Genomic DNA, 72,089 nt, shown 5'->3' on the forward strand with positions numbered 1-72,089 from the left:
TTCTCCCGAGTCCATTATCTGAGGCCTTTGTTTTCTTCACAGTCTCTTTGCACCCCCCGTGTTTTACTGTGCGGACGCGGATTTACACAACGCTTTCATTTTTGAGAAATTATTGGTTGTGGGAAAGCGCAGGAAACGATGAAGCGAGCCCCCGGCCAAACAAGGGCAACACTTGAAAAGCACTTAGACGCGGTCGTAAATACAACACGGCTGAGAGAGCTTGACGTGGAATACACAGAGCAGGAGGTGAGGGTGGCCTGTTTGTGTGCCCTCTGAACTCCGCGGGGACTTATCACCGCGAGAGTTAGCGTGGCTCAGGGGCAGAGGAAGGCTTATCTGTCCAACCTCTCATTTGTAAAGATGGAAAGGCCGGGTCAGGGGGTCAGCGAGGATGAACTGGATTTAGAAGTCCAGCGGTAGCTTTGTCCATTATCCAAACGTCTGCTCTGATAAGTACAAGTGAGAATGACGGAGGACAAACTGTGACAGCGGAAACGAGAGGAGAAAGGTGAAACGGGGGTTAGATAGTGAGACTAAAAAGGATGACAGGTGTGGTATTAGTTACTTTTGCATCAGTCATCGGGTTTTTACGCCCTGGGGAAACTGATTAGTTAAGACCACTTAAGCCAAATTCCGCAAACTTCCAGTTAGGTAGGGCTGGGCGGTGATTCAATAACAATATATAGAGAAGTACGTACCATTTATGTACCATGGCAACGCATAAATCATTTGACATGTATTGTGATTGATTCATTTTAAAACGTGTTACTGTGGTAATGTTTACATGCGTGTACTAGAGCCAAATCCAGCAGAGGTAAAATTAATCTGTAATTCCTCATCACCTTTGCTACTCAATTATTATTTGGAAAAACACAGAAGAAAATAGAACCAATTATGATTATTATTAATGACAAAAAAAAGGGTAAATGTTGTGAGCAGTAACAACAGTACGTGCTCTCGTACGAGGTTGTAGAAGGACACGGCTTCAGAGGCCTAAATTAGCCCAGCTGGAAGTAATAGAGATAAAACAAACACAGACACGGGCTTTTATACACTGTCACAAACTCTCATTAATCCCCCATTAGAAAAAGAACGCTGTGACCATCGCATGAAAAGAGAACAAGAGTTCGAACAGCAGTTTTTATATAGAGAGACAGGCAGGAAACTAACATCTGAGATAATGGTTACGGTCAACAAGACACGAGACTAGTCTGCTCCAACTCCTCTACTTTGTAGATTTTACTTAATGTCAAGCTGGTGCAGATGTGAGAAGTGTAGAAGTGTGATAGAGCAAACAAAAGCAGAAGGTAAAAGGGTGAAGGAGCAGAATTGACAGTTCATCTAAACTAAAATTAAAAAACACTGCTGTTGTCAATGGACAGCCAGGTTTTAGGGAGTAAATATTCGTAAAATAATGGCCCTGGAGTACGTTTCTGACACATAAAAGTGAAGTTTTAAGGCACTTTGTCCGATCTGTCTGACCTATATATGAAATTGCTGAGAAAAAAAACTGGCCCTTGGCCACATTTACTTGCTGAGCCCTGCTCTAAGACAATAAGGGAAGCTCAACTTCTTCTAAAAACAGGGGCATCAAAGTGACCCGATCAAGTGAAAGGACAAAGACAATGAAATACTAACTTCATTTATGTTGATATTTCACATCATTTTAAAATAAAAGTAAACTGTACTTTTATGACGCAAAATTAATCTATTTATTTAAAAAGAACTATATACAATGTTGGTTTTGAAACCCAGAGTGAGTTGTTTTCTTATGTGTGTTTAAGCGTATTCACTTCTTCTGTTAGTGGCTTTTACATGTGTCTTTTAGCCCTCATTAGGCCTCTTACTGTCCATTTGCAGTGTACGTACTGCACGTTGGTCGACCACGTGTTTTATAAATGTACTTTATAGATAAAATAGAGACCTCACAATATCACAGAGAGAAGAGAAGAGAAACCCAGCAGTTCTCTCAGAGTCAAGTTCCTGATTGAGTGAATACAAGAGATGAGATCACAGCTGCCTACAGCCCAGGCCTGGTTTTAAACAAGCCAATATACTGTATATATACACAGTACATATACACCTTATTCCATGACAAAGCGTCGTAACTTTGGAAAGAATTGTACCTTTGAAACAGTAAGCTCCGAGCTTCTTATTTGGCTCTGGGAAGCCAGTCTGGTTTCTGTATCGATACATGGTCCTGACACCGAGCAGACCTCCGCCGCACTGCAGCCTGGGCACGGCGACCGGGTGTCGTACACTGCCGTCAGAGAGCCAGCCGTAGTCGCATCTGTCCAGGCCCTTTCTCCAGGCAGCGTGGAGCTGGCCAGGAGACGCCAGGACGGAGCTCCTCTTTGTGCACTCGTCGCGGGCCTCGTTCAACGTCATCTTAGTCGTCACGGGAGCAAAGAAAACTTCACCTACAGACAAACGAGGAGGGATTTAAAGACTTGAATTAGGACAGAGGGATATAGTGTAAGTGATAAAGCAGGGGTTCTCAACGTTCTGATACCTGAGGGCCAATTTAGGAACCCAACATTGGACGGAGGGCCGCCAAAGGAAACAAAAAAACAGAAAGAAATCCCATTTGTAATCATTTTAATGACCAGATTGCAGTTCTACAGTTTAGCGTTAAGTAATATAAGCGTTAATATAAGCGTTAATATAATGTAATTTAAGTATTAATATAATAACGCTTTATAATTTACTGGGTAATTACCCAGTATTTTGGCCATTGTTCTTACCTTCTAATTACAGGTTAATACCAAGTAACACATTTCTGTTACCATATATTTACTGGGTAAATAGCTAGTAATTGGGGGCTGTAGCTACCTGCTTATTACCAGTTTATAACCCAATAATACACTAAATTTCACCATATAGAAACCAGGTAAATACCCAGTATTTTTGTTTACACTTATTGGTCTGTATCCAGTAATGTCCAATAAACATTTAACAAGCTTAGTAGCTCCTGGATTAAAACTATCAACTGTAATTCATTGCGGGGCTGCCAGAAATGATTCTGCAGGCCACCATTGTGTGATAAAGGCAACAAATTCTGATTTTCTCAGTTTCGTTGTCTTTTGCCCTCACAGATGGAGGCAACAGCAGCATTGCTCTAGTAAAGCGAGGCAGCGGTAAAGAGGTTAGAATAAGACGAATGAAACTAAAATATGAAATCACTAAAATACCCTGGTTGTCCAGCAGTTTAACAGAATAAACACCTGCACTGCTGTATATACACACAATTCTCCCTAAAGTCAGGTCTGATAGTATTGCTGGACACTGGGTTTTTAAATGAAATATGCAGCATACAAATACCGCTACAGCTTTTCTGTTTACAGAGATCAGACTTAAAAACACTGACAAAAACAAAAACCACCAAGAATCAGTGCTTCAGCATAAAAACACCACCCTGACCTTTTGGAAGAGACATAGCCCAAAAACAGCTGAACCAGGGACAGCTGTGCAGGGCACGGGCCCAAAACATCTCCCACCAATCATATTTAGGACAACAGTAGTTCATTCATTCTATTAGTCTGAGGTGGGTTAGCTATGCAGACAATGTTCCTGGCCTGTCAATGAATGTGTCTGTACTTCAGGACATTACATTTCCCCTCACTGCTCAATGAACTTGACAGCAAGGTCGACGTTTCCTTCCTTCTTTCCTTCCTTCTTTCCTTCCTTCTTTGGTGTTGTTCATGCAAAGATAACAATTATAATTATATTATATAGTGTGTTATAAATGAAAGCTAAAGAAAAGCACTTCAGTCAAAGCCAATAAAGCTACGACAAGGAAGGACGACGACGACGACTCTGCGACTACATGTTTTCAGTTAGTGTTGGGTGTAACATCTCAAATATCCCACATTGGTTTCATCCCATTGATTTACAATAGCACTGAGATTAAGAGACGCTTCTCTGCTCTGAAACGCACTCCCTCTTAAAAGCAGACAAGGGACAAAAGGAACTCCTACAGACGACTTTCAGCGACCCAACATTTCACTTTATATTTTGAAGAATTTCAAAAAAAAAGACAATCTCAGACCAATGCGACCACAGCGTCTATTCAGATAGTTTCTATCGACAATTAAATCGCAATAACGATCCGCACGACACTCAATAAATCAAGACAATTAACTCTGAATATGTTTAATAAAACCGCAGAGATTGTGCAGCTCCGCGTTTCTGATATGGAATGGCGCAGCTAGAGCCGAAACGATTAATCGATGAATCGATTATTAATCGATTACTAAATTAATCGCCAACTATTTTGATAATCGATAAACAAGATTTCTGATTGTTTTAGCTTCTTAAAAGTGAATATTTTATTGGTTTATTTGCTCCACATTACACAGAAATTATTAAAAGTGAATCGTTTTGGTTTGTGAACAAAACAAGACTTTTGAGAAAATCTTAATTTCCAGCTTTGACAAACACCGATCAACGTTTTTTAACATTTTCCGACCAAACGATTCATCGATTAATCCAGAAAATAATCGACAGATTAATCGATTACGACAATAATAATGGTTAGTTGCAGCTCTATGCGTGGCTGACTCCACTGTGCTTATAAGAGTGTTAATAGTAACGTCACAATACAAAATAATGGCTTCATATTCACAAGAAATTACTTTGCAACGTCTGCCAAAATAAAGTCAAACTAGTGTAAAGGTCTGTGTCAGCGCGGCTGCACCGTGTGGAGTGGATGTGACGTGGAGCGGAGTGGTGGAGTGGAGTGGAGCTGAGTCCATCAGCAGTAACCAAGTGGATAATAAACACAGAGAAAAACACTGTTGGCCGAGAAGTGAAAACTTCCCGTGAGCAAACGCCAGAGACAATTAAAACTCCCATTATCACATAGTTTGGAGACTTTTTAGAAAACCACTGTGGCTAAGAGAGAATGTCAGTGTCTGCTGCGAAGGCAACTTAAAGGCACAGTTTAGGCATTCGTCAAGTGTGGTTGTGCGAGGTATGCGTCGTTTACTGAATTCACCAAGTGTTTCGCTGTCAAACGTGCTCCATCAACCAGACGCTCACTCTCTCACTCTCTCTCGCTGATAACAAGGCACCACAAAGAGAAGGAAAAACACATTTCTGACTCTTTTTGAAAAAGGCTGACTTAATAAAATATGAGCCGGCCAAAGTCTACAACATCTTAAAAATATGGCTGCTGCTGCTTTATCGTCGTCTTTTTTTAAAAAAAGCCTAATTTGGTAAGTCACAGAATAACTTCAGATTAACTCCTCGTGTGTAGATTTCAGTCTGGTGAGTCCTGTTGTTGGCTAATGTCGTCTTTTTTAGTGTTATCAGTGTGAGTGAGTGTTAAAGGGATAGTTCGGAATTTTGGACATAAGACCAACTCAGCCGGTGTGATGGAGACGTCTGGAGACATTTTCAAGAAATTTCATTCAGTTCTTCTAGTTGCCGAGTTCGCTGATGCTATGGCTAGCGCAAGACAATGATACAAGTTAGCATGGCATTAAAAACACTCATACCGACTCCACAGTGCACCTGAGGCAAATCAATTGTAACGGCAGACTATCGATGTACATATCTGTGTTGATAGAATGATATTTGAAACAAAACTAACGTCGCAATCGCATGGATTTTTGAGGGACTACTTTCTCAGCACTATACTTCCGGCAGCGGAAACAGTCCGCAGCTGCTGGAAGTATGACGCGCTGCTGCTGCTGAGACATAAATCTTTCAAATTGCAAGGTTGGTTTTATTTCAAACATTCTATCAACACAGATATGTACATCGATAGTCTGCCGTTACAATCGATTTGCCTTGGGTGCAAATCACACCGGCTGAGTTGGAAAATAGGTCTTATGTCCAAAATTCCGAACTATCCCTTTAAGGTTCTGGTCTGGTCAACCCCACTTTAAAAAAACACAAACTGTCCCTTAAATAGAAGCTTTTTCTCCGGCTCTACAACACCCAGAACTGTTAATCTATCAACTGTAAGACTTTATATGAAAGAATAATAGGTCAGATAATATTTGCACACAAAAGAATGTTCTGTATTTGCACAGTGGGTTTTATAAACGCTGAAAAAAAACAGATCTCACTTTGGCAAGTGTGCGTTAATTTGGGGCTTTAGTCATTTTAGCCAGAGGGCGTGCCAATGCTTCTCTGCACAACACCTCATTTCTCGGAGCTCAAGGGCTTGATTTTGTGGCCGACTTACCATCCAGTTTATCTACATAACAGTAGACATCATAGGTCTCCGTGGGCTTCCTGACTCCATATGACCTAATGCCAGGTTTGGTCTTCAGGTTTCCATAGCAGCCGTTCCTCGGCTTTGTAATTGGGTATCTGTGTGGAGCGAGAGGAAAAGTGGAGGAGTTTTTGTATCACACGAGTCAACTTTTTTGTGTTTTACATCACATAGAGCAGGGGTTCTCAAAGTTTTGATACCTGAGGGTCAATTTAGGAACCCAACATTGGACTGAGGGCCACCAAAGGAAAAAAACCTGAAATAAATCCCATTTGTAATAATTTTAATGACCAGATTGCAGTTCTACAGTTTAGCGTTAAGTAATATAAGCGTTAATATAATGTAATTTAAGCATTAATATAATAACTCTTTATAATTTACTATTTTGACCATTGTTCTTACCTTCTAATTACAGGTTAATACCAAGTAACACATTTCTGTTAATATATCTTTACTCGGTAAATAGCTAGTAATTGGGGGCTGTAGCTACCTGCTTATTACCAGCTTATAACCCAATAATCACTAAAATTCACCATATAGAAACCAGGTAAATACCCAGTATTTTTGTTTACACTTATTGGTCTGTATCCAGTAATGTCCAATAAACATTTAACAAGCTTAGTATATACTTAGAAATAAAAGTGCTAAGTAGAACCATATAAGGTTCTTTGGCTTATCCTCATAGGAGAACCCTTTTTGGTTCCACCTGGAACCCTTAGTGTTACCAGAAAGCCTTTTAAAACACTTTATTCAGGAAAGGGGTTTTTAAAGGGTTCTCTGGATCAAAATGGTTCTTACTGGAACCATTAGTCTTACCAAGAACCCTTGAAAAACAAATAGTTCCAGGTAGAACCTCAGCCTTTGTAGAAGAACACTTTTGGAACTCTTGTTTCATATCAGCGTACATTGTTAATGTGGTAAATGACTATTCTAGGTGCAAACGTCTGGTTTTGCCTGTATAGAGGCCCATTCCCAGTGTTCTAATGGTACACTGTGTTTGCTAATGGCGTTAGAACGCTTTTGGACAATTAGAAAACCCTTAAAAATTGACATGTTGACGTATAGAAACCAGGTAAATACCCAGTATTTTTGTTTACACTTATTTTTTCTGTATCCAGTAATGTCCAATAAACATTTAACAAGCTTAGTAGCTCCTGGATTAAAACTATCAACTGTAATTCATTGTGGGCCGCAAGAAATTATTCTGCGGGCCGCCATTGGCCCCCGGGGCGCACTTTGAGAACCAATGACATATATATAAAAAGTAACACAGTAACACAGCTCACCTGACCGTCTGGTCAGCGATCCAGCCGGCGTCGCACTGATCAAATCCGTCCTCGTGAGCCGCTCTGAGCTGATCCTGCGTCGCGATGGTCGCTCCGATGTCCTGACAGGTTGTGACGGCGGTGTGGTAGTCCAGGGTGTACCTGCTGCTGCTCGCCCGGTAATGGAAGACAACACCTGGAAACATCAGGAGGGTAAAAAAAATAGAACGCAAACATAATGAGAATTTGTAAACAAATATTGACACAGTGTTCTGGAACTCATCAACACGTCAAGCGTTCATCAATCATGTCGCCATAATGTCACATAAAGCAAATACCATGAGTGGAATAACGGAGTCTCTGAGCTTCTCTGGAAAGGAGGAGCTTTGGAGAAGTAAAAAAAAAATCCTGTTCACCACAAATGAACAATATGGCTGCAGATGATGCCATGGCTCTGAAATCCCCATATTTGTGGACAGTAAACAGACGCAGAAGACCATGATTGATCGATCTCAATTAACATTGCAGATAGTTGGAAACGAGCTTGTGAGGATCGTTAACCAGTGAAAAGCCACGACACCCCCACTCCACCCATGTTTTTTAAATCCTCTAAAAATGACTTATATCTCCCCGCGGACTTGTCAAGTCAGAAAATGTAGACCCCCCCCCCCCACCATCACCATCACCACCAAGGGGACCCGTGTCATCTGACTTGGTGGTAGTGCAATAACGCTGCATTATATAGATAATTTAAACACTGTGCACTGTTAATGACGCATATCAGGCGATGCTTTTGTGTTGTGAGTGGGTAACGCCTTCACCGACGGTCACAGCAAAGACAACAAGATAAACTCCTCGAGGAACGATTCGCCCCGCACAAACATCTGGAATGTAAATCCACATGTTCACACTGGGATTGCAGCGTTTTGGTGCTCCGTACGGACCAGGACACAAAGTCTCATCTTTATAAACCAGCGCGTTGCCTCTAAAAATAAAGAAACACAACTATAAGCTGTGGTTACGCTGTGTAACTACTGGGTAAGCTGCTGCTGCTGCTGCTGCTGCTGCTGCTGCTGCTGCTGCTGCTGCTGCTGCTGCTGCTGCTGCTATCACAGCCCAAACCTTTTTTCTCAGCGCGTTTACATTTCTATCACCACGTGTATTACGTTTCACTGCTGTTTAAAGCCGTCGCAACGACCCGCCTCTACATCATAGGGTTGTGTTAGGGAAGTTATTCAGAGTCTGAGTCAGCGCTGGGCAACGGGAGGCGAAAATCATGCGCTATACACTACCGTTCAACCGGTTTGGGGTCACTTTGGGGGTCAAATGTCCTTATTTTGTCAATGAATATAACATTAAATGAATCAGAAATACACTCTATACTTAGAAATAAAAGTGCTCAGTAGAACCATATAAGGTTCTTCGGCTTGTCCTCATAGGAGAACCCTTTTTGGTTCCACCTGGAACCCTTAGTGTTACCAGGAACCCTTTTCAAACCCTTTATTCAGGAAAGGGGTTTTTAAAGGATTCTCTGGATCAAAGTGGATCTTACTGGAACCATTAGTGTTACCAAGAACCCTTGAAAAACAAATGGTTCCAGGTAGAACCTCAGCCTTTGTAGAAGAACACTTTTGGAACCCTTATACACATTGTTAATGTGGTAAACGACTATTCTAGGTGCAAAAGTCTGGTTTTTGTATGTATAGAGGCCCATTTCCAGTGTTCTGATGGCACATTGTGTTTGCTAATGGCGTTAGAAGGCTATTGGATGATGAGAAAACCCTTGAAAACCCTTGTGCAATGATAGCACAGCTGAAAACAGCTTTGCTGGTTCTTTGAAGAAAGTTCGACTATATTTTCTATTCACTTTGCAACTCTTTTGATGAATAAAAGTCTGACTTTTCATGGAAAACACAACAAAAACGGTATAGGTGAGCCCAAACTGTTGAACGGTAGTGTATATGTTGGCGGAATGGCATAAAACATACATTATATACCTTATGTGTGCTGGTGTTTTCATGTTCAGTGGGAAACTGAGGATCTTACCGTTGACATCCAGGTTGACCGTGTCCTGCGTGTCCTCGATGCCGTATATGACCTCGCAGCGATACGTGCCGGCGTCGCTGGCGCGCAGCTTCACCATGGTCAGCGAGGCGTCGCCGACGTCCTCAGGGTGACTGGGCACGGACACGCGGTTCCTGTAGCTGGAGCCGATCTTGATGACGCCGTTCTGCGCCACCAGCACCGTGGACTCCGCGTCTCCCTCCATTTTGACCCACTTGATCCGCAGGTAGTCTCTGCTCACGACCGTCTTCCCGTTGGCGCTGAGGACCGGCGCCGTGGTCGGGATGGTGGAGAAGAAGCAGGGCAGGTTGACCTTCTGTGACAGGGAGCCAGTGACTGGTCTGATGATGGATAACCTGGAGTCTGAAAGACAACAACAACAACAACAACACAAGGATTAAATGTCTGTGCTTTAGAAACACAGATCTTCTATTCACACACTATGAATTTACTCAACTTATTTACATTATCAGGGTGTAACAACTACACCCAGCCTAATAAAGAAAAGATGCATCATGTCTCGAAAACATATTTATTTAGGAAAGTCAAACTTCATCCCTAAGTTGAGAGTGGGTGTGGGAAAACATTCAGACAGAGACTGTAGTGTGTGCGTGTGTGTGTGTGTTTGTTAAAAATAAAAACAGAATAAATAATATAAACTTTAAAGATAATTGGTTAACGAGAAAGTTATGCTTGCATTACTTCATGCTTCGTCACCACATGTAGTTTTTTTCTCCTAAAATAACGTGTGCTTCGTCCACTGAAAGACTAAGGGCCAATTCCAATTCCTATCTTAACCCTCAATCTCAACCCTTAATCTTAACTGGTCCTCAAAACCAAGTGTTGAGGGTTATTTTGTCACTTAGAAATGGGACACCGCTTAAATGCAGATACGTCTTCAGACTGTAGGGGGCAGAATAACGCCAAAGCTGCGTCCAGTCTGTCAACTCCAAAAAAGAAGAAGAAGAAGAAGAACACATTTAAGTCAGGATTATTTATTCTGATCCGTTTGTCAGTCAAGTTATTAGGTTGTCAGTTAGTTATAAGATGATACTCATACAAATATTCAGCTGACAGTTACCACACACCACGACTTATTGAAAAGTAAACCACACCGGCCGACTATTGACAAAAGTAAAATAAAAATAAATTTTACGCAACAATGACGTCAGTAATCCATAATATGGGCCTAAACTAAGATGATACAATGGTTTTCATCATTTTTATATCTCTATTAACAAAGAAAATACTTCATTTGTATCGTACTCGTTTGGCTGCTTTCGGCGCCATCTTTGTTATGTGAAGACATGCAATGCATTCTGGGTAGCCCTTGCTCCCAAGGGTGGTCTTGGAAAATCTCAATATTGAGGGCGATACAGCCCTTAAACTTGGCCTCAACTTAATTTTTCTGAGAATCAGGACAGCACTTTTGAGATCGAGGGTTAAGCAAGGAATTGGAATTCACCCTAAATGTCCTCAGTCGCCTCTGAGGTTCAGTGTAAGGACACTTTATTTGATCCTCTGTCGTGGATGTGTCAGTGTCTGTGATTCCAGACGACACAAGGTTAACAATTACTAAATCTTAATCATCCTCTCTCTCCCCCGAGCACTGTCCACATCTTAAGCTGCATCTCCATACATGAATCTCAACCTGCTGAATCACACTCAGGCCTCTTTTTATCTTTTTATTTTTTTTCAGAGGAGGGGGGGGGGGGGGCAGGGTTTCAGTCACAGGAACAATGTGGGCAATGCTGTGGAAAGAGCGCTGGGACAGGCCCAGAGGCATGACTGTGAGTGTGTGCTTTAACAGATGCTCTTATTAGGGCGATTGGGCCTGAAAACCAGCTGTTTCTTCCAGACTGTGAGCAGAGACTAATTGAAAGGTGTCCATGCAGAGCCCAGAGACAGACACAGACACTGTAGGGCCCGGGGGGGGGGGGGGGGGGGGGGACCCTGAGACACTGACCTCTGTGGTCATGTCACCTTCACCTTTATCTGCAGGTTTCTCAGGACGAGGACTGGATAACACTGACTTTATGAGACTAGAATGATGATCGGTGAGCTGCTGATCAGCTGTGTTTGACCAGGAGAGGAAAATGAGGGGTAGGAGGAAGATAAGGGGAGGAGGAGGAGGAGGAGGAGGAGGAGGAGCAGGAGGAGGAAGAAAAACAGCGATATACTGTATTAACTCTTACCTGTTGCAGCTGCAGCTTCCCAGAGAAAACTTAGCCACAGGATATGTTTAATATTTAGTATCATCTGTTAGAGAGAGGAGGAAATCAAACAGATAAACAGAGTTGAGTGTAAAATATCACAAAAACACATCAACAGACACCTTTTATAACAAGTGCAATGGATAAACTGGTCAATTAGTGCTTTTATATACAGTATATTATAGTCAACTGTTGGTTTTAAGCCTTTGGTTAAATATTCTTGCAAGGAAAAGAACGTGGCTTTGTGGACTTTGTGTTATTACAACTAGGTTTTTACGTACTATATTACTATTAAATCAATAGATCGTCATTCACGACCTGTAACTAATAAACGTGCAAACCCTTCATGACTCTTAGAACATTATATACCTACAGGAAACTACAGCTGAGTGTACGTTCACCACTGCTCTTGTGCATAAAGAGTTGTGAACAGTTATTTCACATTTACTGATGCCTTTATCCTCATTTATTGTCAAGCTGGATTCAATCAAATTCCAATAAAACTTCCCCCCTGAGACGTATTTGTGTAATTGGTCGATTTAAAATCCTCTGACACATCAGATAACTCAGCAGGATATTGTCATTATAGTTGTATTCTTGAGGCACAGAGAGAGAGGCTCATATTTGTGAGTGAACTTGTGGGTGGCAAGAGCTTAAGAGTAAAAACTTCCTGTGAGGTCAAACGGCAGAGTTTCTTTTAGAGACAGGAGGACAGCAGCGAGCAGAGAGCCTGCAGCCCACTGTGTAAACACAAGTGTCCACTCACAGTGGGAGCGGAGAACTCTGTTTCTCTTAAAATATAAGACACACACACACACAGAGAGAGACAGAGTCCATGATGACATTCTGCACAGACAAAAGATGAAGTCTGTGACCGTGGTTCGATGCCAGGGCTCTGACACAAAGTCTAGCCTCTCCTGATTTAACGGGTCCACCCTAATGGAAACTTAATGAAGTAAGAATTTGGTAAAACAACAAGAGCGAGCCTTGGCCTGAAGTCCACTCTCACATTTGTTTTTGGTTTATGTAAAAAATTGTTTTTGATTTTTTTTTATGTATTTGTATAATGATGCAGACTTTGTTAACTCCACACTGTTGCAAGAGATCTTCTAGGAAACTGAGAAAAAAAGGAAAATACTGGGCAACACACAGGCGTTTAATTGGTTGCACATTTGTGTTGCCAGTGGCCAAGTGGGCATTAATGCCATGCTCTCTGCAATCAAACACACTGATCTGCTGCCGGCATTTAAACACACTCACACACTGACATCCTCTTAGGAATTGGTTAAAATATGATTTTTGTTAAGGAGCAGTTTCTGCAACTTTTTTAAATAAATAAAAGAAAAATAATCCAATAACACCTGTTATTTGTGGATTATCATTATTCCAAAAACAAAACAAAACATAATATTGTTTAAAATACAGATTGAGGTGAGAGATTCCCTCGCGCTCTGTGCGCCGGGACATCTGAGGGTTATTTAAGGACACGGCATCACACAGCGCGTCTGTGCTGAACCGGTGAGACTTCGTATTTTAACTTTTACAAGTTAATACCCGATTCATTTCAAAACATTACTTTCATTCGAAGATCCTCAGAATCATCATAAAATGGTTCAAAGTGAAAGAAGTTGCGTTCATCATCATTTCTTTGGTCAAGTGAAAAAGAAAATCACATCACATCTCAAAGAGGGGGAAAACTACAAATACTTACGTTTAAAGGTGTTTTAGTCCATAAAATGCACATAAATATAGTTAAATGCCCTTAAATTCCGTAAGTCCTGTTGCGTAACATGCGTGCGTAAAAAGTGCCCAAATATGTCCACGGTGACTCGGCGCAGCGGCACTTATCTCCCCGGTGCGCCTTCCTCTTGTCTGTGATGCTCCAGAGTTACAGGGTCCCAGTCCCGGTCCCGGATGATCCTGGTTCTGAGCGGAGCGACAGGAACTTGTGAAGTGCTGGCAAGCAACAAGTAAGCAATTTTGCCAAACGCACGCTGTTATTTCGTCAGTGTCAGAGAGGTGGGGCAGAGTGCCCATCTGAAAAGTGAATGAGACACCTTAGGGGAGGAGAGAGACAGAGTTAATGTGGCCATGTGCCTGCACCATCATCCAATCACAACACGTCTTTGTCAGGTAACGCTGTCATTTTTTTTATCTTTAATGCGTTTCCACAAACCAGAACCGCTAAACGTTGTGTGTTTAATAATTGGCACAAAGTCATCAAATTTAAATAGTAACACCAAATATATATTATATATGTTTTAATAAGTGATAGTGTAGGTGTGCCGTGTTTATTTATATTGCTGTTCTGGTTATAATCATGTTTATAAGTCATGCTTGCGGTGATGGAGCGTCACACTGATGCCATATTATGTGCAGCGCATCCAAGATTGCGCGATGGAAACAGGGTGGTGCACGCGCGTCTGGTCGCATTTGAGTCACAATCTGTAATTTGTTTCAACAACACATTCATGTCAATGATGGGGAGTTCTTTCCATCATCCAACCATCATCCATTCATCCGACTCACTTTGGACACTTCATCTAGTCCTGCACAAAAATGTCTTCAGTGGACATATTTTGTTTATAAACGTGTGTGTGTAAGATATTATAAAATGTAAGAGTGTGTTCATGGAAACAGAAAGTAAAGATCTGAAGAAGTTAAAGTGGTTTATCTGACAGCCAGCAAACAGACAGTGGTTAAGAGGATCCTCTGTGCTCCTCTCTTCCACAGGGGGGAGAGGCTGGACCATATCAGCTGTTGCCTAATAATCACTAAGACTGGCTTCTGGTTAGGTAGGAGGGATAAGCTGAGAACTGTGTGTGTGTGTCCTGTTAAAGGCATATAAACACCGACTCTGTCAGGACCAGTAGTCCTCACAGAGACCAAAACCTGATTCTAATGACGCGGGACCGCATTTTTGAGGCAGAAGGCTAAGATTTGCAGTGTGGTTATGGTGAAGGGTTAGGGTCAGACGTGAACTGGTTTATGGTTATATGTTAGGAATAATGCTTTGTTTAGGTCTGTGTCCAAAAGAAGACGTGTCACCGATTACACAGAGAGGATAAGAAAATGTCTTGAGTGAATGACTTGAGTGACGAGGACATTGTATGTTCTGTATAAGGAGACTTTATCGATCTAAAATGCAGATTCTCTCTTAGACTTCAGTGTATGAAGCAGAGCTGTTATGTTAGTGTTTCCAGAGGTGGAACATTTACTAAAATACTGTATTGAAGTAAAAGTACCAGTACTTTGATGAAATATTACTTGAGTAGAAGTAAAAGTAGTCATCTGAAAATGTACTCAAGTAGAAGTAAAAAGTAGTTCATTTGAAATGTACTTGAAGTAAGTAGTTTACAGTGCCATCTAGAGGAGAGGCTGAAATTTACAACAAAGAACTGCTCCTCTGCTCACCCCCTCCCTTCCCTGAGCGCTACGGTATCCTCAGCTTGTCAAATGTCGTCCTCGTCGTCTTTCTCCATGTCAGCAGATGAGGTTCGTGAGGCGAGGGAGAGGGCGAGCTACCGCGGCCGTAGCAGACGAAGCGGAGAGAGTGGAGGCGGGACTTCTGCTACAAGTAAAGAGACGCTTGATTTGTTCTCTCGCGTTGTCCTTACAGACTCCCGTAGAAACATGGCGTCTCGCTGCTAACAGTGGCTATGCAACCGCGGCCCACGACCATGTTATTTTACATGACTTTTTGAAACACTACGAAGATGAAACAAAGAATATTATACAGCGACTAGACAATGCAGGAGCACATAATATGTATAAAAAAGTGGATTTTGGGTTATATAAACCCATAAATACTACACAGTGTCCCTTTAAGTAAAAGTTACTTAGTTACTTTGCGTGTGGTGTGAACTAAAACTATTTTGGAGCTCACGCCCGGCGCGACACAGGATATGACGTCACTTTTGGCCACGCCCTCTATGTTCACGCTCCAGTGCTGGCGATAATCACATCATCATTCGTCTGGTTCTGGTGTATATTTTCCCTCCTGTACGTCTTCATTGTGCTGAATTTTTATTTTTACTCCGTAACGGATAGGATTTATAAAGTAACTAAGTACAATACTTGAGTCAATACGTACTCAAGTAAAATACAAAATCCGGATTTTAAATTGTACTTAAAAAATACAAAAATACACAAAAAAAAGTATTCAATACAGTAACTTGAGTAAATGTATATCGTTACTTTCCACCTCTGAGTGTTTCTTACCCACAGCCTCTGAAAGACATATAGCTTCAAAACCCATGGGCAGGTCTGGTTTCCGACACCGTTGAAGTGGAATAAACGCTCAAAATCACTGAGTTGTCTTCTAAAGCCATGGCAGAGAGGCGATAAGCCCCTAACAGAGCAGATCGCCTGAGGGCCCTTGTAAAAAAAGAAGTCCCATACCTGTGTGCATTGTAATCATCTGGGCTCAGGAAGAGTTAGCTGCAGTCCTGCTACAAGGCTGCACTGGTCCGGACAGTCGCACTCTGAAAAAGACAAGGAGGCAAGGACTCATTTCCAGACAAATGAAAACTGCTACACTGGAAAATGACAAGCATCACAGAGATGCATGACCATTACAGTTCACCTCCAGGAAACAGGTTTTGTATCTTCACTCAAACTGACCTGATTCTGGGGTGGAATGTGCCATCTGACCCACAGCATAATTAACATAACTACTCTCTTCTAAGAGTTATAGGAATCATGTAATAATTTTACTGCTTTGCCTTCTTTAACTGAGTCATCGTTAAGTTAAAAGTCGCGAGTCACTTACTGCCGCGTAAAACGTCTGTACTGTAAGCGTCGCCGCAGAGGTCCCGTCGCCCTTTCGGTAAAACATAAATCAGCTCAGCGAAGAGCGTTTGATCCTGGTGATCTGCTGTGCAGGCCCCCGAGATAAGCCACATATCACATGACCCATAAAGGTGCTCTACCTCCGGCCCCATGCCACCTCAGACGGGTATAAAAGGGGGCATTAAGTTTCCTCCACGCCGAGAGAAGTCCCAGTGAAATCTGTGAAGCTGTCAGGGAAAGTACGATCAGGTGAAACATGTTCATAATGAGCTAAATTAAACGGATATTTAGGGCGCTTTCACACCACTAGTTGGATTATTTGATCCGCAACAGGCAATACAATTGTTATTATGTAACATATGACTCCAGTGTGGTCCACTTTCACACCAGCAAACCAACCAAAATTGGCCCGATTGACGTTTCATCAATGTGTTTATATCTTCCGGTAGAGAAGCGCCAATTTTGACTCACTATGGAGCAACACATTCGCACATTGCTACTTGTTCTGATCTTCGTTTATTACATTCTCTGTATTGGCCATTTTTGGCAAAATATCCAATTTGAGAATGAGTCGCGGCTGCGTCTGGAGAACAATCAGCTGATGCACTGGAGTCGGCGAAGACGTATAGCGCGTCATTTCAGGCAGAGGAGACGCGCTATTTTCATGAATGAGACGAAGATTGCTCCAAAGACCTACAAGGTAGGCTATGTCCATGGCATTTACTGCAGAATATGGTTTGGACCCGAGTTGGCGTTCTCACCAGAGGGACCGCACCACAGTCTGACATTTGGTGCGGAGTCAAGCGGACCGAGACCACCTCTTTTTGGCGGTCTCGGTCCGCTTGATTTGGTGCGGACCCGAGCGCGATTGATGCTTTCACACCAACGAAAACGAAACGAACTAGAGTTTTTGGTTCGAATGGATCGTTTGGTGCGCACCAACTGCTGTTGATGTGAAAGCGCCCTTAATCTGACAAATTCACCAAAACCACCTCAACAGAAACAAATGTGTATGTGTTTTTTGTGCATGTGCATGGGAAAATAAACCTCCATGCCTCTGAATAGACAAGAGTCTTGATCCTCTGGAGCCGAGTGTGGAGGTCCAGACCACCGAAGCTGATCCCTGCAGCTTTAGTCCGAGGCCTGAGGAGATGAGTGACAACGCCGGAACTTAACTTTAATCAGGTTTGTGCAGAGTAATATCAGGTCACTCGCTCACTTCTTCAACATCACGGGTAATGATATGTTACGGTCTGCGGAGAAAGTAATACGAGCGGAGCTTAAAGCGATGCTACGTAAACAACAAATACGACAAAAAATACAATCGCTGTTTAATTTAGCTGCGTGTTATCGCAGATATCAGATCGGCCAATCACACGGCAGCAACTCGACATATTCAGGCGTTAAAACAGGGTCAAAATGACCAAACTGAGCATCAGAAGAGTGAAGAAACAGTGATTTAAGTGACTTTGAAGGTGGTGTGGTCATTGGTGTCAGTCGGACAACCTTCAAAGATGGTTTACTGCACAGAGAACGGTCTGAAAAAGAGAAAATATCCAGTGAGCATCAGTTATGTGGGTGAAAATGTCTCGATGATGCCGGGAGTCAGGGAATAAATCTTTGAAATACTTGGACTAATGCTCATCTCTGTTGTCAATGACTCACAAATTAAGGGGTATAACATTTTTGCCACGTGTATTATGAAGGGAAAAGTCTAGAAAATGACCTTTGCTAACATGTTTTAGATGAAATCTATGTTAGGAGAGTGTGTTTGAACAGAAAACAGCAGAACGCCGCTCTCCTCAGCAGCAGCAACTACACCCACATGTTGTGATGACTTCCGAACAACATAAAAATAATTACAAGGGAGGAAAAAACAGAAAAGAAAAAGGTGCACAAATGTCTGGAGTTCGAGATTCCAGGTGTCAATCAAGCTGTCGTGCAGAACTACTTTAACTAAAATAAACAAATGTCTTTTGAGTGGACATCAAGACGAGTAAAAGGCTATATAAATACAGACCATTTGCCATTTTATTCATAATGTTTTAGCAGCCTTTCTGAGCTGCACACAGACAGTCATTCGTTGTACGTTTACAGCAGACGGAGGCAACAGCAACATGGAGTTAGTAAAGTTATAATTATTCCTTAAAAGGTTTGCAAATATTTTCAATGGATCCTTGTTCAGGGTGAAGTTGACTATTATTGTACAAAATTTCAAGTCATTCCAAGATACTTTTTGTTTTTTGAAGAACGTCAACTCCATGTCAAAGTGCATCAGGGCATTTTCCTGAATTTCAAAAATTCATTAGAATTATTTTTTAAGAGATTTGCGAATATTTTTCAACTGATCCTTGTTCAGGGCGATGCCGACTATTATGATGGTAAATTTCAAGTCATTCCGAGATAGTTTTGTTTTTGAGACTAAAGTCAGCTCACTGTCAAAGTGAATCAGGGCAAATGGATCATTTCCTGAATTTCAAAAATTCATAAAAATGATGCGTTAAGAGGTTCGCGAATATTTTCAACGGATCCTTGTTCGCTGTGATCAGATATGACTGAAAAAGAAACGTCCAACAAAAGTTTCACAAGTAAAGTTAGCGTTCAGGGAGCCTGCTCCCCCAGTCAGGTCTGATAGTATTGGTTCACAGAATAATAACCTCAGCAACACAACAACAAATATCAGCAGAAGTTATTCACTGCTGCTTTAAACTTTGAATCACACTTCTGCTACAAAGAATCAAAATAGAAAAGCTTGGTTTGATTTGACGTATGCAGACCCCCCCCCCCCCCCCCCCGAAATGACCCTGAACACAGACACGAACACAAACTGGCAAAAATTGTTCCCATTGAGATAAGACGATTTCATCGGACTGTGACTTTATGAATCACTGCATCGTTCACCTTCTAGCAAACTGCTCTCTTGTGAATGGATGGTGAGGAGGAGGAGGAGGAAAAAAGAGAAAGAACAAAGACAGAAGGAGGGAGAGGGAAAGAGAAAATGATTTGATAACCAGGAACAGACCATTCCCACGTCATAGATCTTTGCCAATAGCGCTGAGCATAATGCAACACTGTGGGAAACATCTAATCCTCAAACCTCATCCCTTCTGCTGTAATCGTCCTGACCTCTGGGGATTCAGAATTACGATATTTCAAATCACGTTATGAAATTAAATTGTCATATGTGGCAGTTTAGACGCAGCATTATTTAAAATGTGTGATCTATAGCATTTGTGTAGAGGACGTGAAATAAATTCACACTCGACGCTAACTCGCGTTTCCCAGAGGAGTCGAGCCTCTCACTGTACTTCAACCACAAGGAGGAATGAGTGTGTGAGACACTGGGTTATTGAGCCAGGCAGTAATTAGCCCTACGCGAGTGCAGGCACTGCGCTCATCGATCCTTTGGTCTCTGACGGAGAGGAAGTCAGGATAATGATATAATGCATTCCCAGTCATGAGAGAAAATACAGTAAGTCAGCTGTTCAGAGTCATTTTGGTTTCTTTGGTTCCAATTATGATTTTAACGGCTGTTTCTCATAAAACTGCAACGAAGAATCTGCTCTCGGTCATCCATTAAAGTGCTTGGGTGGCACACGGGGCATTAAAATAGTGAGGGTTACTGTACATTACTCTGCGAAGCCACAGTGATGCAAACACACCAGTCCACCTTTATTAGCAGCAACACGAGTCAAGAGCCTCATCACAGCCTCTGCAGTCGGTCACTGTTATCATACACTTAATATTCAGCCGCCACCACACTCTTAAAAACACTGCAGAGCATTTGGAATTTGTTCAAACAATGACACCAACGGTGACACTTAAAAAAGACTATTATTCATAATTATTAAAAGGTCATTTCATATCTTAACCCTTAATCTTAACTGACCTCAAAACCAAGTGTTGAGGCTTATTTTGTCACTTAGAAATGGGACACCCCTTAAATGCAGATACGTCTTCAGACTGTAGGGGGCAGAATAACGCCAAAGCTGCGTCCAGTCTGTCAACTCCAAAAAAGAAGAAGAAGAAGAACACATTTACGTCAGGATTATTTATTCTGATCCGTTTGTCAGTCAAGTTATTAGGTTGTCAGTTAGTTATAAGATGATACTCATACAAATATTCAGCTGACAGTTACCACACACCACGACTTATTGAAAAGTAAACCACACCGGCCGACTATTGACAAAAGATGGTAAAATAAAAATAAATGTTACGCAACAATGACGTCAGTAATCCATAATATGGGCCTTAACTAAGATAATACAATGGTTTTCATCATTTTTATATCTCTATTAACAAAGAAAATACTTCATTTGTAGCGCACTCGCTTCGCTGCTTTCGGTGCCATCTTTGTTATGTCAAAACACGCAATGCATTCTGGGTAGCCCTTGCTCCCAAGGGTGGTCTCGAAAAATCTCAATATTGAGGGCGATACAGCCCTTAAACTTGGCCTCAACTTAATTTTTCTGAGAATCGGGACGGCACTTGGACTAGAGGGAGAACATTTTTGAGATTGAGGATTAAGATAATAATTGGAATTCACCCTAAGTGCCACCGTGACTGGAAGACACAAGATATTTGGTTCAAAAAGTGAGGTCCTATCAACAGGTAGTAAAACGAGTAGAACGATCACCGTCAGGTTCAGGTCTGAACTCAAATCCATCCTAAATGTGTCCTCACAGAAACCACATTCAGTGATGACTTGAGGACATTTCTGAGCTCCACGACTACAGGAGCCTCCTCAGCTGATGTCATCAGATCTACATCAGCTTCAGCACTCGTGCATCTGTTCATGCACGGCCACAGCGATCATCATATGCTGTTAGAGCAGAGTGAGTTCCTCTGGTCTCTGTCTCTCTCTCACACACACACACACACACACACACACTCACACATCTGTGCAGTCAGACTCATTAAAACCACAATTTTGGTCTTGCAAACAGTCACGACGGCAGTTTGCATTTGAATAAAGATCCAGATCCAAACATGTGTGGTCTGAGCAGACGCATCCAGGAAGTGTTTAAACGTGGGCCGTCCTGACTTAAGGATGTCCACGTGGGATTGGATCACTGAGGATGAAACTGTGTCGTGTGCTTTTACGGTAGCTTTACGGTCAAAAACGTTTGATATCATACATGAATCAGTGGATATTCAACATCTGGAAAGTTGTCATTTATGATAGCTTTGCATGATCTCTATACAGCACACACACACACAGACACACAAAGAGCAGACGCAACACATTTCAGTTCAAAGTGACCAAGCACTAAGTCACACTGTTGGTTTTATGCCCTTGAAATAAATCCCCAGAGTTTCAAACAGCCTGCCCACTGTTTTACTTCCACATGTGTGCAGAAACAAAAGCGCTGCCCACTGTGAGCAAAAGCAGCAGCAGCTCACCCAATAAAACCCATGAGATTTCCGAGTTTGTAAAAAGGAAAAACGTGTGCGTTTACAGCTCCACTGATCATACGACGATGCAACTTTAAGGAGTTTGAGGCAGTCGCAGCGAGTAATGTAATAAAAGAATAAGCACACATCAATTCTTCCAATAGCAGTTAAGTGTTTGCATTGCTCCACAGTGACTAATCGATATAAGTCATCAGCGTAAACATCTTCAGTTTCAGACATTACAGCGCGGGGCGGCGAGCAGTGAGTGCACAACGCGACTGGACGACACACAAAGACCACTCTGTCTCACCACAGGCCTGTGGTGGGGACACAGGAAGACTCCTGTCATTTCACTGCATGATGGGAATCCTACAGGTGCACACAGTAAGTGAAGGATGATGATAAGTGAACTGCCGAAAGTTTAATTTCGGGGCCTGGCACAGCCATCATCGCTCTGTCAGCAACACTTTTAACCCTTCCTGCTCCATGAGCTGATGTACAGTGTATTGATCTGGGATTAGTTTTTTAAGAGATATGCAAATATTTACAACTGATCCTTGTTCAGGGCGATACCGACTATTATGATGGTAAATTTCAAGTCATTCCGAGATACTTTTTGTTTTTGAGACTAAACTCCGCTCACTGTCAAAGTGTATTAAGGGCAATGGATCAATTCCTGATTTTCAAAAATTAATTAAAATTATTCCTTAGGAGGTTGGTAAATACTTTCGACAGATCCTTGTTCAGGGCGATGCTGACGATTATGATGGTAAATTTCAAGTCATTCTGAGAAACGTTTTGTTGTTTTGAAGAAAGTCAGCTCTATGTCAAAGTGCATCAGGGCAAATGGCAAAATTATTGATGCTGACTATTATTGTAGAAAATGGTCAAATTCTCCACAGCGGTCAGTTCTGAACTAAACTTTCCAACCCCAAGCAAACCTTTGAGGAGGTTACTGCCTGTCAAAACTTAGAGGTACTGTCAGTAAAATATAGTGAATGTTAAATTCCTCCATGTTCTCGTTGCTCACACTGGTCTCGACCAGTTTCCCCAAAATGTTTATGAGGCAGTCGACTCTTTAAAGGCACCACTGCAACAAAACCATAACAAGCACTAACTTGAGCATAACATAACATTTCTGACATTTTTACTCCCAATGCTGTAACAAATTCTACTATTCTAGGTAAACTGATGCATCTTTAAAAAGCAAATAGTGAGTGACTTTAAACATAAACAAATTAGATTCATGTCATTGTAAAATGAGTTCACCCAAAAATTAGTTCTTGTTTTTGCCTGGACAGCTGCCAAGAAAAAAAGGTTGGAATGACTCGACAAAAAAGTGCCCACAAGTGTTTTAGGAGTGAATTCTACTGCTCAGAAAACCCAGTTGTTCCACCGTGTGATGGGATTAAAGCTTCTTATTCCCGCTTACCTCTGTGCTGCTGCTGTATACACACAGATGCTCCCTGAGCCAGGTATCATAGTTTTCCTCGAGAGTGCCTGTTTTCAGATGGGGGGGATGCAGCATAGAAATAATGTTACGTAGCAGAAGCAACAATAGAAATCAATAAAATACATTTGAGAGTCAGCATTTTCCATCATGATTTCCATCAAATTTAAATGTTACCTTTGCAGGGTAATCCGAGCGACAGTTGTCATCACTGCGACTTGTCCGTAACCTACAGTGATGTAGGAACCAGAAAATAAAACAAACAGCAAAAGATACTGCAGTGCAAAAAGTGTTTATTCCAGTCAGGGAGACAATTACACGACATGTTAAACATTTCATCTTGTATTGTTCCTTTTCTCAAACGTATCATTATAATTTAAATATTGCTCTGCAGTGTATTTTTAATGCATTTCCAAGACAAAATAGATAACGCACAACAAGAGACACCCTCTTTGTCTTATCCTGCACATTCTCGTGCACTCGTCTTGTCAATTATCTCGGGTCACTGGTCTGCGTCTCCCTGTATAAAACCGTTTATTGATGGGACGTATCGCGGAGACAGTGAAATTCCTGTGAGGATTACAACACCAGCTCGTGGGCGCTGTGGGATTATCCTGGCGGCCACCTGTGGCCTTCAGCAGACGTATAGGTACCATCAGAACTCTCAAAGACGACAGGAAGGTTCAGAGCTCAGAGGTAATGCTCCATTCTCCATAGACTCAATAACATCAGTGTTGATGACCTTGGAGACCAAAAGCTGGTAAAGCAGAGTTTAAGAAAGAGCTGAGGAGGGGGGAAGACAACGTAACCTTATTAACCCCAGTGCAGAACAAGCCTCAGGTAATTTGGGCCACAGAAGTGCACATCTTCACAATAAAAGAGCAGACGTGAAAAATAAAAAGCACGCGGGACAAATCATCTTTTGCAAAATGCTAGTTTAGACGGTGGAAATGAAAGAGATGCGTATAGTTTATTTTCATGATGAAAAGAGGGAGGAAAAACATAAGGAAGACATGATGAATAAGCAGCAGCTGAGCAGCTTCGGTTCCTAGGTGGCGACACCCTGTTTTCTGGGTGTAGCCTGTTGTCCCTCAGTAGTTGTTACTCTTTCTCCAGTCTCTCACACACACACACACACAACCGAGGCCAACGGGCTTGGCAGCCGGCGCATGGGTGAAGTCAAGACTCTTGAGAAATTGCTTCCATACCCGTGGTCCACGTTCTCTGCCATGCTCTACATGTCATTAGCAGACACACCATCGGTTCCCTGAGGAAGCCCTGGAAGGCATTAAGTGGTGGTATGGTATCACATGAACACGACCGCATCTGGGCAAAGGCTTTACAGCAGCAGCAGCAGCAACTGGACGGATCACGTGGTCTGAATCGCTGCGGAGAACATGGCGTCGTTAATGTCTCATCTTTTTGACTTAGCGACAGATAAAAGACAAAAGAGTTATGGCAGGTGAACGTCAGAGCTGAAAGAAACCAGATGGCAGTGTCGTGCTTTCGCAGTCTGCATCTGGGGGACACATCCAGGACACTGTTGCCCGGCTGTCACTGTTTTGTTTAGGTGAGGGTTTATTAGCTCGTCACACAGTTAGGTAGGGATCCCAAACAACAAAACCTGTATATTAGAAAAGTGTTCCACGTAAGGCTGTGGTTATGTTGATGAGCCAGACATATCAGGAGGAGGGTGGAGATAAGACAAGGAGAGACCGTCTGCTTGTCTTATCTCCACCCTCCTCCTCAGAGAAAGAAGAAGAAGACTGGGGGGTAGATGTGACAAAAAAGAACAGAAAAAGAAAAGAAAAAACAATTATTAGTAAAAGAAATGTACATTATCAGTCATTCCAGACACATCCAAGCAAGGTGGAAAAAAGTGTAATCAAATGAAGTCTGATGGTGCAGAATAAAAAAAGGCAAAGGTGCAAACGAGCGATTTAAATGTGTGATTTGAGTCGCTGTCATTTCGTCGCTGAACGAGGCAACAACACTGCACATTGCAGTAATTGACAGTGTTGTTTTGCCAGCCAACACCCAAATGTCAGCTGTGGGAGGATGTAATGAGATTGTTAGATTTAAGAGAAATGCCACTGCAACAAAAAATGTGGAACAGTTTATCTCCTCATAGGTACCACGCTGACTGACAACATGACGGCGGCTGAAAACTGCTGCTGTTGTTCCAGCCGCACGTGTACGTGTTTCTGTTGTGCTAAAACACTGTTGTTGCTTTTTGGGACCATATTGGAGCCACTTTGGAGGCAAAAGTCAGAGGATTTCTGGTAAATCTGGTGCAGAGCAGTGAGTCAGCTCTTTTGCAGCTGGTGAAGGTGGAAAAAAGACCCGATTCCATTCAGGAGACACCTCTGAAAAGCCAAATATTAACAGAAGCTGATGCATCTGGATCTTTGTCAGACAGACCTTGTGCTGTTAAGATGTTCGCACCATAATGAATAATGTCAATGAATGCCAGATTATTTAAAATTCCATGAACAGAATATCAAAAGTTATTGCAAACATCATGTTTTTTTTCCATTTTAGAACCCTTTTTTCCTTAATCAACTTATCATTAACTAGGATGGATGTGTTGTGGTTAGAGGCAGCAGATGGAGATCTGTAAAGAACAGTAATATAAGATGTAAGATAAGAATAATCACGTATGCCTACTGTATAAATGTGCCAGAGTGATGATAGTTGAGGCTGTGAAGTGTGTGTGCACTTGTGGGTTTTTGTCTTAACCATCAGTGAACAAACTGATGAGTCAACGTTCTCCAATTGGAGAAGTGGAAGGGAAAAGGGATTAAAAAAAAAAAAAAATTCAGTATGGCACCACACATCTGTTACTGTGATGGTTTTTCTGAAGTTTGTGTGAGTGCTCAAACTGGAAAAGAATCATGAATGACATTGAGGGAAAAGGGAAGGCAGGAGGATCATGGAGCCATGAAATTATAAGCTTTGAAATGATTGTCTTTCATTGGGGGTTCAAGTCTATAAGAAGTCTGGGTAGATCAATATGGTCTGAATGTTACCGCCAAACTAAACACGTAAGCAGTTTATAACTCGGTAAGATAACTAACCCTTTGATTTTACTCCTGGTCAGACGTCGGTGGGCTCGACACGGGAAGCGCCCTGCGCTTACGTCTCGGTTGTTCGTCCTCGCTGTCAGAAAACGTGTGGTCCACGGTGAGGCCTTGGCTCACGAGGTCACGACCTACGAAGAGACAAAAACAACAGGTAAGAAAATCACCTCTCGTACCTCTGTGGGTTCTAGTAAGTGTCCTAGTTTTTGATCTTCTTCAATAGCACATGATTTGTGAATTATGATCCCATTTAGAGGAGAATACACAATGAAGTATGACCCATATGAGTGGACACCAGCGTGGCCGACATCTGGAACTTGTGTTTAACCCATTGACGCCGGGAAAGCATTGCCGCACTTCTACCATTGACGCTGGGAGAGCGGCTGCGTTTTATTCTCTCATAGACGTCGGTAAAGCGGATAGGTCAATTTTCGGGGGTATAAGGGTTCCCCGCGACATTGTTTTGAAATGACTTCGCGCGAATACGGAGGACTTTGACAGCGGAGAGATTTCTGAAGGCAGTGATTTTGTTTCTTCGATGACGTCATCGCTGATAACTTCGAACGCGCTGAACACATTGACCGGGATTTATGGTTAAGACATAATTATGTTTGAAGACGACGAGGTCGGCGATAACGACAATAAATACCACCGTCATCGACGGAGTGTTTACAACCGCAAACCAGGGGTGAAAGTGGATTTACCTGCAGATGCCACAGCGCTGTAAGCATCATCACCGTCACATGTGAAGCAGACTGTTACAGTCATTACATGCTGTTCTTGTTCTTCACACTCCATCAGGACTGAATCAAGTTGATATGACTTTATTGTCTTACTGTTTTTTTAATTGAAAATAGTTATTCAAATTAATTTTACATTTTTGTATCTAAGTAAACTAAATTTCACAGGAAAGCCACGGGTGTGAGCTCTCAAATACTTTTTGAATTGTGTTCCTATAACTGCTACAGAGGCTGAGAAATCACTCATTTAGTCGCCATTGAAGCTCAGGTTTTAGAGGCATTTTTTCCAGGCGCTTCAGGCCTTAATGGGTTAAACAAACGTCAACATGGCTCCAGCCAAAGATGGCGATTCTGGCAGCTTCAAAACGACAGTTTTGATTCTTTTGGACAACGTCAGGACCCTTTGCCACTCGATCTTTCGACATCAGTCACGTCCACTACTAATAAAGTAGTAAATGCTCATCATCAGGTAGTAGATGCTAAGTTAACGTCCTTTATTATGACCTATTGCATGCTAAAATACTTCTTAATTACCACCTCTAAATGCCTGGTTCATGATGAAAACTTGGCTGGTTTCATAACCAAAGCTCAAATTACAAATTATCCATCTTCATCACTTACCCCGATCCTCCGTTAGTGTCATTTGTGGCACATTTGTGGCACATTTACGGCACATTGCCTCAGATAACCTCTGTTTACCCGAGGACACGCCACACCTTAATTCCTTTAAGGCTTTATCGGGAACAGGGATCTGGCATTCCACGTAAGAGCGGTCACCCACAGGTACAACGGTTTAAATACACCGACAGACATACGAACACCTGTTTGCCCTTTAACTCTGCTGCTAGCCTGATCAAAAGATTGACAGAAAAAGAAAAAGGAAAGAGTTTGAAGACTTGGGTTTGACGGATTATAAAATAAACGTCACTACTGTAAACATTACTCATTACTTGAGAAGGTACCAGAGGACCACAGCCTTGAGCCGTGCTGCCTCACACCTGTCGTTCTCCATCGTCCGTCTCCGTCTCAGTAACGTTTCCTGTGTTATCAGTCATCAGATGTAACACCTGAAGTTTCTTCTTCTGTCTTCAGCTGCTTCCTCTTATCAGGCCTCGGTGATATGAAAATACAGCCTGAGGCATGAGGATCATCTGGGGCCGCACTTGTTAAAGGGCTACTGTGTCATGTGAAGTCATCCATGCAGGGTTTGTGTAGATCAGATTTTTGCCAGAAACGATCACGTTTCATATTCTCTGAGCACACAGTTGTTGGGGATACCAACATAAACAAGAATCCATTAGAATGCTCTAACGGCCACTGAAAGAGTACTTGCTTTTCTTTTCCACCAAAAAGAGAAAAACGCCCAGAGACTCATTTGTTGGACAGCTGATTCAGTATAAATATATATATATATATATATATATATATATATATATAGATTACGGTGACAAATCCATCGACGCACACAGATAAAAGATAGTTGCTGGGTGTTTTTTTTCGCTGACGAGCTGTAAACACAAGAACACAGTCAGACCATTCTGGACTGCAAACAACAAAGTCGTGCGAGCCAAGACCCATCCTGCGCAATCTACAACCCATCCACTCCAGCCAGGATGGGAGGAACAGCAAGAGTGTGTGTGTGTGTGTGTGTGTGTGTGCCAAAAAAACAAGAACCTGCTGATGTCACGACAACATCGGGGTGTTTTGCACATGTATTATCCTCCTGGGGTGGCTCGACTTTGGCTCCAAACACAATCGCAGCCATTGAGACAGCGATCAGTGGGTTATCCCTGCAGATTGTCGCCCACTGGTAGCAGAGGGGGGGTGGGGGGTGGGGGTTGTTATGACTCAGCAGATGTGACATCACGCCTGCGCTGCGTGACGCAGGAAGAGGAAGACCACCTCACGGACCCAACCGCGTTGAAGCAATCGCCGCGGAGTCTGCTGGGTGAGTTTATGACTCACTGACGAGTGTTTTCCCAGAAACCAGCAACCCGGGGGGGGGCGTGTGTGCTTTTTACACACGAGCAGAGCATGAAGAGCATGTCGTTTACGTCTAAAACCTCCTCCTTACATGATCAATTATATTCCACTGTCAACTTTATTGGACAGTAAAACCACTTCAAGGGAAAAGGTAAAAACCAGAGAGTCTCACTTAAGTGTCTGCATCATTACTGAGTCACGTCTTGACCTATGACATCACATGGACTACCAGGAATGGGCGAAAAGAATATGACCATGTTCAGTACTTTGCACCCCCTTGTCCCATAAGACGTGCTGCATGTTTAAAGTAATGTGTGAACATGTCAAGCACACTTTTTGTTGGATTAAACTGTGATAAAGCTGCTCTAAACCTGTGTTTTAAAGGAAATCCATTCCAGCCTAATGTATAAAACATTTTGTCTATTGATATTTTGCAGCTTTGTGTTCACCCTTTCATATATACAGTAAACTAGTGTTATGCAAAAAGGTTAATGCGCGTTAACGCTATCACGTTTCCATGACGACTGACCGGAAAAAGACGCGAATGACGTCCCGTTTACGGAGTATAGGCACCGTTTACCAGTTAGCTCCGTTAGCTGCATTAGCTCCTTTTAGCGTTAGCCTATAGTGGAAATGGAGGGGTCTGTTTATTAAAGGAAAAGAGCAGCGCTACAAATAACTAGCGTACCTGTGTAACTGCCTATGTGTGCCTCTGGTTATAAAGTTTAGCCTTACTTTAGAGACTCATTTTAACAATCGGGAGTTACGTAAACATAACATCACGCGCGTCATTTTACGGTCAGTCGTCATGGAAACGCGTCGTGCGTTAACGTGTTCGACAGCACTAATATAAACACATAACCCTGTCACCTGAACACTGATGATACAAATATGGGGATGTATTTCTATATTATGGAGGGGGTATAAGCTCTTATTGATGTGATCACGCGGCAATGATCAGGTATCATTTAATTCATACAATGCCTTTGTTTGGCTTCGATTGTGCAAAAGCCTTCGTAATTTCATCATTAAAATTCAATGAGATATTTACATCTGCTTTTATTCTAATTCTTATTTCAGCATTGGTGATGCAACACATGATGCAGATGCACTTTCACAACTGTGATCCTCTATTGTTCTGTTTTTTATTTAGGGGCCTTTGGGGCAACTTGTGCTCGCTGTGATGACGTACAACCACACACACACAACACACACACACACACACACAGACCTGTGATGAGGATCGTCGGCTCCAGAGATGGACGGACGCTCTGGACGCTCTCTCCTCCGTCCCCACCGTCATCGTCGTCGTCGTTCCGAGTTGATTCATTGTCACTGGGGGAAAAAGAGACAAGTTTGAGAAGAGACGCAGTGTGAAACTGTGGAAAAACAAAGTGACACAGCATCTCATTTTACTGTGCTGGCAAAAAAAAATCTTTTGGTAATCATTCAATATTTAATTTCATTGGCCACGAGGGATGAACGGTGAAGCCAGATATGTGAGCAGCAATTATGAGTAAACTCTTCCATCCAAATGCATTGGCCTGTTCTGATGAAGGGTTACATACGATTATATATAAAAAAAAAACAATTAAACCATTGTTCTGCAGAAGCCAACGTGTGGTAAACCACATCTGACAGCACTGCGCTGACCTGCCTGCTAACAGAATGTCTAAGTGTGTAACTAAAGAGCATTATAGAGCTGAATATGATCATTTCACTGTTACACAACACAACACAGTGCATCTGTTAATCCCTCAGTCCAACGGCTAAAGATGCCAAGATGCTTGAAGCCTCAGAGTGCAGTTTTAGATAAATCAATAGTTTAGAATGACTTATGACAGAAGCAGGGATTAGTCCATCGATGACTGATTAATCCCCTTTAGCTGTTTTTAAACCAAATAGAAATATTTAATAATGTGAGAAATTGCTGGTCAAACAAAACGAGACATCTGGGTTTCACAAGAGGCCAAATTATTATCTCATTGACGGAGAAAACTCCGCCCGCTGACCTTCGCCTCGTCTCCTGTTGGAGGCGGCGGACGTTGTCCTCCAGGCCTCGGATCTTCGCCTTCTTCTCGTTCAGCACCTGAACAAAGCGCGAGTAAAGCTCGCTTTCCAACGTTTCTTTATCGTGAACGTGCTGCTCAAGCCTGCAGAGTAAAAAAAATACACAGAAATGTTCAAAAAAAAAGGGCAAAAACACTGATACCTCCTCCCTGTACCGACTAATTGGAGCGTTTCAATGTGTTGAAATACCCCACTCGTCGTCCAAGAAATGAACGATCGCATAAACAATAACGCGCTGTTTGAAACTGTAAAGTGCCAGGGGAAAATAAAATGAAAATCATAAGACTAAACCATTTGCAGTTGGTTCCCACAAATCATAAGTGCAGTGTGCAGCACTGGGTGGATGCCTCGACCCCTCCTCGATGGGCGACCAGTGATGATGTCAGAGCGGGTGATTGTTGTGGATACAAACAGCTGGCAGCACATCTTAAAAAGCTTTCATGCGACCAGGATGCTTGACAAACAAACACCAGTGTCGAACATCTGCAGAAAATAATTACATTCTCTCCTCTCTCCGATGTTTTTTCCATTTCCTCTCAATCACATCGCTCTCTCACAAACAAACAGAGTTTTTAATATTTCGTGCAGCCGGCAGAGCCGCGTCACCCTGCTCGCTCTTACTCGTCGACCGTTCGCTGGTGCTCCTCTCTCAGTCTGCGGTTCTCCCTCAACAGCTGGCAATTTTTGGACTCCAGGTCGGCGCTGCGCTTTAGCGACTGGCCAATCATTTCCTGATTCAGCTCGAGAGGCTCCGGAGCCGGCTGGAGCTCCACAGAGCCCAAGTGCACCTGGAAGATGAAGGGAGGAAATATGAAAAAAAAACGGGGGGGAAAATTAGAGAGCATGACAAGTTATGTTACAAAATGCATCAATTAAAAAAAATTAAAAGCTAATAAAGACGTCTCTGATGGATGACTTACTTCATTAGACATCAAACGTTTAGCAGCAAAGCACCGTGGGAAGACCTCACCGTGCCAATAGGTGACCAGTAAGAGTAAATAGCCTCGAGGTGCTTCTCTACGAGCATCTACAACAACTGGGAGTTGTCAATACGGCAGATTTAAGACCACGGCTACAGGCACATTGCTCCGTTTTCGTCTAAAAATGCTCAAATTCTGCTCTGGATACGGCTGCTGTCCAGAGTGTGGACACGCCGAAACAAAGACCTTTCAAAACTACAACACATTCAGTGACATTCGCGTCCTAATTGGTTCTCAACAGCCACAAAGATCTGTCAACGCTTACGTTCAAATGTCAGTTTTCACCTTGTCGCGAGATGCAAGAAAACAGTAAATCCTTACTCTTACTTTACAACAGAGCTGTTTCTCGTTAGCAGCTCTTTCTGAAACCAGGCAAACAAACGGCAGAAGAGCGAAATGGACTTGGACGCAGCCTTGGATGCATCATCGCCCAGCTTTCAGCTCATCCTCTTGGAAAAAAGAACACACCAATCGACACGAGTAACGGGCCAGATTTGAGACAAGAATCTAATCGTCTCAGCGCGAGAAGATTCTGAAATAAACAGTGAAACAGTGAGCAAGCACTTGCACCTCGCCGCCATCCAAAGAGTGTGCAGTGTGGAAGTGCAACAAAACCATGACGTCACGTTTTCTCTGAATCGAGACGTTTTAAGGCGAAGAGGAGTTTTCTTCAGTCTGGGACAAATACAGGATGAATCGAGCGGTCGGCACTCGCCGGTTCCAAGTGAGCGCAAACTTTCCTCTCTGTCGAGTTTTGACGGTAAAGCTTTGGAATCGCAAGCAGGCTTCAGAAGTAATAAAACATTCCTCATTCAGTTTGTATTTTGGCACTTAGTCACACGGGGCCGGTGTTTTTGAGCTGGCTGCAGGAAAAAAAAACGCAGACATTTTTGAAACTTTTCGTTGGCGTGTAAAATTTTCTGAATTCCACCGCAAGCTTTCAAAGTTTAAATTGGCAAAAAAAAAATGAGTGAGTTTACAGCAAACACTAATTAAATATAGAATACCCAGAATAAGCACATGGAAGCTGTGTACAACTGCAGAGCTGCTTCCTTTGCACGTTGCCGTGGAGATCCTTGCATGTACACACACACACACACACACACACACACACACACACACACACACACAAAGAGACCGACAGAAAGCTCCTGCTCACGGTGTGCTGAGAAACCAGAAGGCGATGAGCTGCTAAATCTTCGCTGGGCTGTGTCGAGGTCACAGACCCACTGCAATAAAGCGGCCATCTTCAAACGCTCTCATAAAATACTTGTCATTTTTTGTCCCGGCCTGACGTTGTCCTGGCAGGCCACACAGCTGTTTTCTCCTCTGCTGGAGAAGCTGAACATGTGTCAGTGAGTGGACATTGGCTTCACCTCGCTCCCACAAACTCCACTTCCTTCACCTATACCTGAACACCGCTATGAATCCTCTGTTCTTTGGTCGCCTCTCTATTCCTGTCCTCTTCTACCCCCTCATCCTCTAATATTGACACAGACTTCGGGCCAATTCCAATTCCTATCTTAACCCTCAATCTTAACCCTCAAGCTCAACCCTTAATCTTAACTGGCCTCAAAACCAAGTGTTGAGGGTTATTTTGTCACTTAGAAATGGGACACCCCTTAAATGCAGATACGTCTTCAGACTGTAGGGGGCAGAATAACGCCAAAGCTGCGTCCAGTCTGTCAACTCCAAAAAAGAAGAAGAAGAAGAACAGATTTACGTCAGGATTATTTATTCTGATCCGTTTGTCAGTCAAGTTATTAGGTTGTCAGTTAGTTATAAGATGATACTCATACAAATATTCAGCTGACAGTTACCACACACCACGACTTATTGAAAAGTAAACCACACCGGCCGACTATTGACAAAAGATCGTAAAATAAAAATAAATGTTACGCAACAATGACGTCAGTAATCCATAATATGGTCCTAAACTAAGATAATACAATAGTTTTCATCATTTTTATATCTGTATTAACAAAGAAAATACTTCATTTGTATCTCACTCGTTTCACTGCTTTCGACGCCATCTTTGTTATGTCAAAACACGCAATGCATTCTGGGTAGCCCTCGCTCCCAAGGGTGGTCTCGGAAAATCTCAATATTGAGGGCGATACAGACCTTAAACTTGGCCTCAACTCAATTTTTCTGAGAATCGGGACAGCACTTAGACTAGAGGGAGAGCATTTTTGAGATTGAGGGTTAAGCAAAGAATTGGAATTCACCCATAATCCTGAAAGTAAGATAAGATTTCCTGCAGTTGTTTTTCTATGGGCACATGCAGTCCCTTACCTTCCCACGATCGACAAAACTCACGTGCAACACGTGGACATGGAGATGACCACCCAGCATGTAATGGAGAACGAGGTTCCTGATGAACTCATAAAAACTCAGGATGTCACTGTGATCCAGTGCAGGCTCCTCTCAGATGTTTAGAAAAAGTTTGTGTGACACAGAATCTCAGGAAATCATCAACAAGTAGAAATAGATGCCGTGTTTGTGCCAGATGGTCGGCCATTAACGGTGAGACCGGTGTACATGTATGTGGAAACTCCCGGTAAGACCGGGCACAGCTACTGCCACCTTCCTCCTGTGCATGCCCCGGGGAATCGTGAGCTAACTGGCAAAGCTATTCAAGGAACGTGGAGCGGTTTATACGTATAAAAAAAAACCTCAGCTGGAATAAAACGGAGTAGAAACAGGCCAAGATGAAACAGGTCATTTGACTTAAATAGTCACAGCGTCTAGCCATTTCTCAGCGTCAAAAAGAAAAACCATGGAGTGCATATAAAACATTTCCGGTTGGGAAAGTGCAGCCCAGTAAATAGAGCGGAAATAGCAGTGAGCCACTAGGGGGCGAAGTCTCATTTTATAAACATCAGTAAACATTTTCCTGAGGAGTTCACGGTCTCAGTCGTTAGTTTCAGTTCTTCTTCAATAGCAATTTTATCATTTATGTTCCCACTGAAAGGAAAATAGACAATAATCAGCACATAAGTGGACACCAGTGTGACTGACAGCTGGTGTCGTCCAATAGGAGCCTGGTTGGAAGTGACCACTGTTAAAGGCGCCATATGTAAGAATGTGGCCAAACACGGTTACTACATTCAAATTCAAAATACCGAGGTCTTTTAGGTGTCATTTTCTGACGTAACTGGCAACCCGTGGTTGCTCGGCAGCTGAGACTCTACTGACTGCAATGAGTGGTAGACGGCAGTAGGTGGCGCCACATGCCGAAACATGATTTGCAGTCTGCAAAAGATTTTTTTTTAATGCAAATATTTTGTCTGTACTGTTGTTGTTGGTGAGTTCAGTTTGTTATATGAACATTATTCCTGAGTCTCCGTGACATATTAGGAGGATTTTATGGCCAGTTGATTTAGATTTATTACATAATGCACCTTTAACTTCAGGTCAAATCCCAAATCTATTAGGTGCTGCATAATTGATTAATCAGTTAATTATTTTCTCAGTTAATTGAGTAGTTGTTTGGTCCATAAAATGTGAAAAATGGTGTTGACCAATCCTGAAAACCAGTTAATTATTTCAGTTTTAATGATTTCTTCTGTCAAATGGAGCAAATATTCACATTTAAGAAGGTGAAAAATTAGAAAGCTTGTTGATTTTTACTTATTATTTGTGGTTGGAGACATTTAATCAACATCTAATGACACATCCTCCATTATACTAGCTGTTATGGTAGTGTCATTGGCATTTAATTGAATTGATGGTATTAAAAAGGTCTTAAATAGCATTAAATTTGAATCCGAGTAGGAGTAATATCTGCTTTGAACGTCTCTTCAAACACACCCTCTACCTTTATTAGTTACCTGTAACAGTCATTTGGTGATAAATCAGCAGCGTGAGCTGAGATAATGTGAAGGCTTCAGCACACAGAAATGCTGAGCTCACTAATATTCTCACTCTTTCAAGCATGTTTTAAATGTCCTACATTTACTTATTCAAGTCTCAATTCACAATAATTGGACTTTGACAAACGCTGTCATCAGAGTTTTACACCGTCTCAGGCCATAAATCTTCCTGACCGGCATGTTAACAAGGCGTCAACCGAGCGAAGCGCAGCAGAAACAGAGATCAAACCTGACAGAGGCGCAACCCTTATTTACTGAATTAACAATGGAAATTACACTCAACTGCTGTTTATTCCACATTCTACTTCCTTTAAATACTAACCCTCGTGCGCTTCACCGTCTTTAGTTTTAGGGACTGGAAGAAGTAAACATGTGCATTCCACATCACCAAACATTTACCTTCCCGTTACTGCATCGCTTAGGAAGTGGAGGGGGGGGGGAGAAAAAATGCATTAAACAAAAGGTATAAATCTAAAAAATGCTGCCAAGATTGAAGAAATAAAACAGGCTCGAATGCTTGTTGAAAGACAAAAAAAAAAACAGTGAAAGGCAATCTTTATTTTCTCTAGCTTTGCCTTTTTCTCCTGGGACACAGAGATAACGTTAAAGGTCAGTGTGCATATTCTTACCACCTCTGCTCACTAAGGTGTGGGAGGTCAGACTGTTTGTCTGTGACGCTCGGCCCACTCTGACACATTTTTCCTATGCTTTCCCCACAGAAACGTCCAATAATCGAGTATATGGTTCATTAGACGTAGGATTTGAATGATGGACTCGATGTTTGACAACAGTCTACTGTATACACCCACATCTGTCAAATATGGGAATGTCAAATCGTCTTCTCAGGATGAATTTGTCCCACATGATCACGTTGTCCAGTGTGTGTGTGTGTGTGGTCTAACTGGTTTGCTTGTATGTGTGTGTCCCCAGTCAGCGAGCCAGACCATAAGGTCAAACCCATGGAGAAAGGGGGGGACGTAGGTGTAGAGGACGCAGCCAAAAAGAAAACAGCCCCAGTGAAAACGATACCACCCAGGGCATCGGAGGACACAAAGATGTCCTTATCGCGCCGTCCAACACATCGAACCGATCGTTTATTCCCAAGGATTAGAGGACAATAACCCGTTTAACCAATAAGCGACTATAAAAGTGAGATATAGCAGTTCAATCCCACTGTATTTCACACTTATTATAAGGTCACTTTCATTCCAGTCCAGCAACATCGTTTTCACAAGGTCATTTCAGAGTGTAACGATCAAATGCGCTCCTCTTTCCTTCTCTCAATCTGAAAATCACTATTGTGTCAAAGGGAACAGGGAAGTGTGTGGGCTGACGACAAAGAGACAGTGTTCGAGGGCGAGCACTGGTGCCCACCACGGGAAGACCGGGCATCAAACGGACATGAGCTCGTCCCATCGACTCCCTCATCTGACGTGCAGAGGCGTGAGGTCAGATAAAGAGGAAGTGAGGGGCGACGGCGGTCAGTCCGTCTGTCCGTCCCTGATAACGCGTACATTCTCATCAACATGTGTGCTCTACGATCGCAGATAGTGGAAGAAAATACTTTCTCTTTTAGAGTATCGGGTTCAAAGATATCTGTGGATGAGACGTGATAATGTGGACCGATTTAAAGGTGAAGTAAGTAGTTTATAGTTCCATCTAGAGGAGAGGCTGAAATTTACAAAATCTGCTCACCCCCTCCTTTCCCTGAGCGCTACGGTATCCTCAGCTGGTCAAATGTCGTCCTCGTCTTTCTCCGTGTCAGCAGATGAGGTTCGTGAGGCGAGGGAGAGGGCGAGCTACCGCGGCCGTAGCAGACGAAGCGGAGAGAGTGGAGGCGGGACTTCCGCTACAAGTAAAGAGACGCTTGATTTGTCGTTTGTCATTTGTCGTTTGTCCTTACAGGCTCTGGTAGAAACATGGCGTCTCGCTGCTAACAGTGGCTATGCAACCACGGCCCGCAACCATGTTACTACACAGTGTCCCTTTAAAATATGACTTACTGTTGTAGCAGAACAAGTACTTGAAAGCATCTGCTTTGGCTTTTATTTTTTTTCCTTGGGTTCCTGAAAAGACAATAAAAGCACTTTGGCAACCATCAAAAAACCTCGGAACTCGCCTTTCAAAGAACTAAATTCATAAAAAATGTGTAGCTTCGCAACCAACTGAAGAGCAAATGACTCCATTAGTCATACTGCAGTTTGGTAAAAACCAGATGGGAAGCCTGAAGAATGAATGGAGGATATGTTGTGGGCACTTTCTTTTACTCTCCGATGGTTTGGTGACATTTGATTTTGCACATAACCATAGATCACATATATCCCGAGAAGAACCTGGAAGTAATAATATACTGAATAGCCAGCAGGGGGCGGCTCTCCTCATTGCAAAAAGAACTCTTTTTGAATGGAAAATGAGCCAATTGAATGGTCTCCATGCCTGATTTCAGATATTGTAAATGATGGAAATTAGATGATAAAGTATGACACATACGAGTGGACACCAGTGTGTGATTGACAGCTGATATCATTCAATGAGAGCCCGGTTCCGGACAACGCCTGTGAAACGTCTTCAGTTTTGATGCTAATGGATGACATCACAACCGGTCGCCATCTGGACGCGGCGAGTAAAGACGGGAAAAATAAAAATAAAAGACGTGCCACCAAGCAAGAGAACGCGCTACTTAAAGAGAGCAACGAAATCCAGACCAGATGAGGAGGATTAACCAATAATCCCAACAGAAAGAAAACCATCATGAAGCCAATGAATAACTGCAAAGTTGTTAAAAAACACAGTGGCTGATTATTCTTTTAAAAACAGGTCAACCATTTTATGTGTTAAGTCTTCTCACTTGGACCAAAGATTAATCTAATGGACTAAATCTCACCGTACACTAATCTATAAATTTACAATATTCCTACATGCAGATCGTATAATTTTACACTCTGGGATTAGGGGGGTGACTTGTTGAGAATATGAGGACATGGACTGCTCCAGTGAAAGTTTCTGTCTGGCGTCAGGCTCCGCAGCAGGAATCCCCAAGTGAACTATAACACAATTTTTTTGACAAACATAAAACACTCACCCACACAGACTCATAGAAAATCCTGCGGCTTCGGTTACCACAACTATCGAGAGCTGGAGTCCCGGTCTCCCCGGACAGAAGCCGCTCTGAGCCGAGCAGTAAACGATACTCCAGCGAGTACTTTTATTTAAAAAAAAATAATAATTGGCAGCATCTGAATAGCATTTGTGCGTCTGTCTTTGCTGATTGTCAAACAATCCGGCATTGTTGTTGTTGTTGTTGTTGTTGTTGTTTTGTTAAATGAAGCCAGATCGTGACTCTAAACTAAAGTCCTATAGAACAATGTCTGCAATTAAAACCATTATTAACTCAATGGAAAACAATGTAAATATGAGGAAATGACATTCGTGCTACAAAAACACTTTTTTTTCCTTTTCCCACCGATGACATTTTGGCACAGTACTTAAACAGACATTAAGGAGGAGATAATGTCTAACTTAACCATGTAAAACACCTGCTTATTGCCCGTTTAACAACCAACGCCGAAATTACATTCATCATTACAACTTCTGGGGTCACATTCATAAAATATTAAATGTCAGGTTAAGTTCACCACCTGTTTCGTCTCTGATTCTCGTCCCGAAGGAAACTCGACCTCGTTTTTGCTCATTTTCTGCACCCTCAAATTATCCGGCTGGGAAAAGGCGCTCCACTTATTTTCTTTCCTTAACCCCTGATGTGTTCGACAAATGCTCAACGAGGGAGAAGCAGGTGTTAAAGAAAAGTGGTAGTTTGCGCTTAATGCAAATAGTTCCCTAGTGTTTGCAGTGTTCTGAGATTTGTGTCTGGCGCACACACACACAAATACCTCACACGGTGATGATTGCCATGTAATGTGAGAAGGGATTGGGATTTTTAAACTGCACACATTTGTCAAACACTTTGTCTTTTTAGTGTGGGTTTTTGCAAAGAAAAAAGAACATTTAGCCAAATGCCACGTGGACTTGTCTAGTGTGCAAATGGACTTTTAGTTGAATATGAACTTACTAAAGTAAATTAAGCCACAAAAATCCAATGCAAATTACTCTCAAAACTAGAGCTGCAACTAACGATTATTTTTGTAATCGATTAATTGATGAATCGTTTGGTCCGTAAAATGTCAGAAAATGTTAAAAAAAAACATTGATCAGTGTTTGTCAAACCTGGAAATGACGATGTTCTTGAATGTCTTTGGTTTGTCCACAAACCAAAATGATTCAGTTTTAGTGATTTCTTTGTTGATTTGGAGCAAAGAAACAAAGAAAATATTCACATTTAAGAAGCTAAAACAATCTGAAATCTTGTTTTAATCATGAAAAAAGCTTCAAACTGATTATCAAAATAGTTGTCGATTCATTTAGTAATCGATTAATAATCGATTAATCGATTAATCGTTTCAGCTCTACTCAAAACTCTTCCATTCCATTTACAAAAACCTCGAATAACTTGCTTAAATTGCTATTATTCAACTCTAAAACAGTTGAAATATGGCGCGTCGTCGTTACATGAGAGGTCACATTTGACGGCACTCGGACGCCGACAGCTCGGCATCCACGTCTAAAACCAACAGATGTCTGTGCGTGTCCAGACACACACACACACACACACACACAGCGCAGGAACACTCGTCTACACGACATACACTCGGACAGACTTTTAAAAAAAGCCAGAGGGAGTTAGTGAAAGAAGACGGCTCTCAATCAGCCACCCTTAACATGGCTCGATGGGAACGGCCTCGTCCATAAATCAGGAGGTTTATGGTCAGTACGGTGTTTCTAACCCCGACAGGACCTTTTCACTGTGTTTCCTCTGGCCGTACAGAAGTCTCAGGAAACACAACTGACACGAGGCATTCAGGCAGAAAAAGTATCCTTTTAATGTGGAAGAATAACGCAAAAGCGTAAAACGAACGCACGATAACCATCGCTCCGTCACATCTAAGAAGCATCTAAGCATACAGTGCATGCATCTGAACTCCACTGTCTCTGCAGCCGTTATACAACGACGTTATCAGATGACTGGAAATAAACGGGATGATTCCTATCTTCGCCCATTTCCACAGGGGCCCGAGGACAACCTGGACCTTTCTAATTCTGCCATAACGTTAGACGACTATAAACCTTATCTTTCAAACAGCCCCGCTGTAAAAAATAACACTTCCTTTCTATTTTTGTTGTATGTCGTTAGATGCATTTAACCTCGGGGGGGGGGGGGGGGTAACTGTGACAACAGGTAAGTACATGACACGCACACGGTTTTCTCTATTCCTATGTAAAATGCTTTCTTTGCCTCTGTGTGTGTGAGACCACTCACAGTCAACATCCATTACCAATTACAGCAAAGATCAAATTACTGAACAATCCACAGCCAAACGTTGCATCATGTGAGCATGAGAGTTTAGTCCTCTCAAAGTACAGCGTGGAACATTTTCTCAGAGTTTAGAGGCAGAAACTGAATTTACTCCCCATGCATATGTTTGTATAAATGTGTAATCCAGGGTTCCCACATCCTTTTTCAAAGAACATGCAAACCCAGGGTCTTTGCAGGTTTCAACAAGTCAAATTTAAGACTTTTTAAGACTTTTTTAAGACCCAGTTCAAATCCATACTGGCAAAAAAGTACAAAAGACATGAAGCATGTGGGCTGTTTCATGAAGTTTTCTCCACTGCTATGCTAAGCTGTAACACACAGCACACTAGCTAGAGGTGCACGATTAATTCTCACCGGGCAGCACAGGTGGCCTACTTTAGTTCTGTGTTGTAGTTATTGTTATCGCATCCTCGAATATAGAAAAAATTCAAAGCGAGACTGAAGTTTATGCACGTTTTAAATAAAATTCACGTTAATATATTTTTAAGACCTTTCAAAATTGTATTTAAGACCTTTTATGAGATTTTAGGAGAATTTAAGACATTTTAAGGCCTTAAATTCAAATTATTGGATTTAAGACCTCGCAGATACCCTGTATTTAGGGCGATTTTCAAAACCTTTCAAGAAAATGTTCAAATTCACAAACTTGCACAGATTTCAAGGACCTGCAGGAACTCTGATCATTGCTTTAAACGTTAGGTTTTCAACTTAGGGTAAGCAAGAGCGAGTCTTCTTTCAACTTGAAGGTTGCGGGTTCGATTCCCAGCTCTGCTAGTCTACACATCTCATTGGGCAAGATACTTTGAGTGGACTAGAAAAGCGCTATATGAATAAAGACCATTTACCAAAGATGCATTTTGCACATAGAAAAAGGAGAGAGTCGTTTTGCCCTTTGTCACAATCTGCCGTCTGTCACTCATTTTTAAACAATGTACTCCAAGAACTGCAGAAATATGGAAATAACTAATATACAAGAAATAGACCAACCCCTGCACCTCTGACGATTGTCATTGCAACTGCGTGTTTGTGATATGAATGGAACAATAATAGGATTTCATGAGTGGAGAATGGTGCTCACCGAGACGTCATCACAGATCTTCTCATATGAAAGACGGCAGTGATCTGGAGTAAGACGGAAAGAATACACCTCCTTGCCACTCCCTCTCTGTCCTCCTCCTCCTCCTCCTCCATCTTCACTCTCCGTTAGTGCTCGCTGAAGATCTTTCACATATCGTTCTCTCTCGACTCCCAATTCGTTGGCTTCCTTTGTCACCTCATCTTCTGAAACTGAAAATAAACGTGTGGTTGAAAATCACTTTTTACATTTCTTCTTCATGCTCAGTTCATACAATCAAGAGTAACGAGACAGGAGGCCGAGAGGTGACAGTTAAACAATTTGCAAAAAAAGAGCATAAACGTGGATTACGGAGCGATGTGTGGACGCCTGTGAAAGCCGATTCTAACAGAAGCATGCGGAGAAACCACGGGGAATGTCATCAGCTGTTTCACAGCTGCTCACAAGAGGGTTGAGGGTCCCAATTAACACATCAAACACTGGAAACACTGACAACCCAGAAGCCCCTGTCACAGCCTCATCTCTGCCTGTCAGCCCTGCAGATGGACAGCGACGGAAGAACCAGGGAGCTGTTATATTCCAGGTGTCTTTGCACAGGATGATCACTCGTGCCTATTTAACCACACACACACACACACACACACACTAAACATTGACTAGTACATACAAAGACGAGCCTTGTAGGTTTTAATCTACTTTCTACACCTGTAAGCTGAAACAAGGTCACTGCTGTCCCTCGAGTTTAAGGAACTAACAGTTAGAATATTATGAGGTGAGGTTCAGCCAGGTGCCTGCACAGTACGGAGAGCCAGGTGAACGCTAGTCACGATAACGACAACTCACGTGAGTCAACGCAGGTCAAAGGAGAAGTATCTCTGAAGCGGGGGTCGTCCGATTATTAATCTCCGAATTGATGCCATTTTTTAATTGGCCTTTCATGATTCGTAAGTTTATACATTTTTATGTGACAAGTTTTAAGTTTTCTGCTGACCCATTTCATGTATTTCATATTTATATTTAATTATTTATGTATTTGTGTGTAGTATAAACACAGAAAACTGATTGGAGAGAGATTATAAATGTTGTTCAATAAATGTTAAGCAGTTGTGTGCATCACATATTTTGACTGCACTCAGTTCTTAAGATTGGCATCAGCCACAGAAAAGCCCATGTCGATTGACTACGACTACTCTGTGGTACATGTGAACCCACATTTTTCAGAGGAAAAAGCCCATGTGTTGTTTCATAAACCATGCAAACGCGAAATAAATCTACATTTAAAGGTGCATTATGTAATAAATCTAAATCAACTGGCCATAAAATCCTCCTAATATGTCACAGAGACTCAGGATTAATGTTCATATAACAAACTGAACTCACCAACAACAACAGTACAGACAAAATATTTGCATTAAAAAAAATATTTTGCAGACTGCAAATCATGTTTATGTTTTGAAATCATGTTGTGGCGTCATGTGGCGCCACCTACCGCCGTCTACCAATCATTGCAGTCAGTAAAGTCTCAGCTGCCGAGCAACCACGGGTTTCCAGTTACGTCAGAAAACGAGACCTAAAAGACCTCTGTATTTTGAATTTGAATGTAGTTACCTTTTTTGGCCACATTCTTACATATGGCGCCTTTAATACCAGGTAATTATTCGATTAATTATGTTTGAACATGGAAAAATGTAGTTTCTCCCAGTGTAAAGAGAAAAACATGGTGAAAGCCAGGCTTATAGTTGATTAAGATACTGTAAAATGTGAGTGGGGTCAGTTTTCTATAAAATCTCACACTGAACGGTGAGATATTTAACTCATCCGATCACTCCTCCCTTTCCAAAACAGGCAAAATGAATGACGGTGAACTCTGAAAACCAGAGAGGATGTCATTCTTCAAGAACCGATGCTGTGGTAATGTGACGACACAAGATGGCAGCCCCCGTAAAGCGAGGCCCTTTACCTAAAGCACATGTAAAAAGCTCATTCTAAGCACTGCAGCTGTCTGGTGAAAAATCTACCTTCTCCGATCCACGCTGAACTGCCATCGGTGAGGGCCAGGGTAAATCCAGCACCCAGATCTCCAGCCCAGTCCACTCTCAGGAAGTAGGGTGTACTCGGATCAGTGGTTACTGTGATCTGACGGACTGTACCACTCATGCTTCTCCACGTTCAGACCTGCAGGAAATCAAACAGAAACCATTAAGAAACCGCGTTCATTTTAATGTTGAGTTCCTTCAACAATGGCTCTGCAGTCAGTCCATGTTGTTGTTTTCAGGTTTTGTCATACAGTTCTATATCAATGCAACTCATTGTTCCACCACTTGGATTTGGTAATAAAAGTCTTAGCGTGTGTCCTCCTCAATGTGGGTCTCGCTCACTCAGTGGGACCATGTGGACATTAACAGGTTCTGGCAGCATTTTTCTACGTGGGCTCGATGATCACCAGCAGGGTAATTACATGCTGTTAAAGATAAACAGAAGAATATTCTCAACAAAACAGAAAAAAAAGAAAGAAAAAGGGACCAGTTGTAGTCTGATTTTAATGTCTTTTGGGTCGTTTAGGGTAAAGATATGGAGGACAAAGATGTCTTCAAGTGAGGACATTTTAACCATTTAGTGAGCTTTACTGAGGCCAAATAAAACCACATATTAGACGGAGATTACACTATATTACAAACGTGTGCACATTAGATTAACACAACTACTTATTTATTTATCATATAATTAGAGCTGAAACGATTAATCGATTACTAAATTAATCGCCAACTATTATGATAATATATTAATCGGTTTGAAGCTTTTTTCATGATTAAAAACAAGATTTCTGATTGTTTTAGCTTCTTAAATGTGAATATGTTCTTCGTTTCTCTGCTCCACATAACAAAGAAATCATTAAAACTGAATCATTTTGGTTTGTGGACAAAACATTCAAGAACATTGTAATTTCCAGGTTTGACAAACACTGATCAACGGTTTTTAACATTTTCTGACATTTTATGGACCAAACGATTCATCGATTAATCGAGAAAATAATCGACAGATTAATCGATTACGAAAATAATCGTTAGTTGCAGCTCTACATATAATAGCTATTCAGATGTTGGTAGATAACCCTGAATCTCAAACATTAACTGTCAATAGTACATGGTTCAACTATTTTACTGAGCAAATCTCCACTTAGAGCTGAAACAATAACTTGAATAATCGATTATTAATTGATTAGTAAATCAATCGTCAACTATAACTATTTTGATAATCAATTCATCGGTTTGAGGGTTTTTTCACGATTGAAACAAGATTTCTGTTCATTCAGCTTCTCAAATGTGAACATTTGGTAGGTTTCTGTGGTTTTTCAGCTTCTTAAAGGTGAATATTTTCTGAATTATACTGTTGGCATAGAATAGCAGCCTTTGTAATTTGGTAATTGCATTGTTCCAAATGTAAAATGATTAATCATTCAACCCAACAACTACACACTGATTTTCCCCTCAAAAAGGTCTTGAGAAACTTTTACTTGATTACGGACGTCCGCGGCAGAACGTGCGATTAGCGATTCCACGTGAGGTGAGAGGCGAGTTGGCCATCTTCGCCTGCTTTAACTACAGGGCAAAGTGTGTAGCGACGGAGAGGAAAAGGACAGCTAAATTGCTAGTTTCGCCGAACTGGACATGTTTGAAAAAAAATGAAAATGAGTGCTTTCGGACACTGCGCTGTAAGTTATGACCTGACGGCGTCTTTTTACATTGGGTCGTCCAAAAAGAAACATACATCCCATCAAACACCAGAGGTTTGCATACATGCACATGCGCAAAGAACCATGCAGCAGATTAACGCTGACCCTTTGTTCTTCCAAAAAAAAAAAGGGGCGTGGCTGAATGAGAGGTTCAACTTTAACCCCATGAAGTGAGCCCGGCTACTCATTAGTTACTGTAACATCTGTTCTACAGGGAGTATGACCCTGTGGTAATGACAGAAGGACACTCCAATTAAATAAACAGTGCTGTCTGTCAGGAATGGAGAGTTGCATTCAGCCTTCAAAGTCTGTCCTGGAGTCTTCCTGTTAGCATCTGTTCACTTTTTCAGTCGCTGGAATGTTTAAAATCACGACCCAAAGCTCCGAACGCGGACTTCATTCTTTATTTCTTTCATGCTCTTTAATTTTATACATAACCTTTTTTTTTGCACCACTCTTTAGGGAAAAACTGCCAGAACACAACTGTGCGGGAGATAGTGAGCATAGACAAACACAGCCTGTAATTATGCATCTTGTGTCTTAAATTAGATGTTCATTGAGTAAGAAAAAAAAAAAGGCAGTTAACTGCCTCTTTAATTGGTCAGTCCTCTGGGCTTTCCTTTCCCTGGACTTTCACCTCATTGCTTTCTCCAATTCAAGATGAAAAGGACAAGTCTCTGGCTGCTCCTCTGTGGTCATTATCCATCAGAGATTAAAGCCAGGCGACCCTAAACCAGAGCAAACTGGGCCTCGGCCGCCATTTCGCTCTCATTTAAGCCACTTTGCAGATAAAATAAAAAATAAAATCTGAAAATACTGACTAACATCACGATAATGTCACGACATTAAATCCAGATTTAGGGAAACTACTATAATTTAACGATGGACACTTTTATATTCTTGTTGTTTGCGGTGAAGAGACGTGATGTAGTGTTAACGGGTCAGGGTCGTAGGGTCATAGAGCGGCATCGTGAGCCGTTTGACATGATGTGCATGCTGTTGAAATATTTTCATCATAAAAAGGTAGCAAAGGCTCCGATATCATCAATATCCAATATCCTAGATACCATTCTTCGGTGTCACCTTTAGCGGATTACGTCGCCACAACAGCATCCACACCCTGCCATGAATTTGCATCAGTCTCATGTCTCGTTAGAGTGACCATAATCACTTCTCTTAGTCTGGAACAATAAAAGCAAGTCTACAGTGAGATCTGATGACACTTTATAAAACCACCGAGTGAAAAATGAGGTGAGGACAGAAGCTAAAAGTACAAGTGCTGTAACGCAACTCAGCTGAAGAACGTGTGCAGCTCTTTGTCCTCTTACTAAAAAAAACACATTCAGATGATCTGCAGAGGAGTGGATCAGCCACACCAGGTCTGACAGTGAGGATCAGAGAGACTCTGAAACAATACAGGCCCGTGAAAGAACAACAGCATAACTTCCATAACCATCAGGATAATCATATTTGAGTCATGTTTAATTTGAGGATCAAAACCGCATGGAAACCAAGTAACTGTAATCACTGCAGTCACTTCCACTTCCCTGCAGGAAAACATACAAAACACATATTTACCTTCACTTTAGGAAGGTTTCTTTCACATAAATAGCTAAATATTCACTGACTGCAGGTATATGTGTTGCACAGTCAGTAGACAGTAAACATAAAACGCAGCAGGAACGTGAGACACTTTAAAGTTTACACACTTGCTCATCTTCTTTAAAAACCAGACTTTCCACTCAACGACGCCAAGTTTTCCTCCACACTCTTTTAATAAAATATGGAAAACAGTATTTATGTGTGGTTTGCAATCTGACAGATATTTTCCTACATGAACACAGCTTTCTTTCTAGGAGTGTCCAGGGCTCAGAAGCACGGCTGAGAACGTTTCAAGAAACATATTTTTAAATGAAATCAAGATATATCGCTGGTAGGGAGGCTATGTCATCATTAGAACCTTGAGAGAAATGTAAACCACAAAAAATAGAGAATAAGATTTAATAAGAGGAATACCTATAAATTCCAATCAATGTTCCTGCTGCCGCGCCTCTCTCTGGCCATTTTTTTCCATCTCTGTGACGTGATTTGCTGAACCTGTTTTTCCCTGCACTTATTCTTATTAATTTACCTCTAATCCCATGGTTCTCAAACTGTGGTACGTTATGTGTACGCAAGCTTCCTCTGGTGTTACTTGGAGGAAAATTAGAAATACTGTTCTACTGTTTATTCCAGGGTATGTGATCGGAGTGGAATTTGACCAGAGTGTGTAGAAAATTAAACGGAAAAAGCTCAATATCTGAACCAATGCTCTAATCAATAATCCCAGTTTTTCACAAAATGCAGTATTTCACATCTAAAATGCAGTATTTCAAGATCTTGGTTTTTTTTTTAGAATGTATTATTATGTTTTGTTTTAATATATACTTTTATTATTAGGCAAAAATACAAAATGTGCATTAAAAACAGTCTGATGGAAACTGATAGCAGAATCCTCTACAATCCCTCCCACGATATAAAGTTTAACACTGCAAATCCAATCTAGAGCTGAAACGATTATTAATCGATTACTAAATTAATCGCCAACTATTTTCATAATCGATAATCGGTTTGAAGCTTTTTTCATTATTAAAACAAGATTTCTGATCGTTTTAGCTTCTTAAATGTGAACATTTTCTTGGTTTCTTTGCTCCACATAAACAAAGAAATCATTAAAACTGAATCATTTTGGTTTGTGAACAAAACAAGACATTCGAGAACATCATCATTTCCAGCTTTGATAAACACTGATCAACGTTTTTTAACATTTTCTGACTTTTTCTGGACCAAAAGATTAATCGAGAAAATAATCGACATATTAATCGATTATGAAAATAATCGTTAGTTGCAGCTCTAATCTAGTCAGATTAAAATAAATAAACAAAAAGTTTAAGAACACATTTGTCCAGTAGCATGACATAAACGGTGATAATCAGGTTATCATATCAGGTTATTTTATGCTACTGGTTTATGTTGTTTTCCCCTGTTTATTAAGTGTCGAGTATCTGGTGCAGTATGCTAATTGCTGTATGCTAATTGCTGTAGCTAGTGTTTGTGTGTTGTGATTTGCTAAAGTTATAAAGATAAAACTGATTTATTTATCAATTTATCCCATAAACTCTAAATGTGCCTTTACATTGTTTTATATAGCGTGTTGTAAGACGATAATGTATTACATTACATTCATATTTCATGTTTTATTAATGTATATCGATCTCTCTTGAGTGCAGGTAACACACCTTTGACAGGACTCACTCATTGTGAGTGTGTCCTCCTGCGTGATAAATATCACGTTTCACACACAGTCGGGCTGAATTCATTGACCTGATGTTGTTGTAAACACTTTTTAAAATCCACATTTTGTCAGGACACTTACGGTATAGTGTGAACTAACTGCTGCGACGTCCAAAACCAAGTGTTCTGTGCTCACTGCTCAGTCTTTCCTGCTCCAGCTGTTGTTACAGTCGGTTTGAACCAGTTTCAACTTTCACCTCTGCTCTCAGCCAATCAGCGAACGACGTCCGACGCGTAACGTACGTGCACGTACGTTTGCTTACGTAACGTGCCTACGTTCCGGAGAGCAGGAAGTGTGATGTGGCGTTGACTCTGAAACAAAAATGGTGAGTTCGTTTCGGTTGTTTTTGCTCATTAAACGACTTTTCTTCTTTTTAAAAACACAATCTCAAACACACACACATCGGGTGAAGTCTGTGCAGCGCACAATGACAGCGGCCAATGCTCGCATTTGCATTCATGCGAGACGCGAATAGTAAACGAATGCTAAACAACCTAGCTAGCATGTGCTAACAGGTTTAGCAAGTGTATCTTAAAATATATATTTCTGTTCGTAAATATCGGCATGTTCGATATATGTGTATAACTTGAGCTGCAGCGCTCTTAAAAATATGCCTTATATACACGTTACGTAAGGGTGAAAGTGATTAATAATGACTTAAATGAAACTAAACAGCGCAGGGTTTGCCACGTAGCGGCACCACAAGTGTGTGTGTGTGTCGTGTCTGTTACAGTCTTTCTGCTACAATCGCTGAGATTATCAAGATTATTTTGTCCCCAATGAGACATAATGAACATAATTCCTGCGTTTAATATTGGGATTAACACGTGAATTATGGTTCGGTTAAATTTGCAATGATAACGATTAGGGAAGAGATCTTTGGTTAGTTAGGTTTGTCCATGTAAATAGTCATTGCAGTTTCCTGGGTTACCTGTGCAAATGTATGTTTATAAACAAGCCGAAATGGAAATATTGTAAGATTTATTTATAAAAACATAAGACTTATAAGTAAGTCACTTATTCATTTCTAATTTCAGTTTAATTTATTGCCACACCCGAGGTTCAGATGATTAAAAAATAGATGGAAATCGGGGGAAGAATGCACCAAAAGTTACAAATAATAACAATATGTGATTTCATTTTGGAAGCTACAGGGTATTAAAAGCTGTGAATGTTTGCTTTTTATACACACAGACAGTTTAATGATGTGCTGTCTTGACAATTTATCATCTACATAATTTAAAGCAAAGTATAAGAAGGCGGAATGAGGCACTTTTTTTGTTTTTAGGTTTGTAGGTCATCTTTAAGTTTGGTAGGTCATCTTTAAGTTTGTTAGAACTGAATGGAAAGCCTTCACATCCATCCAAAACAGAGTGAAAATAAGCGGTACTGCAGCTGATCAGTACAAACAAGAACACAGAGTCAAAGAGGTAAAAGCATCTAAATCTTTAGATTAGACCATACAGATTACAGATACAAACCAATTATCGCTGACATGCATTCACTTCTAAGCAAAGATTCTGATGAGCAGCTAATTATAAAACGTGCTGATGAATCTTTGACAGTCATGTGACTCAAACTAGGTCTACACAGCTAAATAAAAGCCACTCGCGTCTGTGACAGCATCTGTATGAACAGCTGGTACAACGACATTCCTGAGAACAAGTGGCAGAACATCAGTCTCGTACAGATTTAACCAGAGTGAATGTGAGATTATTTGCTATTGCTTCTGAGCTGCATTAAATCACGTCTCTAATATCATATCATTGTCTTTCTGCTTTCAGTCGGCTATTTTCAACTTCCAGGCACTGCTCACAGTGATTCTCCTCCTGATCTGCACCTGTGCCTACATCAGAGCCATGGCTCCCAGCCTGTTAGACAAGAACAAGACCGGGTATGTAATATACCGCTTACCTTCATAATCTGTTAATCTGTCCATAAATTCTGCCTCCTGTGTGAGTGATCACACAGGAACCAAGCTGCAAAAAACAAATATATATATATGTTTTAATTTCAGTTATCATCAGCTAACATGCTCTTGTGAACATAGAAACATGTCAAACATATAGAATAATCATATATTTTGGCCTGTACTTTGAGATAATTCCTTTTATGTCCATTCGAACAAAAACAGTGGATCATCCCAGAACTCACTTTCTCATCTGAAGACACTTGGTTAATTCTCAGTTCATCACAGACACTTATTGATTAGGAGGATAAAGTAGCAACTGGATGGTTATTATTCTTGGATGGACCGACTATGATTCACAACCAATAAGTCTCTCATGTCCACCAAAACACACACACACACTGGAGCAAATAGGGACTTTTCTCTTAAGCTAATGAGAGAGGCAGATGGGATGAAGTAATGTTTTCCTCTTGATTGATTTGTCATCTAAAGAGCAAGCAGATATTCATCTTAATTGATTTGCTGCCTTAACATTATAGAAAATATGTGTTTGTGTAGCAGAAGTGGGTCTAATGTCCCACACACATACACACAGGAATAATATATCAAGGTAACTTTTAAAAATGTGTGTTTTAATCAAGAGTGTAGAGCCTGTAAAGTAAAACTAAGACTTCAGACTAATCCACATCAATTAAAGAACACTTTAAGACAGGATGTGGACACCATCTGGTTGGTGTTAGGCTGGAAAAAGTTGGCTTCTGAACGTGTACAAAGACACAGGAAAGTTAAAGTCCCTTCACTGGGATTTAATCATCTTTAGCTTATTATTATTATTATTATAACGTTTTAGTGCTGTGAAAAATCCAGCTTGAAAGCTTTTATTATTCTCTCCTTTAGGTTGCTAGGAATCTTCTGGAAGTGTGCCAGGATAGGTAAGTTGGATTTTTTTCCCCCTCGTTACATTTTAGTTATTACTCAACAGTTTTGCTTTGAACTGAGTCTGATTCCTCGTCTCCAGGTGAGCGGAAGAGTCCCTGGGTGGCCTGCTGCTGTGTCGTCATGGCGTTCAGTATACTGTTCCTGCAGTAGCAGCTCAAAGGAAACCAAAGGAGAGTGGGAGACAAAAGGAGAACAGACGACAATGTTTGAACAATACGACCGTGGAAGCACAGCAGGAGCAGCACCTTCTGGAGGTCGTCGTGTAGATCATGTACAAAAAAAAGAAAAGAAAACAAGAGACTCGAAGAAGGAGGGAGAACACACGTCTGTGCAGGTGGAGGCGGTGAGGTGATATCACGTGTCAGATCCCTTCACACACTTCCACGTCTCGCTCTCTCATATGTGGACCATTCACTGCTCCAATGATCTGTTTGTTTGTCCAGACGTTTCAAACACTGTTTAAAATAAATACAAGTTCTCCCTTCATTCGTCGATGTTACGCAGTTCACGTGGAGACGTTTGTTTGTTTGGGATCAACATTCCAACGCAAACAAAATGGTATTGATAGTGCCCTGCAGATTTGTAACAGGAGAAGCCACCGGTGTTTTTAAAGTCAGTTTGTCACTATTTATTAAAGATTCTTTTTGGAAATCTGGTTTGAGGAGGCTGATTTGATTATTTTCAGATTAGTGACATCTGATTGTGATAATTCCTCACTTGGCTAAACGACGATAATAACGTGTAAATCTGTCTGTTTGACATGTAAAGATTCTGTGCATCACGTGAGGTTGAGCTCTCAGAGCTGGAGGTGAGAGTGAAGGGACAGTGAAGAGTTGGCGATAACCTCACGTCTCACCCTGTCGTCAACACTCATCTTCATAGGCTCCTGCAGCGAGCCGTCATGTGATGTGTGACACGTGGCCACATAATTGACAAGTATTTACTTCCAGATATTTGAGACTAAACTGGATTAGAATTAAGTTGTTTGGGGTTTTTTATATATATATATATATAATTAATATGAAGAAAACCATAAATAAACATGTTTTGGAAATGAACGATAGTGTGTGTTTGCTGATTTAGACGACGGATGCTTTTTATTTGACCTTGTGGACGACTTTGGCTGCAACAACTAAAGTGTGTCATTGACTCTTTAGGTCTGTTTTTTGAATTTGGAAAATTAAGAAGTCGTTTAGGAGATATTTAGGTTAATGTCTGCCTTGTTTGTTACGACGCCTCCTACTGGTTCACGCCCTGCGTTGCTTGACGTCAGGGTTCCTGTGTACGCAGCATGGAAAAATATGGAATTTAATTTGAGTCATTTCCAGGGATGGATAAGTCTGGACAAATGTTTGTCTAAAATCAAAACAAGTTACTAACGCAACATAGCCGCCCTGTAGATGATATGAAACTAATCGAGCTGGCTGTAGAATGGTGTGGAGTAACCACGGTTACTGTTACTGACTGCGATTCTCATTTATTTGTCATGCACTGTCATGGGTCGATGCTAGTTTTCCGAGGGCTTATTTACATAATAAGCATCTAACAATTGGTATTCAGGTGTTTAATATTGACTGAAAAATCCCCTCAGAAGTCTGGAAATTTAAGTTTGGAAAAGTATGGAAGATTGAAATCGAAAATCTGTACGAACTCTGTTGCTGAACGTTGACGAGTGGACAATGTCCACGCTCTATTTGCCGTTCAATGAGATTCCACGCAGAATAATTTAAAGGTGCATTATGTAATAAATCATAAAATCCTCCTAATATGTCACAGAGACTCAGGAATAATGTTCATATAACAAACTGAACTCACCAACAACAACAGTACAGACAAAATATTTGCATTAAAAAAAATATTTTGCAGACTGCAAATCATGTTTATATTTTGGCGTCATGTGGCGCCACCTACCGCCGTCTACCAATCATTGCAGTCAGTAGAGGCTCAGCTGCCGAGCAACCACGGGTTGCCAGTTACGTCAGAAAACCAAACCTAAAAGACCTCGGTGTTTTGAATTTGAATGTAGTAACTGTTTTTGGCCACATTCTTACATATGGCGCCTTTAAGCAAAAATGAAAACGATCTGTGTCTCACCAAAGCAAAATGACAAAGACAGACTTTGACCACTTGTCCAGATGCAGATTGTTGCTGCAATTCAATAAAAGTTGCAAGTTGTCCTCCCGTCTTAAGCTGCGTCCGCACATTCTGTTCTTGAATCTTAGGGGAATTGGTCCTGGAAAGTCCTTGAAATTAGATGTTTTCTTGTGTCAAACCTGTGACTCGTGTCTGATAAAGTCGCCCACACACACATTCCTTCCCTGCTGTGAGGTAAATAAACACTCGTTGACACGCACACGTTTGATACTCCGATCGCTGACGAGTGTCCCCATCCCAACACTCCCACACACAGCCCCATGTTAGGTGAACGCCGGTCCATCCCATAGTGGTGCACATCCGTTTTGGCGCTCCCAGCCCTGAGATAGAGTATCAAGTGAAGGCTGCCGGTAAAACTCTCTGTGGTTATCAGACGGTGACGCAGATACAGACACAGAGGAGCAGGAAGCTCTCAGTCCTCTGGGTCTATCTCGAGGAGCAGAGATACAGGTCGGCTGCAGGGACTTCACTGTGTCTGTAGGTGTCGATGAAAGGAGGGGGGAGCTGTACTTCTGAGAGCGGGTGTGCTGAATATGTCACTTCCGGGTACTGGCCAATCACAAGACTCTGTCTTCTGGGTGAGAGAGTTGAGTCTGAAATATCACGGCTGGGAAACAGCGTCAGAAAAGACAGATTACTATCGGCTCGTTTACAGCAACTAGGAGGTTTTTGAGCATAAAAACAAGTTAATGTATGTAAGTAGACCTCCATAACTAACATATATGTGCAACAGGACCACTCTATGGGAGCTTTAATACTGCAGCGTGGCACCTGGGCTGGTGAATCAGTATTGCACAACAAATGGAAGATGGGACCCCCCCGATTATTAATGGGTATTTCGCACACTGGTTCACACCATCCTGAGCTTTGGGGTCATTTAGGGACAAAGAAAATGTTTTTTATTTTGGGTCACAGTCATTGTGCTTCACCTCCCTGTAATGGTGGGCACCATCATTAAACAATAACACAGCAGATCTGGCAGCAGCGCGGTGCCTGCGTGCCTAAAACAACATCTGGACCAGTCCTGGCTGTTTCTAAAGTGGCTTTAATACATGTCCTGATTTCTGTGTTTGAGTTGGCTCGTCAACATTTACTCCAGTTCGTGCCATATGGCAGCGGACAAAGAAAACTCCTTCTTCTCTTTTTTCTCTTTCTCTCCCAGCGTATCTGAAGTCCTTTGTCCGTGTGTAGGCCTGTTGATCATTACCTCCTTTCTGGGTTTTAACTCCGGGAAAAAGGCTGCAACACTTTTTTAAAAACTCGGGTATAAATCAGTGGACTTTGTCGTCGTGGAGGGATGAAGCCGCGTTAGCGTGACGACAGATGACGACGGATGCTACTGTGGCGTCTTTGAAGGAGGTTAAAAATCCACTGTGAACAAGTCGAGTCAACTGATCGATGCCAAGAACTGATGTCCCTCAGCATTTTGGTTTATTGGAACAGTGAATTTCCCCAGTGTGGGATCAATAAAGTCTAATCTAATCTAAACTAATCTATTTTTTTAATTAAAAAGTTCTCCCTGCAGGTTTTGAAACAGCTTTCAAAAACCAGGACTGGTGAGTTCAAAGTTTGACGTTTGATTATAAATGTCCACTTTCTTTCTGCTCCAGGGTTCAACATGTTGTGTGTTTAAGGATTCTGTGTGACGTGATTATAACAAGAAAAAAAAAACATCAACTGAGCATTTTTCACTGATTTAACGTTGAACTGACGCTCACTGGACATCGTCTCTTATTCTCTGAGATGATTGTGTGTGAAAATCAGACGTTTTGTTGTCTTGTCCTAAATGCACTCCTTGCTGCAACGTGATTGGCTGATCAGCAGGTGTAGCTAATAAAGTGGCTGCTAAGCGTATGACATGAATTTGTCAGTGTTTCGTTTTCTGACCTAACTGGCAACCCGTGGTTGCTCGGCAGCAGAGACTCTACTGACTGCAATGATTGGTAGACGGCGGTAGGTGGCGCCACATGAACATAAACATGATTTGCAGTCTGCAAAATATTTTTTTTAATGCAAATATTTTGTCTGTACTGTTGTTGTTGGTGAGTTCAGTTTGTTATATGAACATTATTCCTGAGTCTCTGTGACATATTAGGAGGATTTTATGATTTATTACATAATGCACCTTTAAGGTCGTTTTCTAAGAACTTCAAAAGTAATCAGGATATTAAATATCATCAGTCGTCTCCTGCTGTGAACCAGAGAAACGTCCAAACAGAATCTGAACCGTTCATATTTTCAGTTTGAAGCGTTGAAACTGACTCCAAAAACAAAATAACAGGGAGATGTAGGAGTAGAAAGAGAGGGAAGTGTTCAATAAACGAGTGGATTTATGATCAGTGATCCTCATGTTTTCTCCTCTGTGACTCGTGTTTCATTTAAAAGCCTGTGGTGTCTCGGTTCACTGACACCTCGGAGGGCGACTGCTCTTTTGTGGCCGCTCGCCGTTTCAGCCGCGAACCCAAACTCGTCTTTAGTCAGAGAGAACAACAAAGGCCTCGGTCTGACAGATCGAAGCATGTTTGACATCATGTTCAGTCTTTAAAGTCCTTTGTTGCGTCTGCACTTCCTCGTTAGGATCATGCAGCGTTTGTTTGCCGCTCTCAGGAGAACAAACACGGAGGAAAACTCTGAATCAAAGGCACCAACATCCTCCATGAGTGGGAGACGTCGTACATCAGCGCTTGTTGTCCTTCTAAGTCGCTCTAATTCTTCCCACATGTCGTCTTTTACCAGAACTTTAATGGTAACAGGAGCGATTTTGCTGCACACGTCGTCTCCTTTGAAGGTGGCGTTTGTCGTCTATTATCTGCTCCTTGCTCATGAGCCCGAGGCAGGAGTCGTCTCTGCGTAACAAGGTCGTCCCACAGAGATGGAAGAGCCCGAGGTCAGAGCCTCACACAGGAAGTTACTCTGAGTTAAAGCTCCAGTCTGTGACATTTACCGAGGTTTAGAGGCAGAAATGAAGTATACGAGCGATGTCGTTTAGTGAAGCCTATAGGGAGTAACATGAAGGTAGCATTTAGCCACCAGGGGGCAGCTCTGTTTGGATGGAAGTCAATGGGGAAAATGACAATATTTTTTACTTAAAAAGGGCCACTTCAACTGAAAAATCTACTTTTTTTTTACTAATTTCCAGAGATAAATGCAACAAAACAAAACAAACTATAATTACTCATTCTCATTTCATTTCTTTTCATTTGTTAACACTAACATTCACTGTATATCGTCTACTTTATTATTGTATTATTTTATTTCATTTTATTTTCCCATAGAGCATGGGATATTGAATGGAAGTCAATGAGAAAATGACCATCCTTCTTAATTAAAATGTAGTTCTTTTTTTTACTTTTAATTTTTTACTAGAATCCCAGTTTCACGTTTTTGAAGCTGACGACGCAAACTAAGAAGAACAATAACGTACTTTCTGACATGTGAAGGCCACCGTATTTCCCTGACTCACACACAGTCCTTACACACTGGACCTTTAATGACAGTCAAGACTTAAAATGAGAAAAACTGTGACGGCAGAGATTCGATTAGACTCATTCTGCCTCTCCTCTCTGTGATCCACCGATCACTGATCAGGTTTTTGATCCTCTGTCATTTTTAAAGGCCAAAGGTCAGGGATTAAAATATATAATCTTGAACATTCACAATCATTACTGCAACATAATGCAGATGTTCGGTCTACATTTGGCTCACGCTGTAAAGTCGTTATTTTCCAAACAACAAATGACTGTGAGAAAGAAAAAAAAGGTCGATGTCATCACTAGTTAGAGTTTGTGGTGAATAAAGTGACGCGGTAAAGTTTATGCAAATAAATCACCGTGATTTCATAATTGGAATCAGAGCCTCGTCATCATTTCTTCATCTTTACACACGTGTGACACTTTAATTCAGCGTGTGATTCACTAAGCGATATTCCTGAGAGTCCTAAGGTGTGAAGTGACCGTGACCGTCACGTCATTAAAGTCCTCCATCACGTCCACGAACTCCAGGAACTTTGTTCCCAGTCGCCAGAGTCCAGAGGGAAAGTTTCCAGATGTGTGTCAGGACACAGAGTCATGCTTTTACTTCATCATCATCATCATCATCATCATCATCTCAGCAGCTGATGGAACAACACTCTGCACAGCTGAGTGAAGAACAGTCAGGACAGAGTCACTGAGCTCATGTCACAGCTTTAACACAGGACATGTGCTCATATACAGGCGTCTGGTCAATAAAAAGCAAGGTTTTATGTGTATTTTAACATAAAAACAAATGTATTGAGATAGATTTTTAAAACTCATCTTAAAACCCATTTTTATTCTTCTGCGTTCAACTCAGCATGAGACTCTGCTCTTGTTTTATTGTTTAAACATTGTTATTGTTTTATAGTTTTAATATATTTTTTAAAATTGTTTTATTGTTTTTATTTTGTCTCCTATGTTTTATGTGCCATGTTTTATTTATTGTATTGTTAAGCACTTTGTCCCAGCTATAGCTGCCTAAAGCGCTCTATAAATAAAGTTCAGTTGAGATTTTGTAGCATTGGTGCAAATTTGCTCCGTTTTTCACTTTCAATCCAAAATGGTGGCCTTCCTGTAGGATTGACAGGAAACTTGTCATCGACTTTTATTTACGGCACAACCTCACGAACGCGTGTACCAAGTTTCGTTCTTTTCTGCGTCAGTTTTTAGCTCCTCCCACTTCCAATTTTCACGCTTTTTCCTACAACGACTTTCACACACAATCGTTCACCAAAATAGGTGCTGCTAAAATCTGTGAGTTTTGGGGGCATGAGAAAGGCCTCAAAAACACGATTTATTCTGTGTATATTCAATAGAGTTCTTACAGTCGTGCACGAACCCTAAATACACTTAAAGGTGCCATATGTAAGAATGTGGCCAAAAACAGTTACTACATTCAAATTCAAAATACAGAGGTCTTTTAGGTTTCATTTTCTGACGTAACTGGCAACCCGTGGTTGCTCAGTAGCTGAGACTCTACTGTTTGCAATGATTGGTAGACGGCGGTAGGTGGCGCCACATGACGCCAAAACATGATTTCAAAACATAAACATGATTTGCAGTCTGCAAAAGATTTTTTTTAATGCAAATATTTTGTCTGTACTGTTGTTGTTGGTGAGTTCAGTTAGTTATATGAACATTATTCCTGAGTCTCTGTGACATATTAGGAGGATTTTATGGCCAGTTGATTTAGATTTATTACATAATGCACCTTTAAAACCTCAAACAACATATTTTTTAGGGTGAAATCATAAAAGCTTTTCCGCATATTGACAGATTTCTTCCTGATTTCTGCAAAACAATATTCTTTATCTTTTCTATTTTCTTCTATTTCATTATATGACGGAATTACCCAGAGACATAACAGGGATCTGTTTGACATCATCATCATCATCATCACGCTGCTGATTAATGACTAATGATTGAATTAAAACACTGAATCACAGCCCGCGAACACCTGCGCGTGGAGATGAGGTTACGATAACTTAATAATCACCATTTTCAAGCCCATGTTCAGACTAAATAAGTGAAGTAAGTGAGGCTTTGTTTCCTCCTGACACATGCACGTGTCCTCAGACATTCTGTCGCAGTCACTTTGGATCGCACAGACTCTAATAACAACGTTATTGTTTTATTTGGACGATGAAACTCCTCTGTCTTTTAACAAAGGTCACAAAGGTCACTGTTATATTTGTACCAAAGCCTGTACAGTAAGAAGGGATTGTCTGATGTTTTCAATGATCTTAGATAAAGAACACGGAGTATATTTGTTAAAACAACAACACAAACACCTGCTCACTCAGCAGCTGCAGGTTCCCGACTCTAAAGACAGAGTAAATAAATGGTTGTAGTAACGTTTGAGTCGAGCGTACGACGACAGCGTCGCTCACAGAGCTGCGGTTTCACACGTCTTTGCCAACGCAAACACCACGATTAGCTGGAAATCACGGGGTTTTGGAAACTCCTCAGCGATGCCCATTAGAGAGGAGAGGGTGTGGTGACCTCACACATGAAAACATGATCCAGGCTAATCTGTTGCATCAGCGCTGTGAGTCCAGTCTGCAGGGATTTACATCATTAACGTCCACACTGGACAGATGAGAACCTGAGCAGAACAATGAGTGTTTCCACTTATCCACGAGTGTGTGTTGTTTATGTTTATTGATTGTACCAAGCACACACATTCTGGCACACACACACACACACACACACACACACACACACACACACACATTCTTGTACTTGCAGCATACCGAGGACCGGGTAAAAGTGCTGACAAAGTGAGGACCAGCATTTCCACTTTATAAATCAACACAATTACAAATATCTACTTCATGAATGACATCTATAAAGAACTACTGGTTGCAGTACCATAAAATGTCTGCAGGTGGAGCCCCAGAGCAAAAAAAGTTTGTGAAACACCAGGGCTGGAAAACGGGTTTTTTGTACCAAATTGAGGATCTGTGTTAAAAACAGAGTATAACATGTTTACAATCTAAGGAAGTGATTTCAATGAAAACAAAGTGAGGACCGGACAAAATGTCCCCACTTCGTAAAAATGACCTCAATTTGTTGGTTAAAAACCCTCACTGGTCCTCAGTATGCTGCAAGTACAAGAACACACACACACACACACACACACACACACACACACACACACACACACATGTTCAAACTTGGAGTTCCTCTCTTTTGGCCAAAGAATCACAGCTCTCTCTCTCTCTCTCTCTCTCTCTCTCTCTCTCTCCCTCTGCAGCTGCTTTTGTTTTCTTTGGAAACATCACTCGCTGTAATGTCTTCATCCTCTCTACCTGCAGGAGGAGGAGGAGCTTCACAGCACAGACCACGGTTGTGGGCGGAGTCAGACAACGATTGGACTCACTGAGCTTCACCACTGAAGAGTCATCGTCTGGCAACAGGAGATATTTAAAAAAGTGTTTCTGAGCTCATGAATCACATGTTTGACTAATTAAATTTGGGGGGTTTTGGGACACGTGAAGACATAATATTCACAGAGAAGAAGGTGAGACGATGTGGAAAGTACAGTCAGTTCAGGATCAGCGTTCCCACACAGAGGCCGACACAATGTGCTGACATTAGTCTTCATCAGTCTTCTTCGTCCACGTTTATCGATCTGCATCTGGACAAAGTCGGTGTCCTTGAGATCTTTGGGTCAAAGTCGGTCTTTGTTCATTTTCTTTGGCGAGACAGATTCCTGGGGAATTTTGCATTTCCCAGGAATCACAGCGTCGTCATTCGCTCGCTCTCTTGCTCAACTTTACTCGCTCGCTGTTCTGCAAGGAATCTCACGTCAGAGAGAGAAAGAGACAGTGGACAGTGTCCACAACAACGACTCGGAGCATCATAAATAACCAGATTTAGACGGATGGTGGAGGAGGAGGATAAGGGTGTGTTCACACCAGCCCCTCACAATCCAACCCTAGTTCATTTGTGAGGTGTGAATGCACTACGATGCAGGGCATTGTGGGTAAACACGACCCAAACATACGAGCGTGCAGAACGACAGCCGTGAGAAATGGCTGAGCCCTTATTGTTGCAGCAAATACGTGTCGTATGTTCACATAAAATGAGAGGATTTGATGCCGCTCCATGTTTTGCTCTTAACCAACAGATGAGCGATGAGTTTTCTTCTTCATTGTTTGTCTTTGTCTTCTCTTTCAGTAATTTCCTGATGCAGCGCTGCCATAGGTGAGGAGGGGAATATGTTCATTAAAGTGCTAAAGTGTTAAAGCAAATTCGGACCTTTTACTGATTGTTGCAAACCCCCCCAATCTTACCGAGTCTAGTGGAGACGATTAGGTCTGAAAACGATCTAAATCTGTATTAAACTAAACACCAAAGAACTATTCAAAATAAAGAAGGTAGAGGAAACAGATTTACCTGATGAGGAGTGAGCAGCTGAGCTGGAACCAGGCAAAACCGAATCATGGTGGAAGAACTGAGGGATGCAGGTGGTGGAAGAGAGGCAAGTAAGCAGGAAGCAGCAATAGGAAAGGAGGGGTGGAACACAGCAATCTGGGAAAAGGAGACAACGTCAAGCAATGCAGGTCATGAACCTGTAGGTGGCGTCGTGACAAACAAAAGAGAACTAAACTTCTTTCTTTACATAACTTTCAACTTTTATTCTTGTTTTTTTAATTCACAAACTTTGGGACCCTTATAGACTCTACTGACTGCAATGATTGGTAGACGGCGGTAGGTGGCGCCACATGACGCCAAAACATGATTCAAAACATAAACATCATTTGCAGTCTGCAAAATATTTTTTTTAATGCAAATATTTTGTCTGTACTGTTGTTGTTGGTGAGTTCAGTTTGTTATATGAACATTATTCCTGAGTCTCTGTGACATATTAGGAGGATTTTATGGCCAGTTGATTTAGATTTATTACATAATGCACCTTTAAATGTGATTTAATTTCCGTGAGACAAATCTTTGTAAAGTTTGTGAGCAGCGACAGAAAAGAGAGAAATCTTTTAAGTTTTTAGTTTGGATTTTGGCACAAATAAAAGTAAGGGATGCAGGTGGTGGAGGAGAGGCAAGGAAGCAGGAAACAGGAAGCAGCAATAGGAAAGGAGGGATGGAACACAGCAATCTGGGAAAAGGAGACAACATCAAGCAATGCAGGACCTGAACCTGTAGGTGGCGTCGTGACAAACAAAAGAGACGTTTGACTAAATATCCACTAAACGTCTTTCTTTCCAAAACTTTCAAGGGCCTCGAAATTATTCTTTTTCCTTTTAATTCACAAACTTTCAGACCCTCAGGAACTCTGAATATATGCATTTTTTTACAGATTAATCACAATAAAACTGAGCAAATGATTCATTTAATTTAATTATATATCTATCTCACATATCCATGAGGAAACTTCGACGTTCCTAATGAAAGCCGACAGCTTCACTTCCTCTCAGTGTTTATATGAGCAGAGAAAAACAATTACACACAAAATCAATCTTCTCGACGTTGAACGTTCACGACTCAGCAGCAGATACGTCAACTGTGTTTATTTGTATTTATTTATTTCCTCAACAAAAAGAGAGAAAGATTCATCTGGACGCAGACGTACAACGACCTCACTTCCTCTGCTCGAGTTTTCACGCTGCGTTAAAAAGAAAGAGAGAAAGAGCGTAAACACTGAGCGAAAACTGTTTATCCTCAACTCCACACACACTTAATAACAACCAACACACCAATGATTCTCAGCCATCACTAAACTATGATTATCGACGTCTCTCACAGAGTAAAAGTGTTTTCACTGCACAGTGAAGCATGGGAAGTGAACTGCAAAGGTCAAAGGTCAAAGGTCAAAGGTCACTCAGTGTTCCTCAGAATCTAAAACAGCTCTGACAGAAAAAACGCTCCCTTGTTTTCAGATTAAAGACGACGCAGAATCATAACAACAACTTACGATGACGTCCAAAAAAACACTCAGGGAAGAAGAAATAAACTTATATGACGTCATTAATCATTAAAGGTAACGTCAGGCACTTTCTTTATAAAACCTTCAGGTGAAAACACAATGAAGATACAAGCATAAATAAGTAAAGAATAGAAAATTAAAAGAATAAAAAGCATAAAAGTGCAGTGTACCACAGCACAGAGTATGAAACTAACCACTTTAACTTTCCTTTTTAATGATTTTAAAATAATAATGATTTTTTTTTATGAATTTTGCAGGATTTTAAGTTGTTTAATGTTTTAAATTGTTGATCTTAAATTGTTTAATGTTTTAAATAGTTTTCATTTCATAATTGATTTTTAAATTTATTGTGTTTAACTTTCTGCTTAAATTTTTTAATTGCATTAATTTCTGCTTGATTTTAAATAGTTTGATGTTTTAAATGGTTTTGATTTCTATCATTGATTTTTTAATTGATTGTGTTTTAATTTCAAATGTATTTCCTGCCTGTAAAGCACTATGAATTGCCTTGTGTAAGAATGCTGCTATACAAATAAACTTGCCTTGCCTATGAAAAGCCATCTTCAATAAACATGTTTTAGGTTTTAATTTGAAGAAGAGATGAGTTTATTCCAGAGTCTCTTCATTAATTCATCCACAGCTATAAAAACAAACATTTAAAACATTTTAAATCAATTTTAAAACGGAGAGAAACAAGGAACTGTGCGATGATTTTACACGCATAATTTACAATTCCATCGTTTTACATGGATGCAGAATGACATGATGTGATTGTGGCTCAAAACAGCTCAGAGTTAAAAAAAAAACAAAAAAAAAATGACTTTACTTGTCTCTTTAAGCAGGTGAAGTACAAACAAATCCAAAAAGGTCAGAGAAAAACAGGAAAACAGATCACGAAACGTCTGACAACGACACACAGGTGAATCTGATGAGGACGGACGATCAAAACTGGAGGGAAAACACACAGGAAACAGGAAGTGAAGTCATCTGAAACCGGAGGAGAGGGAAAGTTTCACAATAAAACAGGAAACATGAGACGTGACCTGAAGGGGAATTCCCAGATGAAGTCAGGACAACTTTATTTCTGGAGAACATTTAGGTTTAGGAACAAATGAACCGAAAAAAACAGTAATATAATAAAATAATGAAATGGTAAATACTACATGGAAGTGTCTGGGTTTACTTTTCTCATCCTGAAGTGAAGGCCAAGGAGAAGAGTTGGGTCTTTAATGGTGATTTAAAATGTTCAGTGGTGGAGGCAGATTTAATTTCCATAAAATGTAAATCTTTGCAAAGTTAAATCACATCTTAAAGCAACCTGTTGTTAGACCTCAGAGGATTGGGCGTGAAGAAGAAGGAGCTCTGAGGTGAGATGATGCCAAACCATGAAGAGCTTTATAAAACAACAATAAAACTAGGAAGCACAAACACAGGTGTGATGTTCTCTTCCAGTCAGAAGGAGAGCGACGGTGTTCTGGATTAGCCGGAGTCGTCGGACAGATGAAGAATTACAGTAATCCAGCTGAGATGTTACAGGTGTCTCTTAAACTTTGAGGTTTAAGAGACACCTGTCTTCACTCAAGATGATGGGCCTGGACTTAAAGACCACGAGATCTGATGAAGAAGAAGAAGAAGAAGAAGTCCTGATCAGATCGTGATCAGAATGTTTCTTCTTCTCGCTCTGAGGAGAAAACATATTTCCACGTCCAGATGTTTGTGAGCTGCAGAGCGGCGATACAAAGGCTCCTCTGTGAGCTGCTGCTCTCAGACGTGACTCAGGCTGAGATGATGATGACGATGATGAGGTCTTCTAGCAACAGGCCTCCCTGCTGTTGGCTCTGACGCCACAACAGCAACAGCAACAGCGAGGAGGGAAAATCTGCGTCTTCGCCTGAAGTCATGAGCGTATATTCAGAGGCTCGTCACGCCTGCTGTCGCCCTCTCTATTTGTAGATGTGTGTGTTACTGTGAGGAGGTGAGACATCGTGTGTGAAGCTCATGTTCTCACTGTCTCCAAAATAAGTGAAGATGACAAGTTTGAAAAAGATTAAAAAATTCGCCTCCTTATCGTCGTTCGTCTCCAGTGAAAGAGTCAGAAATATTCGTCACCTTTGAGTTACAGCTGAAAGTTCAGGTTCAGATGTTTCTCACTCTGCTGAAATGTTTTCCTTTTTCTTTTCCGAGGTCGTGAGAATGTTTAGGTTGAGATAACGACGTCTGTTTCATGAGTCATTGAGACGTCATGTTCCGACACACTCTTCTGATCTAATCTGCTGATGAATCTTTCACAATAAATTGTCCTCGTGACGTCCAGACACACGATTCGTGTTAGATTAAAGCTGCAGTGTGTAACTTCTGCTCAGACTGCAGAGCTTCCTGAAAGATGATGTTGCAACAACATAAACGAACAACAGAACAAACAACAGAACAACAGAACACCAGTGTGAAGCAACAAAAATCAACTGAATATTCCATGTTTGCAAAGCAGCTGTTTTGTGGTAAATCCCTAAAGATTAACACAAGTGTCCACATCTCTCTCTCTCTCTCTCTCACACACACACACACACACACACACACACACACACACACACACACACACACACACACACACACACACACACACACACACACACACACACACACACACACACACACACACACACACACACACACACACAGACACACACACACACACACACAAACACACACTTCCTTGTTCTGTGACCTGAAGAAAGCATCAAGAGACGATAACAAGGTTCATATGTGGTCACTTCCTCTCAACTCTGCCGTGACGTTACGTAAAGTACCAACGTAACATAACATAACGTAACGTAACGTAACGTAACGTAACGTAACGTAACGTAACGTAACGTAACGTAACGTAACGTAACGTAACGTAACGTAACGTAACGTAACGTAACGTAACGTAACGCCCAACGGCCAAGTTTAAGGGCTGTATTGCCCTCAATATTGAGATTTTCCGAGACCACCCTTGGGAGCAAGGGCTACCCAGAATGCATTGCGTGTTTTCACATAACAAAGATGGCACCAAAAGCAGCGAAAAGAGTACGCTACAAATTAAGCATTTTCTTTGTTAATATCGATATAAAAATGATGAAAACCATTGTATTATCTTAGTTTAGGCCCATATTATGGATTACTGACGCCATTGTTGCGTAACATTTATTTTTATTTTACGATCTTTTGTCAATAGCCGGCCGTTGCGGACAAGCGACAAGTACGGATAACGTAAATGTGTTCTTCTTCTCTTTCTTCTTCTTTTTTGGAGTTGACAGACTGGACGCAGCTTTGGCGTTATTCTGCCCCCTACAGTCTGAAGACGTATCTGCATTTAAGGGGTGTCCCATTTCTAAGTGACAAAATAACCCTCAACACTTGGTTTTGAGGCCAGTTAAGATTAAGGGTTGAGCTTGAGGGTTAAAGGTGCATTATGTAATAAATCATAAAATCCTCCTAATATGTCACAGAGACTCAGGAATAATGTTCATATAACAAACTGAACTCACCAACAACAACAGTACAGACAAAATATTTGCATTAAAAAAAACATATTTTGCAGACTGCAAATCATGTTTATGTTTTGAGATCATGTTTTGGCGTCATGTGGCGCCACCTACCGCCGTCTACCAATCATTGCACTCAGTAGAGTCTCAGCTGCCGAGCAACCACGGGTTGCCAGTTACGCCAGAAAACGAAACCTAAAAGACCTCAGTATTTTGAATTTGAATGTAGTAACTGTTTTTGGCCACATTCTTACATATGGCACCTTTAAGATAGGAATTGGTCCTTTTTACAGTCCGGCCTCTTTGGTCTTATCGTGTTATTTGACCTTGAAGAATCCATGAAGCTCTGATTACTGCACTTTATTAACTTTATATAAATCTTATTCACGACAGCAAAGAGACGACGTTTCATAATTGTTTTCAAGAGCAATTGGACAAAGTGATAAAAAGGCGTCGGCACCATGTTACAGGACATCCTGACCTTTCTAATGAAGGAGTGACAGTCGTTTGCATCATCGTAAATCATCGACATCTGAGATTCATCGTCAAGTCGAGCTCTGACAAGTGTAGGTGAGAGGAAGAATAACATCGAATAACAGGAAAACGAGAAGGTTTCATTAGAAATTTGTCAGAAATTCTCTCTCCACATATCGATTGCAACATTCCGGCTCTGTGGTGAGAAAATCACTGACGTGCACAGATGAATCCGCTGCTTTTGAACTCTGTGGGAAAGACATTTTCACAGTGACTCAGGTGACATCAGTTAGTAAGGTTTAGATTTACGTGTCTGTACCTGAACCAGAGAGAAGGAAATAACGTTTAGAGTTAACGGGAAAATCAGCAAAAACGTTGTTTGATGAACAAATTCTGAAAATCCATGGATGTAAAGTACGGAAAATTTTACATTTCTAGTCTCAAAGCTGCTTTAGACTCTAGTTTTTGTTGTATAAAGTACCTTAAAGAGGATATTATGAGTAAAAGTACAAGTATGTGACCAATAAATTACTTTGGTAGAAGTTGAAGTGACTTTTATATACAATATTACTGAAGTAAGAGTCTTAAAGAGTATGACATTTACTGTATTTAAGTCTCACAGGTCGTTTTCTGATATAAAAATTTACTTTTTTGGTAAGTAAAATTAAAAGTATTAAAACACCCGGTAGTGTGAGTTTGTGGATTCAATTCAATTCCTGCAGTAGGGTTAGGGTTAGCTTGAGCAAGAATGGATAGTGTGTGAATGAGTGTGTAACACGGATCGGTATCGGTCCGATATCGGTCAAAATCAGCAAAAAAAAAATTCAGCTGAGTCATGTTTGGGCTGTCTATTACAACAGTGTTTGTGACACATGTCTTTGAAATGACTCAGCACAAATGTGTTATTTTAACAGCTTCATGTGTTCATCAATAATCTAAAATGACTGATATCGCTCTAATATCGGTAGATACTGGAGTTTGTGATATCGAATAAAAGTGTCGTACCAACTCTTCTTCTGATTTTATTTGCTAGCAACAAAACTGTTAGAGGAATCAAATTAAAGTTGCTCAAAATATAAATAAAGTAAAGTACAGCTATGTGGATTTATTCTACTTAAGTAGAAAGTATTTGCCCCATTTATTGTACTTAAGTCTCAAAAGTCATTTTCTGATGTAAGGTGTACTTTTTTTGTGAGTTTTAGAAGTAAAAGTATTTTTTAAAAAGTGAGTTGTCTTTCAACTGGAAGGTTGTGGGTTCAATTCCTGCCTCTGCTCGTCTGTAATATGTGTCCATGAGCAAGAATGGGCAGCGTGTGAAAGGGTGTGTAACAGTGATTCAGTATCGGTCCGATATTGGTCAAAAAAATTCAGCTGAGTCATGTTTGGGCTGTTTATTACAACAGTGTTTGTGACACATGTCTTTGAAATGACTCAGCACTTAATGTCTGAAATGACTGATATCGCTCTATTATCGGTATATAGATACTGGAGTTTGTGAAATCGGTATCGGTCGCAAAAAAGTGTAATATCAACTCTTCTTCTTCTGATTTTATTTGGTATTAACGAGTAACAAAAAGAGTTAAAGTGAAGAACAGATACGTGGATATTGTACTTAAGTACAGTAAGAAAGTATTTGCCCCCACACGTATGTAAAACATGGCTGATACAGATGTAAATATAAAACTTTGTGACTGACAAATCTCATCAAATCTGGAGCACAACACTCATCATCATCATCACCATCATCAGTGTGTGTTGATCTCGTTCTCATCCAGAGCATTTGGCTGTAATTAGCGTCAGCGTGTAAACAGTTGTGGTAATCTGAGCCGCTCAAACATCATGATTTATGGTTAATAATAAAATCACAGGCCGATATTAAAGTGCAGCGATTGGCTGTCGACTGCGTGGCGTTTCCAAACCGCTGAGCCTTCGCTCGCTTTTCCCAGGGATGAGAATCACTGACACATGTTTGAGGATCAGTGACACAAACTTCAAAACTATTGTTGTCTTTGTTTATTACCAGCTCAAAGTGGAGCCGCGCTTTTACACAATCCCCTAATGTGACATATTTTTATGGGCTTTGATGTGCAGCGGTGGGAGGGGGGTTCAGGGGGGTGGATGTGGGGGGTCATGGGTGGTGGATTTGGGGGGGGGTCTCTATGGTGGGTGACCGTGTCGTGTGTGACGTCAAAAAAAAACCACACCCCTGAAATCTGGTTCTTGCAAAATGTCATTTTGTGATTCTTGACTCAGTCACAGATTCTTGCAAAACTTTGTTTCGCAAGAATCACAGCATGAAGTGAAACTTAGAAATTTGCAGAAAACAACACCTAAGTCTCTGTGAAACAACATGTGTTCATTCCTTCATTCACTCATTCATTCACTCATTCATTCACTCACTCATTCATTCACTCATTCATTCACTCACTCATTCATTCACTCATTCATTCATTCACTTATTCATTCATTCACTCATTCATTCATTCACTTATTCATTTATTCACTCATTCATTCACTTATTCATTTATTCACTCACTCATTCATTCACTTATTCATTTATTCACTCATTCATTCATTCACTTATTCATTCATTCACTCGTTCATTCATTCACTCGTTCATTCATTCACTCGTTCATTCATTCATTCAATTATTCACTCACTCATTCATTCATTCATTCATTCAATTATTCACTCATTCATTCACTCATTCATTCACCCATTCATTCATTCACTCGTTCATTCATTCACTCGTTCATTCATTCACTCACTCATTCATTCACTTATTCATTCACTCATTCATTCATTCACTCACTCACTCACTCACTCACTCACTCACTCATTCACTCACTCATTCATTCATCCATTCACTTATTCATTCATCAAATGATTCACTCACTCACTCATTCACTCATTCATTCATTCACTCACTCATTCATTCATTCACTCACTCATTCATTCCCTCACTCATTCATTCATTCAATTATTCACTCACTAATTCATTCATTCACTCATTCATTCATTCACTCACTCACTCATTCATTCACTTATTCATTCATTCACTCATTCATGCATTCAATTATTCACTCACTCATTCATTCATTCACTCATTCATTCATTCACTCACTCACTCATTCATTAATCCACTCACTAATTTATTTATTCACTTATTCATTCATTCAATCATTCATTAATTCACTCACTCATTCATTCATTCACTCACTCATTCATTCATCCATTCATTCATTCATTCATTTATTCACTTATTCATTCACTCATTCATCCATTCACTCATTCATTCATTTTTAAACCTCGACACCAGGGGTCTCAAACACAAATGACCTGGGGGCCAGAGCACTTCTAGTCTGGTCAGGTGAAACTGTTTGACTCTCTTCTCATTTTAAAGGCGCCATATGCAAGAATGTGGCCAAAAACAGTTACTACATTCAAATTCAAAATACCGAGGTCTTTTAGGTTTCCGTTTTCTGACGTAACTGGCAACCCATGGTTGCTCGGCAGCTGAGACTCTGCTGACTGCAATGATTGGTAGACGACGGTAGGTGGCGCCACATGACGCCAAAACATGATTTCAAAACATAAACATGATTTGCAGTCTGCAAAATATTTTTTTTAAAGCAAATATTTTGTCTGTACTGTTGTTGTTGGTGAGTTCAGTTTGTTATATGAACATTATTCCTGAGTCTCTGTGACATATTAGGAGGATTTTATGATTTATTACATAATGCACCTTTAATGAATAAGAACAAAAGCATGTATTTGTTATTTATCTTAAAATGTATTGTAGTAGTGACATTGGTTTTCAGAAAATGTGGATAAATACATATTTTTGCAAGTTTTCCAGTCATTTATGGATACAAAAAAACGGTCCTAATCTGGGATTATCTAGGTTTTATCTGGGTTACTGTTAATTA

General features: G+C 41.0%; 2 protein-coding genes across 2 annotated transcripts; one reads left to right on the top strand and one right to left on the bottom strand.

Moving 5' to 3' along the window:
* Positions 1-26,486: 26,486 nt before the first annotated feature.
* Positions 26,487-49,864, bottom strand: LOC310939480 (DNA repair protein XRCC4-like; the record flags this gene model as incomplete). The annotated part of the gene is made up of 7 exons (XM_083904247.1): positions 49,783-49,864; positions 44,653-44,809; positions 42,638-42,846; positions 31,895-32,061; positions 31,216-31,356; positions 30,435-30,538; positions 26,487-26,611 (listed from the first exon to the last, which is right to left on the bottom strand). The coding sequence occupies exons 2-7, from the start codon at positions 44,789-44,791 to the stop codon at positions 26,487-26,489; spliced, it is 885 nt and encodes a 294-aa protein (XP_083760373.1). The 5' UTR covers positions 44,792-44,809; positions 49,783-49,864.
* Positions 49,865-49,975: 111 nt separating this feature from the next.
* On the top strand, positions 49,976-53,560 carry tmem167a (transmembrane protein 167A). Its single transcript, XM_083904009.1, has 4 exons — positions 49,976-50,026; positions 51,486-51,595; positions 52,508-52,542; positions 52,629-53,560. Exons 1-4 carry the CDS (start codon positions 50,024-50,026, stop codon positions 52,697-52,699), a joined length of 219 nt encoding a protein of 72 aa, XP_083760135.1. The 5' UTR covers positions 49,976-50,023; the 3' UTR covers positions 52,700-53,560.
* Positions 53,561-72,089: the final 18,529 nt, after the last annotated feature.

Source organism: Microchirus variegatus, assembly GCF_963457635.1.
Source record: "Microchirus variegatus genome assembly, chromosome: 17".
Taxonomy (NCBI): domain Eukaryota; kingdom Metazoa; phylum Chordata; class Actinopteri; order Pleuronectiformes; family Soleidae; genus Microchirus; species Microchirus variegatus.

What these genes read in the sequence shown, in the direction of transcription:
- tmem167a (XM_083904009.1), top strand. An exon ending in TTAGACAAGAACAAGACCGG is followed by an intron (nt 51,596 to 52,507) that starts GTATGTAATATA and finishes TCTCTCCTTTAG; the next exon opens with GTTGCTAGGAATCTTCTGGA. An exon ending in CTGGAAGTGTGCCAGGATAG is followed by an intron (nt 52,543 to 52,628) that starts GTAAGTTGGATT and finishes CCTCGTCTCCAG; the next exon opens with GTGAGCGGAAGAGTCCCTGG.